The 72,089-nt window shown below is 45.1% G+C and overlaps 1 protein-coding gene across 3 annotated transcripts; it reads left to right on the top strand.

Annotated features, from left to right (window-relative positions):
- The first annotated feature begins 21,372 nt into the window (after nt 1–21,372).
- MAP6 (microtubule associated protein 6) lies at nt 21,373–63,583 on the top strand. 3 transcript variants are annotated; one of them, XM_057373923.1, is made up of 3 exons: nt 21,373–22,155; nt 48,619–48,832; nt 63,424–63,583. In XM_057373923.1, exons 1-3 carry the CDS (start codon nt 21,431–21,433, stop codon nt 63,430–63,432), a joined length of 948 nt encoding a protein of 315 aa, XP_057229906.1. In that variant the 5' UTR covers nt 21,373–21,430; the 3' UTR covers nt 63,433–63,583. The 3 variants fall into 3 exon arrangements, with proteins under 3 accessions (XP_057229906.1, XP_057229905.1, XP_057229904.1); XM_057373922.1 differs by lacking the exon at nt 63,424–63,583 and adding an exon at nt 57,597–57,893; XM_057373921.1 differs by lacking the exon at nt 63,424–63,583 and adding an exon at nt 50,751–53,363.
- Nucleotides 63,584–72,089: the final 8,506 nt, after the last annotated feature.

The following is a 72,089-nucleotide window of genomic DNA, read 5'->3' as shown; positions in this document are numbered from 1 at the left end:
GCAAAGGCCAACCACATGCATTAAGTAAATCAGGGAATGTCACACAAGTCCCTCTCAAGGGAACAGCAGCTCTATGAGACTGCCCAGTGCACACCCAACTTTACCCATCCATCCCATTCCTCAGCAGAAAGGATCCTGACATTGCAAGGCGCGCAGGATCTCTTGGATTTTGGTTAAAACTTGGCCCTGTGCCCACTGGGTAAATTCTGAGCAACCTGAAGGGCAGGAACGTAGCAATGTAGATGTGGAAAACAAAGGTGAGATTTCCCTAATTGCTGGAATGCAGCAAGGTAAAATAGGTGTGGAAAAGCCAGATGATTGAAAGATGAGGTTTGTGAAAATGATGGTCCCCATTTTTGTCAGTGTCTCCCAGTAATCTGAGAGCTGGGAAGATTACCCTTCAGCACCAAATTCCCAGCACCCCACGCCATGACTGCTGTCCCCCGACTGTGTCCAGACTCCAAGGGCAGAGCTGGTCCCTGAAACACTGAAGAGACAATGAAATCAGTGGCACTTACCGTAATGGGGAAATAGTCCCTCATGTACCTCCAGACGACGCAGTTTCGGAGGATGTGGATCCGCCGCCCGCCCTTCCTGGGCTTTTCCCTGTCTATGAACCACCATGCAGCATAGAGGGCACTGACCAGCCAAAAACGGGTGAAGAACAGGGCGATGAAGGCAGCTGTACAGCACTGTGCTGAAAGAAAAGCCAGCAGTGACTTGGCAGTGGGGTTAGGTGGACTTTGGGAGAGGAATGATTAACTTGGAGAGGCATTTTGGTGCCAGGATGGAGCCCAAGCCTCCACTGGGCTTGCTGCTGAAGGCACCTTTGGTGCAGAGGTGATTTCTATCTGCCCCAGGAATCTGAACAGACACCAAGCATCTGCCTTGCAGCAACCACCAATTTCTCCAAAGGCCACCATGTCCCTCTCTTCCCAAAAGACTGATGGACCTCACGTCATTCACAAGGTCCTCATGGATCAGCTCTCTATCCCTTTGTTGTCTTGCTTTGGACTTGCTGTCTTGACTCTGGAGTCAGACTGATCTCTGAAATGATAATGACCTTGTTTTACCCCAAAACTCCTGTTAATACCCCCCTGATGACACCTAATATTTTGCCATGGCAGCAAAAAGGGTGCAATGTCCTGTCTGTACCATCCCCAATAGCTTTATCCTGAGCTAATGATTCCCCATTTAAATTTGTGTCCTTGATTTATACCCATAGTCTTTACTAAGTTTTTTATTATTGATTTTGGACCCTTTCCTCCACTTCTTGGGTTCAGTCTCAACTTTAATCCTGGCCTCTAGAGGATTTTCAGCCCTTTCAACTTAGTGTCATCATGACTTTTATAAGAATGCTCTATTTATTTCCCTAAGACTTTAATGACTTGGGACTTTCTCAAATCATTAAAGACTTTTCTAAGCTGCCTCCATTTAGTGCCCAGCTTTGACCTCTACCTCCCACCTCCCTTATACCTTGTGTTTTAGCATGGGAACAAGAGAAGAAAAGTCTGTGTGCAAACAAACATCACGTGGTACATGAAATCCCACCCAAACTCAACGTTGTCTGTCAGAGACTGGCAAGTGATGATGGCCACCAAGCTGCCACCTGGTAAAGCCTGCCTGGAAAGAGCTGTGTCCTTTCCATTTTTCCCTCTGGAATCCTTGGCATTGCTTGTAAAGGGGAAGACTGAGATAAAAAAAAAAAAAAACCCGAAGATTCATCCAAGTCATTTGTCTTCCCCAGCTCATGGGTTACATAACCTTTTATACATTTTGTTCTACTTTGGGTTTTCATCACAAATGGGTTTGAAGGATGTGAAGATGGAGATGCCCTGATGGGCTTCAGCTGTGACTTGGATGCATCTGCACCCTCATGCTCTGACACCTTCTCCATCTTTGTGAGCAACCTGATACCAGCTCTCTCCATCTCATCTCAGCTAAGGCCTTTCATAGAAATGGAATATCTAAGACCTTCTCATCTAAGACCTTCATGTACCTCCTGCTTGTTTTCACTTAAGGATAAGTAAGTAGATCAGATTTGCTGGGTTTTTTTTTTTTCTTTTGGTGATAAGTCACCCTGATTACAAAGTTTGCACAGAAAAGCAAATCCCTGTCCCTTTTTAAAACACTGTCATGATGGTACCCATAATTCCTATGGGGAAAATAAGTGCCACAATCTAACAGGATGTTAAATTCCCTCAAAGCTGAAATAGGACTGTATGTTCCTATAAATACAGACATTGCAGCATCTGGGTAGCCAATAAGAATTTTCCAGTGGGAACATTTTCAGCTCTCTGGTCTAACCTTTAATGCATCCCACAGGTCAGAAAGAACCACTGCTCACACACAGTGCCACATTTTTCATGGAATCACAGAAGCCCCGTCAGATCTGGCCTCGGACACTTCCAAGGATACAGAACTCAGCTTCTCTGCGCAACCTGTGCCAGCACCTCACSCCCCTCACAGCCAGGAWWTYCTTCCCAATATCCCATCYAACCCTGCCCTCTGGCAGTTTGAAGCCATTCCCCCTTGTCCTGTCCCTCCAGACCTTTGTCCAGAGCTCCTCTCCAGCTCTCYTGGAGCCTCTTTAGCACTGGCAGGATCTCTAAGGTCRCCCCAGAGCCTTYTCTTGTCCAGTCTGAACACCCCCAGSTCTCCCAGCCTGTCTCCAGAACAGAGGGGCTCCAGCCCTTAAAGCATCTCAGTGGTGTCCTCTGGACCTGCTCCAAGTGGAGTCTCACAAAAATGGAACAGATGGGRARAATCCCCTCYSTCAACCTGCTACTCRTGCTTCTTTTTCAAATACCACAGACACAGACTTTATAACTCTCAAGAATTGCATAGAACATGAACTGCAGCTTCAGGGTCCACATGACAGATAAAAACAATCTTACTGCACCTAGGAGATCGGTCCTCAGGTCTGCTACAAAACTGTGCAGTGCTAATTATCTTTTTATCATACTGTGCAAAGATCAAAGTGCATTCTGCAAAGTGAAGGAGTAGTTCTGGTCCAAATCCATGCTTTATCTCACAATTATGTAATTATTAATTTCTTCCTTGATTCATTTGCAATTCAACTTTTTTTTCTTTTTCTTTTTTCTTCTTGTTTCAGAACAGAATTTGCACTTCATGACCTTCACTCAATTTTAAGATTAGAGGGGTTTTTTTCCCTTTTAAAACCTTTTGGTGTTCTGTAAGAAAGGAGCCTATTCCTGTCCCAGAATGGACTGTCAGTCGGAAAGTTACTGTGGATGGGACCAAAGAGATCGGAAAGTTCCATGAAATGTACAGTTACAGTTGCATACAAATGAATTCCAGCTTTAGGCAGGCACCTGATTATTTATGGTCTGTTATTTGGTGAGAAGGAGGAACCCCATACCACAATCTGGACACCAGTGGCAGGATGTTTGCCACAGAGCTCTATTACTCCTTCCCAAAAGCAGTGTCAGGTCCCCAGGCTGAGTCCACCAACAACAGTCCCACTGCTCAGAAGAAATGGGCAGGTTTGGGTGTGAGGCTGCAAACAGATGTGATTCTCTTCTCCCTCTGCAGCTCTGAACTCCTGTGCTATAGGCCAACAGCAGATGCTAAATTGCTATAAAATGGATTAAGCCCGTACACAGAGACATTTCAAGGTAGACAAGGGCTGCAAGAGCAGGGTTAAAGGTGTCATGCAAGTTTTTGCAGATGCATGAGTTCTATTATCTGAAAATAGCCAGATAATTCTGGGCTGGGCTGAGATTAGCTGCTACACTCTATATACTGTCATGGAAAGTGAAGACTCTTTTAAACCAAAACTAAAACTGAGGGGTCCTTGACATGAAGAAAAGCCATATGCAGACCCTAAATCTTGCACTTTCTTATCAGTTCAGATGCAGGAAGGTTTCTCTGTGGCTGTCCATGGTGAGGTTTGGCTCTGGATAAAGCATTCATAGGATGGTGCTGGACTCTGCAGTGCACCTCTGCAGCTGAGCTGGGGTGCAGCAACTTTTCATGGTCCAGGACCAATATATTATATCTCCATGGCCATATGGGACTCAGCAAAGAGGAGACAAATCCTTGTGGATGTGATGACGTTTTTGATTCTTTCACATGCCAAGTGGTTTCCTGGGCTGGATTCCTTCAAAGAAGCTCAGAGAAAAAATGAAGGGGTGGGGGTTTCTTATGCTGAATAGTTTTGTTGTTAGCAGCAAGTCCCTCTCTGGATAAAAACATGGCCATATCACAGAGACCATAAATATGTCATAGGCTCCAAGTGAGTCATGGTTTCCAGATAAGCCACAGGTTCCAAAGCACATGGGGGACTTTCCTGGCCAAGTCTAAGTGAGGGACCACATCCCATCAAAGTTCTGCTAACCCAGAATTTGTTCATTCAGCTTGAAATAGGGAAAAAGCAGCCCACGGAGAGGGCAATATTCGTTATTGCAACAGCCCCAAAGTGGGTCAGATTCATGCTACACTTGTCAGGAGKGTTTGCMAGGTATYACTGARTCACAGAATGGGTTGGTTTAGAAGAATCTTAAAGACTATSSAGTTCCAAMCCCYGTGCCATGGGCAGKGATACCTTCCACTAAACCCCTTTCACTGCAGGTTGTTCAGAGTCCCATCCAAACTGGCCATGAATGCCTTCGAGATGAATTTTCTGGAGGTCCCCAGTGCCACCCTGAAGTCCCTGACAGTGACTGCCTGCACAGGCTGTGGACTATGCTCAGCTGCCAAAGGAGGACTGATCACAGGGTACTGCACGCACTTTGAGCCAACCCTGATGGCTCTGAGGGTTCAAAGGCTGGATTTGATACCCTGAGTCTGCAGAGGCAGCGCTGTGTCCAGGTCTCCTGCCCTTGCACTGCATTTGTTTGCCATGGTTCAGCTCTGCATGGTATGTTTGGATCAATGTCCATGCCCAGTGAAGAGTGGGAATGAGAGAGGCAGCAGGAAGCAGCGCAGCAGGCTTGGGCACCAGCCTGCTGATTTCAGTTTCCTGCAGGTTCCACTGCGTTGTGAGGGGCACTGGTCAGCACTCAGATTGCACACCGGGCAGGCAATGGGACTCCGTGCCCTGCAACCCATTCTTACGCCTTGCACTCTTCCTCCAGCAGCTGTCAGAATCTGAAATAAACGGGATCTTTTGTCTCCATGCTCTTGTCAGGAGCAGGAGCATCCTCAAGAAAACTGGCAGTGTGGACAGTGTCCACTGCTGCAAGGGATGCTGGAGCAGAGCTCCCTGCCAGCACGGGGGCTGAGCTGCTGCCCTCACCCAGCATCCTGACAGGAATGAATGAATGAATCCCTCAGGGAAATTACATTTGCACAACCATAGCAACAGCTGCCTGCACTCAGTGCTGCTGGGATCTCTGGCCAAAGGGCTGAGCAGCGCTCAGATCGGTGTTTTCAGAAGCCCTTTTCTGGCAGCAGAAGCACAAGCCTGTCTCCCAAACAAAGGAGCAGCCAGCAGCTAAATCCTGCCCATGGAAGGCCTGAGCTGTGTGCTTGAGGATTATAACAGTGCAGCAAGAGGTCTTTGGCAGCTCATGGGATGAAATTAAGAGTATCACTTACCATCTAGTTTATGCAGTTGGTAAACTGGAAGATTTTGGCTGGCAAGCTCCAGGCTTAAAGAAACTTTGTAAAATGAACCAAACCAGCTGGAATTGCTTCATAAGGTTTTTTTATCACCTTTCTAATGTTTTTCTTAGAGCATTTTTAGCTGCTTTTAGCTTCAAATTGTATCACTCCCAAAAAAAAAAAAAAAATCAATGTCACATTCGTCCAAGGAAAGATGATAAGCTCTGGAAGGTCAGCTGTGGAGGAGGAGTGGGTTTGGGTCTCATCCTCATTCAGGCTAAGCTGCATTTCCCCGCAGAAGGTAGAGCCTGTGATGCAAGTAACTCCTACAGCTGCAGAGAATCTTTCCCTGCTGGCTATTTGCTGTCATTCTGCTGGCTCAGAAGTAATTTCCCTCTGTGGAAAGCCAAGTGTCAGCTTGTTCCCAATACCAAGAAGGGAAAAACCTCAACTACAAACTGTTTTACTGGAAAACACTGTTAAAGCTCCATAAGCCCCAACTGTATCCGTGTTAGGATGGGAATGTCTGTTAGGTCCCTTGTCAACACTGCAACCACATCTCTACCACATTCCAACTGATTCAGGCACCACGGAAGGAAATGCTGGTGCAGGGACAGAGAGGGAACCATGGAACACCCCAAAATGTCCCATTCTGGCCAGCTGGGTCCCAGGCTGTACAGCTCTTGCCAGATCTCCATCACTCTTGCTAGGACACATTGGTGTCTCCTCCTGCAAGGGGTTCTCTGCTGGCAGAAGGTTGATCACAGCTGGGATCTCTTCACTTAGGGAGACCACCAGGGTTTATAACACAAGTACATAATGGCATCAAGGGTGGCTGTTTGGTGCTTCTCTTGCTGCACCCATCCTGGTGACCAGCAATGGTCACTGGCCTCTGAAATTGCTGAAACTGGGGCTAATGTGTAGTTTGGAAGAGTGATATTTAGCATGGACTAATCCTACACTAAGAAGCATTCAAAGAGCTATGCTGTCTGGATCAGTATGGCACAGTCCTCCAGTCCAAGAGATACTGGTGCAAAGGTGGCCATTCAGGCTCAGCTCTGTAGCAGATTTTGGAAGGGCCCATCTCAGAAACTGAGTGCGATTCAGAAGCACAGCTGGTGCCTTCTGTGCAGGTATAGTTCTGGAGATGTTTGTGTACCAGGACAGGGATTCACACAAAGATTTTCTCTTTGTGTTTAGGGGATAGTCATCACCTGTCTTGACACAAAAAAATGCAGAGCTTTACACAGATCCCCTCTGGGATTCACAACTGGCATAACAACAGGGGAAACTCTGTGATGTTACCTCTCAGCTTGGCTCGTGATGGGCTGTAAATGGCCCCAGACATTTTACACTGATAATCTGCCTCTGACACTCCCTTCTCTTTATTTCCCTAACACCAGGAAACACAGGGATGTGACATTCCACTCTGATGGGCTGTGAATGTCCCCAGGCAGTGTGCACTCTCTGATAACCTGGCTCTGGGTCTCCCATCTCTTTATTTCCCAGTGCTTCCTATCCAAAGTGGCACATGTGTCATTTCCATCAGCACCTGATGCCCTTCACCAAGCAGTGAGTTTGGCTGCATCCCAGCTTGCTGATGTGTCTTTTCCTCAAGCTGCTTGGGTTTTCTTGGACAAAAGGCCCTTTGGAATGTGCAGGGGCACCTGTAAAAAAGTGAATTTTCTGTTCCCAGGTCTGCAAAGCAGATTCCTGGGTGCTCTTTCTATAGTACCATTCTTCAGGAATGGTAGTGCTGTTTCCCACCCCTAACACCAAGCAGAGCAACAGCTTAAACCAGGAAAACTAAACCTAATGAGAAGGACAAGCTGAAAACCCAACCCAGGTTTAGATGCTGCATAAGACCTGTAGATAATCCCCTGCACAGGCAGGCAGCCATACACTTCCATAGTGCCACCATGCCCTGATCGGGTAATGAGAAGAAGCCAAAAACACTGGCACAGGTTGCTCAAGAAAGCTGTGGCTGACCCCCCCCCTGGGGCCCTGTTCATGACCACATTGGACAGGGCTTGGAGCAACACAGACTAGTAGAAGATGACCTTACCCATGGCAGGGGATTGGAACTGAATGATCTTTGATGTCCCTTCCAACCTAAACCATTCTGCAATTCCATGGAAAGCTTGTCTGCCTTCTCAGAAAAAGGAAGAAGGTATGTTTCCTACCTAGACACAGGAAGCTGAAGATCCATTGAACCACTGATGCTGTCTGAAGTCTTCTCTGCAGTGGCAACGAACGCGGAGCAAACTCGACCTTCATCTTGGGCTCTGCACGCAAGTTTCAGAAGGAGAAGGAAGCAAGTKGCAAATGAAAAGTGCAAAGTTGCCTGTCAATGTTTACCCAGTTTTACGGTAGAAGGGATTGTGCAACAACAGTGGCAGTGGTGACTGCCCACAGCACCATCCCGTACAAGGAGGAGAGGGAGGTGTCACTGACTTTACAATAACRTGACTCACAGTGTTGTTAGATGGTRACMATTCCATGCTTCTATCACCSAAATCTGGGAAGTAAACATCAGTCACGATGCAATCCTGTTATCAAGATCCTGTCACTTTCAAATTTTGCAATATTTGGATGCTGGCAGAGAGAATGAGGCATAAAACCTGTGAGCCAGGTTTTATTTTCCCCCTTTCCCTACAAATCATGCTGTGCACAGCAGGAAGGGACAAGCACTGGTGGGTCACTTTTGTTGGCAGGTAATGTGGTGTGGAGGGGTTTCAGTCTCAGCCAAAGAGGTGGGGAGACAACACAAGTGCATTTTACTGCTGAGCACAGGGTATGAGCAACCTCATTCTTTGGCCAAGACATGGATGGATGAGGCAGATGAGTGCCCATGTGCATCCTTGCAGAGGATATAGGTGTAGAGAAAGGAAATATTGCTCCTGTTTTGCATATCTATGTTCAAGCAGGTGCACAGTCTGAGCCTCTGCCTTGTCATGAGCAAAGAGATGCAATTTACTATGTGGAAAAAAAAATCAGAAATTTTGGGGGAAAAAATCCTCTAAGAACTGACAAGCTACTCAGGTAAACACAGAAATCATCTCCTGGGAGGGCTGGGAAAACCAAAGGTCTCATTGTAACCAGGACACAGAATAATATCATGAACAATGGCCTGATGCACTGTGAAAACACTGGCTATGTACAAAGGCTTCACTCACATGTYTAAGGGGCATTTCAAATCCCCAAGGTCACTTCAGCAAAGAATTATAAGGAAAAAACTAAAAACAATCATTGGGAGTAGCAAATCAGAGATGTTAGCTGAAAAATAATCCCTCCCCTTTGTCATGTTTAGGAAGATGCTGGGCTATGAGGGGTTTACATCTGTTAGACCCTGTTTTCCTGAATCACTGGGACAACAGGGCTCTGGTGAAGCCTCAAGGGATCTTTTCCTAAAGGCATTAATTGCTTTAATTGAGCTAAAACTGGTGTAGATTTCACTCGAATTTCTTCCCATCCTTTGTCTTCCGCTGCAAATATCAGGACCCTGACTGCTTCAAGAAAGCAAAGGAGGTTTTTGTTTCTTTCATCACTGTTACCTGGTCACAGGATGTTTCCTGGTGAGAAACCATCAGTGATTTCCAAAATTCCATGGGGAGATCTTTGGGCCCAGAGTTCCTGGTCTCCTGGTCTCCTGTGCAACACCAGCACCATCAGAGAGGTGGATGGTGGAACCAATAAGGGTTAAATTGATTGTTAGGGAAAATTCCTTCCCCAAAACAGTTGTCAAGCCCTGGTACAAGCTGCCCAGAGCAGTCATGGAGTTCCCATTCCTGGAAGGATTTCACAGACATGTAGATGTGGCACTTGGGTTAGTAGTGGGCTTGGCAGTGCTGGTGGAAGGGCTGGACTCAATGGTCTTAGAGGACTTTTTCAACCTTAACAATTCTGTGACTCTATGAAAAGTCCATGCAAGGACATCTCTGGTCCAGTCATGATGTTTCGAGGTGCTTTTCACTTTTCATGATGTTTCGAGGTTCATCCAGCACTCTTGTCCTTGTTGGAGACCAGCCGTGCCAAGGAACTCTTTTGGTTTTCAATAGAAAACTGTGAAGAGTCACACCTGTGCCTTGGGGACACCCAGACATGTGGGAAGCATTTTCTGCTCCCAGAAATTTCAGGCTATGCCCCAGAGAAGTTGTATTGGTTATTACCAAAACAGCTGYATTGCAGAGAGTCACAAATCTTTGTGGCTTATTATGACAAGGAAAGCTTCATCCTTCAGATTTATGAGCAAGTCAGCTCMTTGGAAGAGCTGGCCAAGGACTTAAGCAAGGCTCAGCTAGGTAATAAATATTTATGTCCTGCTTTGCTGTGCTTATGTCATTTGGTTTTTGTCTTTTYCTTTTCTACTTTCTTAAATCAGGAAAGAAAACTAACTAGTTATGGAGGGTTTTGAAATCTTCTGCTTAAAWAAGAGAGGGATCAGAGATTTCCAGTYAGSAGGAGCTGGAAAGAGGAGCTGGAAAAGATGCATCTCCTGGCTGAGTATAGACAAAAGAGAATCTGTGACTTAGAATCACTGAATCACAAAAAAAAAATAGGTTAGAAAAGATCTCTAAAGGCATGGAGTCCAACCATTCCACCAGCACTGCCCAGCCCACCACTAACCTCTGTCCCCAAGTGCCACATCCACACATCTGTTAAATCCCTCTGGGAATGGGGACTCAACCACTGCCCTGGGAAGCCTTTTCCAGGGCTTGACAACCCTTTTCRGGAAGAATTTTTTCCTAATTTCCCATTTAAACCTGTCCTGGCACAACTTGAGGCCTTTTCCTCTGGTCCTGTCTCTTGTTCYCCTGGTTCCACCCTCCTGTCAGGAAGTTGTAGAGACCAGAAGGTGTCAGTCTCTCCCAGCTTCTTCTTTCCTGTTTTAGGGAAGGGCTGATCTGTGTCTCCAAACTAGCTAACCAGTAGGTGACATGCCCAAACACTGAGCCCTGATCTCTATATCCTACATCCTGATGCTTTGGTCAGTCTTACTTCCTAACATACTCAAGCATTCGCACCATATGGGCCATGATAAAGCTCCAACTATATTCCCCCTGACTCTTCCCTTTTCAGTTATTGATAGTAATTTATTCAATCTCCTATGGTTTACCTTTAGTCTGGGAATATTAAGTTCCTTTGATCCCTCAATAAGTTATCATCTGTAAACCCTTTATCAGTGGCCCTTATGACTCAGTGGAGTAATGTCCCTCTCAGACCACAAGGAGCAGTCCATAAGCCCAGAGTCMTGGAACTGTGGGTTTTTTAAGTCACCAGGCTTTGCAAGTCAGCACRGTGGGACACGCCCATGAGACTTCACAATTTGCATAGGGACACGTGGCAGGGATCCAGGATCAGGGYTGGGAAAGCCTAACACAGAGGATCTGCAGGAAGAAATGCAAGGAACAATGCAGTGGCTCATACAGGATAGCAGGATACTGCAGAGTTGRCAGGAGCTGGTTATGGCTCCCCTTTTATTTACCCTAAAGCCTCTCAGTCATTCATATGTACTCCTAGAGCTAATTTACCCTCCAGTGCACAAAATTATCAGAAGGAAACTGAACATACCATCTTGGTAGTTGCACAGTGGATTCTCTGAGTCCCATTCCTTCCTGACCCATCACTCCTTCAGTAGTAAGTGGACATGCCATGGGAGGTTTCCCCTCCCTCTACCACCCCAAACCAATGTGATACCATTGCATTGAGTTTGGTCTTTGTCCCTCCCCAGCTCTGAGTGAGGGTGTGCAAGAGAAGATGACCTGCATAGTGGGTTTTTTGGTTTGGTTTTTTTTTTTAATGCAAATTCTTTCAAATTTTATCCCCCCTTCTACTKGTTACAAAATCACTTCTGAAATCTGGCTGTATTATGCCATTGATTTTCATTAAAAGAATTTCATGACCTTTAGAGCACTTGAATTACTGGTCAAATTTTCTTTTTATACATTTCAATTATTCTTTTTATGCAGCATTCTGATATAGGTTTGCTTTAACTCCTGTCCCATTTGGCCTTGAAACATTCTCACAACATATATGAATCATAAGGAAAGTTGACAAAGAAAACAAGAACACCTCAAGCAAAACAAGAACACCTCAAGCAGTACCTTGTTCCAGAAGCTGTGCATGATTACAAAATTATTTAAGATGTGAGGCCACTGAAACTCCCCTTTAAGTTGTCACCTGCAATTTTATTGTGTTCTCTTATCGTGGTGATAGATGTTAGGGATGGGAGCAATCCATACAGTGTCATTGGTGCCAGGACATCTCCTGCAAAGCAGAGGGAATGCCTGGGACAGGCAGAGTAAATAGAGCTTTCCTGCATCTAACTGGGGTAGTGTGGACCTGAACACTTTGCTCCGAGGGAGCTGCAAGYGTGGTCCAGCTCTGTCTTTGGAGATGAAGTCTCACCTACATTCAGCCCATGAAGCAGATGCCCAGGGTCCCTCTCTAATGGAGGAGAAAGGTTCCTAAGGAGATGTGGGGCTCCTACCTGACGTTTTCTTCATTTGCATTTTATTCCATCTTTCATTGGTGATCTGTTGGGAGCATTGGATGATCTGCCATCCTCTGACTCTTGTCTGTTATAAGCAAGGAGTTAGGTTCCTACCTTTGAGATGGGTACCACTGTATGAGGTTTTTTTCCCCTAAATAAACCTACCTTCCACTTCAATAAGTGGTCTTGCACTGAGCTTTGCCAGACTGTTCTCACAATGCCATAGTATTATTTCCTAAAGGAATTGGTGTTTACAGGGTGTGGGGGAGAAGGTGTACAGACAACATGTGGTGGGATGTCAGCTGGTGGTCTGAGGAAAGAAGCCAATTCACTTTTGTCACCAGCAGCAAAAAGGTCTGGGCAAGCTCTTATGATATCTGCTCACCTTGTCATTGCCCATCATCTTGCTCTTCATGCCATCACAAAATGCAGGAGAAACTATCCAAAATGTCCCTGGATGGTCTCCAATAGCTTATGTTTGACTGAAAGCTGCCTGGGCTTCATGTGAGGATGACAGGAGAAGGTTYATYAGGTACCTTATTAATCAGCTTCCAMAACATCCCCATTWTCAATTGCACAGGGAATSCTTGGAGCTATTCCTTGCCTCCACACCAGCAGATCCCAGCATGGATAGGACAGAAAACCATTGTGTGGGGCTCTGCTCAAAGTCAGTGATGATTTTGGSCGCTGTGAGATATTGGTCTTGTTCTGATTTGTACCACACCAGAGTGACTTCAGCATTATCACACAATCATAGAATGGTTTGGGTTGGAAGGGACCTTAAAGCTCATTCAGTTCCACCCCCTGCCATGGGCAGGGACACCTTCCACTAGACSAGGTTGCTCCAAACCATGTCCAACACTTCCAGGGATGGATCAGGCACAACTTCTCTGGGCAACCTGTGCCAGTGCCTCACTACCCTCACAGGAAGGAGTTTCTTCCTAATAAACCTTTTGGCAGGATTATGCCCCAAAGTGGGATTGTGCTACAGTCTGATGCTGTATGACACCCATGAACTGAGCCATCCCCAATGTCCTACAATGTGTTATCACACTTAGCCATGCCCTTTTCCCAGAGAAGGCTGGAGAAGGAATTCCTCCTTCCTACCATGGTGGCTGAAATTTAAAAACATAAATATTTTTATTTATTTAACTCCTATAATTTCTCAGAGAGGTTTGCAGTCAGCATTTCAATTCTGCTTATTAGAGGTAATGGATTTTACTTGATGATGCTTTTTCACAGTTGATTCCTGAAAGTGAATGAGCAGCCATGCTTCAAGGCATATGTATATAACCACATATTTCACAGAGACACTAAGCAATTTGTTTAMATTTTGCAGTTTCTGACACCACCCAGGCCTGCATGGTATCTGCTGAGCAGCAAAGTCTCCTGATGCTGCAAAACCTCACTATGCAGTCTTGCCCATAACTTTTATTATAAAGATGATTAGTACATGACTGAGTATTTCCATGTGACATGAGCCCACGACTGCTGCAGATGAGGGACACTCAAAAAAAGGTTCAAAAACCCTTCATGCACATGCCAGTGCCCAGTCCCCAAATGGGTGCAAGGTGCTGTGCAAATTCCTGTGTGATTGCTGAATGCAGAGCTAAGACATGCATTATCTCCAGAATGGGAGCTGTTGCATGGATTTGTACAGGCTTGATCCTCCAGGAACACACTAATGTGACAGTGACAGAATGCCTTGGGCTGCAAGGGACATCAAAGATCATCTTATTCCACTCCCTTGTGATGGCAAGGGATACCTTCCACTAGACCAGGTTGCTCCAAGCCCCATCCAACCTTGAACACTTCCTGAAGTGGCCTTGAACACTTCCAGGCACRAGGCAKCCACAGYTYCTCTGGACCAGCTGGGCCAGSRCCTCACCACCCTCACAGCCAAGAATACCTTTCCAAAACCCCTTCTAACCCTGCCCTCTGGCRGTGTGAASCYATTCCCCTTTGTCCTGTCCCTCCAGGCCCTGGTCCAAAGTKCCTTTCCAGCTCTCCTGGAACCCCTTTAGGCCTGAGAGGGGCTCAAGACTCTCCTTGGAGCCTTCTCTTSTCCAGAGCAGAGGGKCTTCAGCCTTGTGATCATCTTAGTGGCCTCCTCTGGACTCGTTCTAACAGGTCCACCTCCTTCTTCCCTCAAATCTTCCCTGTTATATTAGGAACAATTAATTTCACTAATAGCTCCCACTGCAACAAATCCTGAAACAGCAACATGGATGCCCTTAGAAAGGTTTTCTGAGGAAAGTCCACAAACTTGTGTGGGGCCCCATCAGATCAAGATGGGGTTTGCACTCTCAAAAATCATCATGGCAGCTTTGAGATAAATGAAATAACTGAGAATATTTAAAAAGAAGCACAAAATTGAGATTCACCAGCCAGCAAGCTTGATCCCATTGCGATCTTTTGATTGCATATCTTCCTTGCAGATTTTGGGTCACCATCATAAGGTCATTCCTCTCCAATTTTCCTTGTTCCTGTTTCCACACATACATTAATTTATTTGTAATACTACAGTCCATTCAATACAAAAKCTGTTCACCATTTACCTGCAGTGTGCATGGAAGCACAGAGCTGGGGTTTCAGGATGACTCCACCATCTTTGCTGCTTGAAAATGACCAGGAGGTGATGGTTGAGAGTGACTAAACATGAGCCCAGGTGTGCCCAGATGGGCAAGAGGCCAAGGGTACTTCTCTTATGCCAGCAATGGTGTGGCCAAAAGGGCCCCTGCTGAGGTGCCTMCAGTTGTGGGAACACTTCTGGGGTCTTCACTCCAACAAGGACATGGAAGGGCTGGAACACGTCCAGAGAAGGGAAGGGATCTGGGAAAGGGTCTGCAACATGAGRAGTGGCTGAGGRATCTCAGAGRGCTTAGCCTGGAGAAAAGAAGSCTCAGGGGGAACCTTCTCACTTTYTTCTACTCCTTGAAAGGAGACTGAAGCCAGGTGAGAGTTGGGCTCTGTTCCCAACTAASAAGCAACTGAACAAGAGGAAATGGTACCAAGTTGCACCAGGGGAGGTTTAGATTGGATAGTCTTCATTATCAGAGTTGTCAAGCCCTAGTACAAAGTGCACAAGGCAGTGGTGGAGTCCCCATCCCTCGAGGGATTTAAAAGCCATGTAGATGTGGCATTTGGGTGGTGCAGCGATGGCCTTGGCAGTGCTGGCAGAGTGGTTGGACTCAGTGATCTTAGGGGACTTTTCCAATCTCAGTGATTCTGTGACCTATTTCAAAACTCAGCCTAGGCAGAGATTAGCACATCTGTTGTCGATGCACAGGAGCACACCACATACTTACAAAGGTGATACATAGTACACTTATGTTCCAGAACACTAAGGCTTGGGYTCCAATTTAGGAAATACTGAGGAGTTTCCTAACTCTTTAATTGTAATCTTCACTTTTAATTGCACTGGATGTAATTATAGGATGTAATTATAGCAGGAATTGTATATATATGGAAGACAAAGCAATGCCTGTGTATAGGCGCCTCTATTTGATATTTACTTTCTTTCTGAAGGTGTCTCTTTGAACCATCCATCCCCAGCAGTGTCTGCTCCATTCCATCCATAAAATGAATTTCCACTAATTGCCTATAGGTAAGAAGGAAATTAAGCCRTTCAAGGCAAAGACAAGTGAAGTTAAAAACCAAACACAGCTCAGAATCCTCAGGGCCTAAGACTCAACAAGGGGATGGAAAGCATTGTAGTAGAGAAACAATCCCCACAGGGATAATCCTGCCTTTCACTGCACTCCTGGCAGCTGCAGYCATTGATGAACTCTGATTGCTTTTTCTCTTTGTAATTCAGTGTTTGGGTGTGTGGATTTCACTGGTTTTRTTGGAGTTCTGCTCCCAGTGGGAATTCTGGCAGTGCAGCAAGGCTGACAAAGACCAGAAGGCTTCAGCTGTGGATGTGATTTGGATGCAAATGGACTTCATTGGCATCAGGGAATAAAGAGGCAGGGAAGAATGGAGGGATTGAGGGAGTGATGGAGGGACAGTGGAACAATGGGATTGGAGGGATGAAGGAATAGAGATATAGAGAGATGGAGGGATGAATGGAAAATGGAGGTATGGAATCATGGGGAAATGAAGGGATGGAAAAACAGAGGGAGGAATGGAGAAAGGGAGGGACAGAGGGACTGATGGCAGGATGAAGAAACAGAAGGATGGAGAGGTGTAAGTAGGAAGGATTGGAGGGCTGGCATGACAGGGAGAAGGTGAAGGCAAGGCTAGAAAGGAGGGTGGAATTTGGGGCTGTGAATTCACCCTGGGAATCAGATTCCAGAGGGAGCCGTCAACAGGAGATRGCTGGGGGTGTTTTTGTGCAGCTGCACAAGGGGCAAAAGGAAAGAATAAAATGTGTGTTTGTGTGTGTACGTGCGCATGTATGGCTGCACATACATGTGCATACAGATGAGTAGTTCACATATGTGTACACATGAAGAAAGTATAGGTATGTGGGTGCATGGGTGCATCTGCTCATGCGTTCACATGCATGTATGCAGCATGTGCACAATTGTGAGACTGGATGTGTGTGCATGGGTGTATGCATACAGGCATTTGTTGTGCATGCAAATGTGCAAATGCAGCATGTGCATGTTTGCGTGGACAGACATGTCTAGTTAACTCGGTTTGAGACAATGTTTTCAGAGAGAAATGTTACGGGATAAATGTTTCCTCTGCAGTCAAAAAGTTTGATAATTTTCCCCACCAATACGAAACAGCTGTTTGGGCGAATGTGAAGAGAAAAATAGTTTATTAACAAAACAAGGTGCCCACAGGACACAGATTAAAAAAAAAAAATGAGTAACTGTTGGATATTTAAAAGGCCAGGAACGCATGCCACCCCCTTCCCCCACAGCCACTTGGCACGTGGTAGGGAGAAAGATGGCACAGCTCTTGTCCCAGGGAAAAAAGAAACAAAAGAAAAGTCCACATGGCCACTTGGGCAGCAGTGGAAACCTGGTGGTAGTCCTCTCCTCACTGAATGAAACAGAGGGCTTGGTGTGCTTTTCTGTTGCCGGCTTGGCTTCTCCGGAGTCTGGGAGACGGAGTGGTGCCCGTGGCTTGTCCCCACAAGCCCTGTCAGCTGGTTGGCAGTTGCCTCCCGGTTCTCAGACCGAAGCCCCACCGAATTGCTCCAGAAGAAAATCACAGGAGCCACGGAAGGGGTGGCAGTCCAGGGAGAGCTGTTTGCCCAAGCTCACAAACCCAAGCTAGCTAAGCAGCAACAATGTAACTCCACTGCACACAGTGAGCTGAACTCTCACAGCATCCAGCAGAGCTCCCAACACTCAGCACCCACAGCACCCCGGCTTTTAACTGCCCGTGCTGCCTTCCCAGCTGCTCTTGCCCCTTCTTCTGGGTCTGATTTAAAGGCACAAGCACATTTTGGGCATACAAGCAGACGGAATATAGGAATTGAGTGTTATCATAAAATTAACCCAAGACACTAGTTGTGTGTGTTCATATGTGTGTGCATGTTCATACTTATGTCTGCGTGCATGTATGTGCTTGCACATGTGAATGCAAGCGTGCATACCATTGTGCATGCATGAGCACAGGGGTGCATTTTCACGGTTGTTCATGTGCACATTTGTGCATGTGTGTACAGGTTTGGGTGTACATGTATGTGTTTGAATGTGCATGCATGGGCAGTCATGTATGTGTACACACAAGTGTGCACATCTGTGTTACAAATGTCAATGTGCACTGCATTTGCATGAGAACCTGCACATGTGAATGTGAATTGTGTATTTGTGCATGTCCATGTATCTGTGTGCAAATGTGTTTGTGTGTGAGTTCTCATGTGTGTGCATGTGCACAAATGCTCAGGCAGGTGTGTGCACGCAGGCAGGTGTGTGCATGCAGCTGTGTCTTGCATGCGTGTTTGCATTCCCATGCATGAATGTGCAGGTGTGAGTGTGCACCCCTTTGTGTGAATGTGCTTATGCACATATGTGTGCAAGTGTGTGTGACTATGCAGATGTACGTGCACACACAAACATGTGCATTTCTCATGTATGCGCACAGGTATGTGTGACTACACATGCATGTGTATGCACACATGGATGTTTTGCACATAGGTATGTGGGTATGTGACCAAGCATGCAGGTGATGCCTGAAAAAGGCCTAGAAANCAGGTGTGTGCACGCAGGCAGGTGTGTGCATGCAGCTGTGTCTTGCATGCGTGTTTGCATTCCCATGCATGAATGTGCAGGTGTGAGTGTGCACCCCTTTGTGTGAATGTGCTTATGCACATATGTGTGCAAGTGTGTGTGACTATGCAGATGTACGTGCACACACAAACATGTGCATTTCTCATGTATGCGCACAGGTATGTGTGACTACACATGCATGTGTATGCACACATGGGTGTTTTGCACATAGGTACGTGGGTGTATGACCAAGCATGCAGGTGATGCCTGAAAAAGGCCTAGAAACACTCTAGACCGGTGTCTATAGAGCAGGTATTTGTTTATTGTAGCGCTGGTGCAGTGCTGGAGGTGAGGGGGATTTCTCCTCCTGCCTTCGCTTCAAATTAGCACATATTTATACAGTAAGCATGGTGTAACATTACCATTGTCACTAGGCCCCCCATACATCTACCACTATATATAGGCACGGAAATATGTGATATCACAGTTTTACAAATGTGCCTGTGTCATCCTCAATTCGGTGGTCGTGGGGGTCTCCCTCTAATGAAATGCCACCATCTTCATCATAGTGGACTTTTCACCTTTGTCATCAGGGCATGCGCAGTTGTGATGTTCATGGTTTTTTCTAGCCCTTCAAGTCTTCATTTTCTATTATTTTGCTGACTATCCTGTGCCTCTGCCAAGTTCTCATTAGTGCTCTCTGCTGTTCCTTGTTATAGCATCTACCTGTCTACTTTCTTCAGAACGTTTTCTGATTTATGCTCCTTGGTGATTTTTATTTGTTTATGTACTAATCCAGCTGGTTGGATTACATCCAGCTGATACACATTGTATGTTGCTAATACCCTACATAAAAACTTATAACAATATATGAAAAGGCTATTATTGATAATATATTGAAAGCTATTACACTGTATATTGATAATATTAAAAAAAAGTTTATAGAAAGTTTTCAATCATAGGCCTCATAAGCACCTTGTCACTTTGACATAAACCATGGGTATCACAGGTATGTCTCCACATAAATGTATACAACTTGCCCATGTGTGTGCAGCTGTGTGACCATGCATGTGTGTGCACACACAGGAGAGGAGTGTGTTAGGTTTGCATGTGAGAGAGCCCAATCTGAGTTTTGTTTATGCCTCCACATGTGTTATGTGCTGGGAGCTCTGTCCCTTGGGAGGTTTTGCCTGCAGCCAGTCATGGCACAGACATCATCCCCTACTCTCTGTGCTCTGCCCCCCTTGCTGGTGTGTCAGATGCTCAGATGCCCGGGAAAAAAACGCGCGGGAAACCACGCTGTAAGAGGGCGAGGCATATAAAACCAGCTAACTGCGACACAAGGGGGCCATTTTCCTTTTGAGTTCCTGGAGGGAGCAGGGACCCGCCTGGAGGGTCACCTTGGCCTTCCCCGCTCCCTCGCTTTTCCTTTTCTTTTCTCCTTGTGGTGCTGCCTTCCCAGTTCGCACCTATCCTGCCTGTGTGCTCTGTTTTGCCACTTCCCGAGGCAGCTCGACCCTGCAACAGCCTCATGTTTGATGTCTTCTCGACGGCGTGGGTCCCGCAGCAGCCAGCCTGTCCACAGCCGTGTGTCCGGCAGTGCCCACAGCCCCACCCTGTCCACAGCCGTGTGTCCGGCAGTGGCTGCAGCCGCCGCAGCTACCCACGAGTGTGCCCGTAGCCACGGCAATGTGTTCTCCGCCGACGGGAGTGTCACGATCCGCTGGAATTGAAGCGGAGGTCGTGATAGGTTCTTTTTGGAATCTCAGAGTGCAAAAGAAAACGAGAAGGCAAATGTATATGCTTCAAATAATCAGAGACAATTTATTTGGGTATTTTGCGATAGAAGAGGGTGTGTGTGTGACAGAGAGAGAGAGAGAAAGAGAGAGAAAGAGAGAGAGAGGGGGAGAGAGAGAGAGAGAGAGAGAGAGAGAGAGAGAGAGAGAGAGGGGTCATATAGCTACCAGCTGAGGAGGTCTTCCAAGGTCCCACGATGGTGGTCAGTCAGTTGGTAGGGAGATCTCAACGGGGTCTTCTCGGAGGAGACTTTTTATAGTCTTTTTCAAAGCTAGTGGCTGCAGGCCAGGAGGGGATTGCGAAGCATGGGAAGCCGGCCAGGCGATGGCGAAAGAATGTCTATTGTTAAGGTGTGCAGCATGAGCAGCGGCCTGCACCGTTCTCCTCAGGAACGGTGCGATCATCCATAGCTCACATCCATTGTTCTCAGCAGCCTAGGAGCTGGAAACTTGGCAGTCCTTCCACCTTGACCTGGCTCAGACTCCTTTGAGCAAAAGCCCCCTTTCTCCCGCCTTGGGGTTTAGTCAATAATCGCGAGACAGTCCAGGGTCTTCCATACGGTCTCTTACAGGGAGGGACACGCAGCTGCTCCTGTCTGGAAATTGTGCCCAGCCCGTCTTGGGAGCCGCACAGGCTCCTCGCAGCTCACAGCACACACACTCCTTCAGCCGAGCTGACGCCGACGGGGCGCCCGGGTACAGCGGTAAAAATCTGTCTGCTGTTCTGTCTCTCTCCGTTTCTCTTTTTCCCTCTTTGTTCCCCTTTCTATTCCCCCGTGGTAAGAAGTGGTAGGAACACTTACCCTTCTTTATCAATAAACAGTTCTCAGATATAATATTGCTGCGTTTCTGCTTTATTTTTTGTCCGAGAAATCTATGAAAAGAATCCTTCTCGACTCCCTCCTTTCACAGCAGGACGGGACAGCATGTCTGGCACATGTGTGTGCAGGCGTGTGTGTGTCCAGGTGTGTACCAAGTATGCAGCTCTGTGCGCACATGGGCTACATGAGCGTGTCACACACACGCCACGTATGTGTGTGCAGCTGTGCAGTTCTGTAGCAGTGCAAGTGTGCACACACATGCATGCCTCAGATGTGTATTTTGCAGGTGTCTTTGACCCCGCACGTCAAGTGAATGCGCGCATAGCCGCCTTCTACATGTGTGTGCAGGTCGGCGACCAAGCATGCGTGTGCACACAGATATTGGTGTGTTTCACATGTGTTTGCTCATGTGTGTTGCAGGTGTGTCACACTCGTGTACGTGCCCCGCTCGTGTGCCCGCCTAAGTCCCGCCCCTGCGTCCGCTCCTGTGCCCGCCCACGGCTGCGGGGCGGAGCGCGGGCTCGGTGCGATCGCGGTGCGGCGCTCAGGGCGCGGAGCGGTCGCTCCCGGCGCGGGGCCGCCATGGCGTGGCCCTGCATCACCCGCGCCTGCTGCATCGCCCGCTTCTGGAACCAGCTGGACAAGGCGGACATCGCCGTCCCCCTCGTTTTCACCAAATACTCGGAGGCCACCGAGCATCCCTCCGCCCCCGCTCCCCCCCCGCGCCCCGCGGCCCCCATCGAGACCCAGCCCGGCGGCGAGGCGGCGGCGGGAGGCGCAGGGGGTGAGCCGGCTCCCGGTCCCGCCCGGCCCGGCCCGGCCCCTCACGCCTCTCCCCCGGTCGACTCGGTCATGCGGCATGACTACAAGCCCTGGAAGGTGCAGCGGCCGGAGCCGAGCTGCAAGCCCAAGAGCGAGTACCAGCCCTCGGACACTCCCTTTGAGAAGGAGACGCAGTACCAGAAAGATTTCCGTGCCTGGCCCATCCCCAAGCGGGGCGACCATCCCTGGATCCCCAAACCGGGACCTTCCCCCGTTCTGGCCCTGGATCGCTCTTCCCCGGAGAAATCGGCTCAGGAGAAGCGGCGGAAGGTGCACATCAGTGCCGAAAAGAAGGAGGAAGACCCCGAGGTGGAGGATGAGCATCCCAAAACAGTGCGGGCCTGGGATGGGAGAGAGAAGGGTCGGAAGAAGGCGGAGGAGGCGGGCGGGCAGCCGGCGGAGCCGAGCAGGGGCCGGGCGGCCGCCGATGCTCTCAATAGGCAGATTAAGGAGGAGGTAGCGGCGGGGGTCAGCTCGTCCTACAGGTGAGACATTCCCTCCTCCCCCCGTCCCCCGCCGCCTCCATCTAGATCCCCAAGCTGCTGTCTGGGGGGGATGTGTCCTTAAAATTCCCCATCTCTCTGGGGATCGATGATGGGGTAGTAGCTATTGTGCAGGTAGTGAATGGATGGACGCTGTCGGGTGGGTTGGCAGCAGGTTTGAGTGTCATTGTGTTTCCCCCCATCCACCGCATCCCAAAATTCAGAGACACCCACTAATTTGGATTTCCACAGGGTTAATTTGTGGGGTCACCTCTGTGGGATGTGCAAGTCACCTCCGGTCCTTTCCAAGCACATCCCTGGCTGTCATGCTGCAGACAACCCTAAAGACCAGCATGCTGACCGCATCCCAGGGGACCCATGCATTAGTGGGGTGCCCCACACGCAGCAGCATCCCAGGAAGCATCCCGGGCTGGCCACCCYCAAGACAAAGCATCCCAGGGATGCGCCAGGACGAGGGACACGCATCCTAGGCCGCTTGGGTGGGGCAGCCTTCGGATGCTGCCATGTTTTAACACAGCGCAGCCAGGGATGACACATCCTTCTGCTCCCCACCACCACCTCCCCCACCAACTAGAAATGGATGCCCTTATTTCACCTCAGCAATAGACCTTGTTTGGGATTTGGAGCGTGAAACTCCTTGCAGAAAGCTGCTGTTGTTGTTTCTCTCCGGGTGAAGGGATTGGATGTGTTGGGAATGCTAAACAAAAGTGATGGGGTGGTTGCCCTGCGTGTACGTTTGCAAGGAGGGTTTTGCTGCCGTTGTGTTTTCCAGTGCTTTCTTTGGCAGAACCCACCGCTGCCGAGACCAGGGTGGAGATGGCAGAGAGCAGAGCTGGRGGTTGTGGTGACAAAAGTGTGATTGCAGTCTTTTTGCTTTTCCCTGTAGCTGTGTGAATGCTGAGGTGTTTATGCCTTTGAGTGATTAATTTTCCTCCTTGGGGAGATTTAGAGGTGACACCTGGCCATCAAACAGGTAATACATTCATGTAGATTTAAGATTAAGCTGGGACTTGACTCTTCTGTCCTACTGGTAGCTGTGTGGCACAGCAAAGCTGACAGCCCTCTGCCTCCTCCCTGAGTGGGAAATGGTTCAAGCAGTGAGATCTTGATTTTTGCTGTCCTTTGGCATCAGCCCTAGCTCTCACTGGGTGATGCTGGAGGCTGAGGTGCATCCAGGTCTGACAGTGGTGCTTGGCTGACATACAAGAAAATGGCCAGGGATTTTCAGGGGCTTTGTTTTGCAGGGGTGGGAACTGTGGGAAAGGGGTTTCCAGGRGTGACACAGCCCTTAAATCTGCTGTGATCTGAGACTCAGCTTTTTGTCTGCTCACCTTTCAATGTCTGAGCTCGTGCTGGGGATGGCAGGGCTAAAGCAGAAAGCTCTCCTGGAACTGGAAAACTGATCTGTTGCTTCTTTTCCACTGCTACAAAGGGTAAATAGGCTTATTTGCGTATTTAAATGCAGATTGCTCACCTTCCTATCCCTCCAGTTAGCTCCAGCAAATTCCTAAGGCACGGGGCTGGGATTCCTCCTCAAGGAAAGGTGTTGGAATTAGCTGGGATGTTAAACCTGAGAAGAATTGGAAGGATTCAGCTCTGTGTTGCTTGCTGGCTTTCACAATACTCTTGGGATTTCTCTTTCTATTTGGGAAAGTCGTCTTCCACTTCCATGTTTTTCTTGCTTGCCACATATCGCAGAAGTGTTTGCTCTGACACTCAGCCCTGGAACATAAGCGCCTCTTCATTAATGCCTAAGAGATGTTTTGGCTAATTGTTCTTRTTTTCTATTCAAATTAGGCTTCTTCTAAGTGTTGTTTATTGTTTGGGTTCTTTCTAAAATATAAATTCTCCAAATCCATGCTACTGCTAAGAACCTGGCTGCTGCCCTACTGGGTGGGTATCTCCAAGGATGGAGACTCTAYRGGCTGTTGGGGTAACCTTGTGGGCTACCCAGCAGTCAATTACCTCCTAAAAACCTCTGGCTAGAGAGGAGCAAGGATGGCACACATGGGGCTTTTCTTCCTTGTGTATGGATGAAGGCTCACCAGCAGCAGAGTAGGAGGAAGATGTTCTTACAGTCTTTGCCACTGCTGCAAATCAGTGTAATGTGATGCTTCAAGGCTGGGAAACAATTCCTTGGTGAAACCAAAGAGCAGACCAACAATAGTTTTTAAGTTTGYGGTGTCCAGCTGGGATAACTTCCATGTGAATAATACTGAGAACGTGGTATAAAGTAAGCAACTAGCCCAAGGTCGTGGGCGAAGTCCATACTAAAGGGAAGAATTCCCTTTTTTAACCTCTGTATGCTAAGACACATGAATATTGCAGAGACCAYGTGCCTGTGACCTCTTTCCAGGTCTGCCCAGAGGTACAGAGCAGAGGTGTTGCCTGGTGGTGATGTCCATGGAAGATGGAGGCTCCTCCCAGCCAGAGGGATGCATGATTTGTTTGCATTAACATTTGAGCCAGGAGCTGTCAGTGAGGCCAGAGTGGCAGGACTCTGGRTGTCTGCCAGAAACTGCCTATGCACAGAATAAATCGGATTTATTTCCAATATTTCTAGTACGGCTTTGTCTATTCATAGTATTTACATTATATTTTTGTATGTATATATTTATTAACTATTCACTTACACATGGAATTTGTTTATGTACTTATTCCCACTGCTGTCACTGTGTGTGACTTGGTGTGACACAGGTTCCTGCAATGAGGGGTTTCTTGCCTCAGTTTCTGTCTCCAGCACATGTGCTGCCCAAGTTTACAGGTAACCAAGGCAGATTACATCTCCTTCACCCCCGCCTCTTCTCTCTATTCCTGCTTCTCAGGGTGGCCTGTGGACCCTGAGGGACTAAGGACCAGGGAATCCTTCAGTCAGATCAGTGACTAGCCCCTTGGAAGGGTGCTGCTGGTGGATGGAGCTGTTTCTTGTTCAGTTCTCTGATGTCCCCTAGGAAGATGTGGTGGCATCACTGAGGGCTTTATCTATATTGGGCACAGAGGTGGCCCCAGTACTGGAGTACTTGAGAGGGAATTTCTCCCCCTGAACTTCTTGAAGGGATGGGCAGAGCACTTCTCCCTGCTCTGGAGGAGGATGGAGTGGACTGGACTTGACCCTGGGAGTTTGGAACCAGAGAGAGCAGGCAACAAAAYGTGCAGACAGTGGCATTTGCTGGTGGATGTGGAACAATTAGAAGCACATTTGGCAAAAATGAAAGAAGAAATGAATGAATACTTTGCATTTTTATTTGGAAATTATGGAAAAATGCCACAGTTAGGTATTTCTTGGGTGTTTCTTCTTCATTGTCTTCATCTTCTTTAGTCTTCGTCTTCATCTTGCATTCTGCTTCTTTGGTTACCTTTATTCCCTGGAGAAAAAATACGCAAAAGGGAAAGGAACCACTTCACCCCCTTTGTAAGGTGTAAAAATGAGTACTAAGGCAATGAATTTCCCCCTGAGAAGTAATATTGCAAAACCAGATTTTTTTTAACAAACCTATTATTTTTTCCCTCCCATCAACTTCCTTTTCTAGCAGAGGAAACAAAACAAAGGCTTCGGTGAGAAATTTGGACTGCCTCATTAGTAGTATTAAAGAATTGTCTGTTGCTAATGTTCTGTCATTCATCTCAAAACCTAGAGGTACTAAAGATGTGGAACAAATGAGAATTTGTAGCACCTATAGAGATTAATGAGTCAGGACTGGAGATTTGCTGTGTGGTTTYCAGACATACAGAGGAGATAATTTAGGGAGGGATGTCCACACAGGAAGGCTGGACYGAGATACACATGGGCAGGAAATTCATACTCTCCTTTATTCTGGAGACAGGCTGGGAGAGCTGGGGTTGTTCAGACTGGAAAAGAGAAGGTTCTGGAGAGACCTTAGAGCTCCTGCCAGCAGGGGAATGGAACAAGATGAGCTTTAAGGTCCCTTTCAACCCAAGCCATTTYGTGTTTCTGTGATTTTGTCTAACCTATTCTTGAGTATTAAGATTGCTTATGCTGTGAGATGGGAAATTTTCCATTGCCTTCTGAAATTTCTGATCAGATCCATGGACTATGTCCGTACTAGTAAATTAAAGAGTCCCAGGACATGTTCCTGGGTTTGGAAACATGATCATGTACATTCCAGTTCTTGGAATTGTCCCTTGCCCCCTTCTCAGACTCAGTTTGGTAGCACCCACTCCCAAGCCAAGAACTTATCCCTACAAGCGGTTTGTGTGCAACCACCTTGGATTTAGAGATTAAAGAGGTTTAGTTGCATGAGTGAGGGCTGTCCCAGACTCCACTGCCTGAGCACATTTCTGGGCACATACCATTCCTCAGTTGTTTCAGCTATGAGAGTGTTTATTAAGGTAACTGTGTAGGCATATGATCGAATTCTCTTCTCAGGTGAAAGGGAAGGGGCAGAATGTTTTCTTCTGTCCAGAAAAGGCTGTTCAGAGAGGTGTTTGGCGGCTTTGGCTATGGTTGAGCTCAGTCACAGGGTCGTGTTTAACAGCAGCAGGAGACACAAAGTCTGCTGATACCACAGGGGGCCAAATGTATGAGAAACGAATGAATAATGGCCCTGGTGTTTACTGAGATGCAAAGAGCATGGAGATGGGGATGCAGGCAGAGAGCTATTCTGCCRTGCTTTWGATCTCCTCTGGATGTAGTCCATCRGCTGAGAAAGACTGGTGGTGTCTCCAGGTTTGGGACACTTGGTGGTAGGAGTCTCCAAGTTGCAGTATGTCCCAATGTATTCCCTGCCATCAGTTTAAGGTGGACAATGTTCAGCCCCAAAAGCCAACTGGGAGCTGCTTAACAGTGTAGGCAAGACTGAATTTTGCTGCTTTGGCTGTGTGCAAGCTGGAGCTGATCTGTGCATGCCTTAGGATGGGGTGGAGCAGGAGGAAAAGGTGGAGGTGGCATTCAGGTGGTGGATCAAACATGCTTGAGCAATTTTTCCTCTGCTCCTGCTCAGCTGGGTCWTCTCAGAGGGACCTTTAGGCACATGGGGCTGGATGGGACCCTCTGAACCTTGAAGTCCAATTCTCTGGTTTATTGTTTGGTATTTATGAGTAACACCCAARGCTCTGTCTCAGAAATGCAGAGTTTTTAGTTGCAAGATGCCAGCAGGAAGGTTGTGCATCTTGGTCTCTGATRATTTGCAACTAATTTCCAGTCTGGGTCAATGGATAGGTTGTAGTTTGCTGTGTTATTTGGTTTATTTCTCTCTTTTTTTTATTGTTGTTTTACTGGGATACTTAATGACGTTTTCCTAACCAAATGTCACTGCTCAGTATCCACTGTTTGGCTCTGTAGCTAGGAAGTAAAAATTTTTACTTCCTGGTATCAACCTTTTCTCTCGAGCCCTGTTTCTAAAACAGATATTCAGACTTCTGTCCTTTGGAGATGAGGTCCCCATTTCTRCCCAGACTCATGAGTCATGTTTGTGGGCATCACGGATTCATTMTGAATCCCTCATTTACTCTTTGATRACAAGGATGCCCATGTTGTTCTTCKTARGCAGTCACATCCCATAGGAAARAAARTCCACCAAGCCTAGAATTAMCTATTAMATTTCATTCCATTTTGAACATGGCAGTCAGGGTCAATCCCTTCCTTCCTTCCTTCTGTTGTTCCCCCGATCCTCTTACACATTGGTGCTAGCTACTACATTGTGTCATTAGGAGGTCTCACCAGTGTTGCCCTACTTTTTTTGTGCCAAAATCAACCTTAAAAATGTTAAACACTGCTAACCTCCTTCCGGGCTGCAGCACCGCCTTCCAACACTCTTTGTAATTTCCCTTGCCTGGTTTCCCGTTGTGCTGATGTTCATGTTTGCTGGCTTAATTAATAATTTCCCACATGGCCCTGGATAAAATGCTTTGCTGAAGCCAAATAGAATTTTGCATTTCTTTTGTCTGTTTAGTCAGTTATCATGTCAAAGAACATGTTAAACATCTCTTCTCCTCCCCTTCTGCACTGTTCCATGTCTGGTGAGAATGCCATCTTCTTTGGGATGCAGGAGCTGATGCTGTAGAGAAAATCCCACTTTTACTTGACGGCTTCAAGCCACTGCTGTAATACAAAGAGTAAATAAAGAGGAGAGGGATCAGTTAATTTAGATTACGCATCTTTTCTTTTTCAAATAAATCACAAAGAGCTGTTGTAAATATCTTGTATCACATTTAGAGCATGACCTTCRCTTTTCCTGTCTCCTACCAGCTGAACAAGCCCTCGCTTTCTATGTCCTTCTGCACTCAGTCTTGCATCAATCTCACTGTTCTGTGCTCTGATCTGAATGTGTGTATAYATATTTGTAGATACATATTCATATGGTGTCTTCAGCTAAGCCTTGTCCCATCAGGGCAAGAACATGGTTGCTCTTCTGCTACCACAGTCCACGCCAGCCAGGAAGGAAAGGACCATTTTAGGGAAGCTTTATAAGACTGAAATTTTATTACTCTTAATGTATAACTCAGTATTCTGGATATTCTTCCAATGTCCTTTACATATTTTAAAAAATTAAATATTATTTATTTTTGTAGATTAATATATTTTATATAATAATATTTTATGTATTATGTTTTTATCTATTTATATCTATTTTTATATATTATAAGAAGACTATACACACAAAATGGCCTGTTCACCAAGCTACTCCTTTAGCCTCTAACTCATTTCTCCTCCCCAAATCCAGCATTATGAGTGTTCTATAGCAAACACATTTTGCTTTCTATTAATAACTGCTTTATTTCCCAAAGACCTGTCCAAAACTGAAATTGTAGTCACATCCATTTTGATTGTGTAGCTCCATCCTGCTGATGCTCAGCAGGAAGATGAAAGGACTCTCAGTATCCTGCAAACTCTTTTGCAGCCTGAGCAATACTTTTGCACCAGTGCAGCAGAGCAGACTATCAGTGAAGTTCCTAAAACTAGGGAGGGAGTTAGATGTCAAGGTCTGATTATTCCAATGTGCTGGCTTTGTGGTCACCAGCATGCTGGATTGCATATCAGGACTTTGAACACATTTTGTGCTCTTGTTAATTGGATGTAAATGGATGTGCAGAATATCTGAGACAAGGGAAGAAAGGTGGGATTGGAGGCTGTCCATGCAAGATCCTATGAAGGTATGAACTTGCCATGGCTGGATGATAACCCCCAGCCAGGTACCCTGTGCATCCAGGGGATGAAGGCACCGGTCTCAGCCAMGCAGCAGAGCTTGTCACAGTGTCAGTCAGTAGCTATGGCAGCTCACACAGAGGATTCCCAGAGAGGGATGTGTCGGCAACCAGCCCAGGTTGCTGGAAGCAGGACACAAAGAAAACCATTCCCCTTTGGGGAATTGGGATGGGTTTTGGCAGTGTCATCATGCGGAGAGCAGGGAAGGTGGTGTTCAAAGTTGATGTGAATGAGCCTCGCTTGATGGGTAAAAGCTTCTGGCAGGATAGCAGCACAGGAACAAAGCTCGGAACATGCTGGATCACAGAAATAACAGAATGGTTTGGGTGGGAAGGGRTCTTTAAACTCATTCASTTYAATCCCATGCCATGGGCRGGGACACCTTCCACTAGACTRGTTTGCTCCAAGCCCTGTCCAACCTGGCCTTGARGACTTCCARGGATGGGGCAGCCACAACTTCYTTTAARGGGAGAGGTGAACTCCTGGTGCCTCGTAGAAATTCTCCCATGGCTCTGTGTAGCCCTTGAGGCTGAAGGGTATACAGCATTTTKCTGGTGTGAACTCTAGGATGACACATGGCAGGTTGTTTCAGCCACTGACTGGCTGTAACATCTCCAGAAAGCCAGCCAGCCTTCAGAGACACTAAGGTCCGTTGCTTGATCCTGACCCCAGAGCATGGGCTGAATTGAATGTGTTCTTGAGATTCTCCCCATTTACCAATACTCCCCTTCTTTCTTGTTCTAAGAACCACATAATATCATGACATGCCTATCCCTGTACATGGAGGATTTTCATCCTCCCAAGAGAGATTCTCTTTTATGATTCTTTTTGTCTTCCTGGCTGCTCTGAGAATTGGAAACCCTCAGAAAACACAGACAACACATCTGTTGTCTTAGAGGATGGTTTTCTGGTTGGATTTCAGCTGGTACTTCCAGTCACTGAAGTCTTGGCAGTATTTTGGTAAAGTGTTTGTAAAGCCCAGCTCCTGGAGTTAAATGGTTTGGGGAAGCCCTCAGCTTCCTCTAGAACAAGGTCTTGCAGAGTGGTGCAATGTCCAAAGCTGGCAGTGAACAACTGAAAGATATTTCTTTAAACTCAACACACTGTGGTTGTGAGTTGTAGCCAGGTGTGTCTGTGCAGCCCTTCCTRTCTTTGGTCTTTCAGTGGGTCTTAATGTCTAGTGGTCCATCAGTGGTGACTTACATACCATCTTTTTCACACCCTCTTGGTGGGAAGAGGTGCTCCAAGGAGTTAGTGCTGGGGTCTAGTGACCAGCTTTTGGACTACATCACACYGATGTTTGGTATGGAAATTTGGTGGGAAGTCAAACTGGATGATTGTGTGAAATTTATGCTTTCATGTCAAACTTAGGACATGATGCAAAATCGGAGGAAACAGAGGTTTGTCTTGTAGTTATGGCCTGGGAAGGGTGAAGTCTGAAGRTGCTGCACTGCTGTACCCCACTTTCATACCCTCATTGCTTTAACAAGGGGAGCTGTAAGCACTGGAATAGAGGCTGTATTTTGTTTTAAGGTCTAAAAACACTTGCAAACGATTCTGATTTAACCTGTTCACCAGTGTGAATTTCAGCAGACACTGCATTCCAGCCCATGTGAGTATTGGTGGGTGCTAGACCAGAGTCTGGCAGTGTCCAGGGCCCTTGGTATAGAAAATGCAGGAATGTGCAATGCAGAAGGGGAAATGAGGGGAATCATCATGACCCCAACTGCTGTGCACACTCTGTCTCTCTCCACTGTGTGAAGACAACCCTTGGGAAGCTGCACAGGTGCTGGAGGTGTGTTCAGGCTTCCACAGGAACTAATGATCAAGGATATTCTGCTTGGGAAAYATGATGAGAAATTTATGTATAATGTTCGGTATAAGATCCTGTGGAAGGAGAAGACATTTATTTACAAAATACATAAATAACTAGATTTTCCCTCYTTTTTCCTTTGATTTTATTCATTTACACCCACCCTGCAGGTAGAGAGATGTCCATGTTCAGGTGAACTGACAAGGATCACTGGTCAAAAGCCTGAGGGACAGCAGCTCTTGAGTTCTCATATTACTCCTWGGGTTTTTCTCAGCTGATGACTACAATCTCAGTTTTGGACAGGTCTTTGGGCAGGTCACTTAGGGGTTATTTTTCTCAGATTCATCCTCGATAGCCCATCAATAGAACACTTTGATGTTGAACACTTCCAGGGATGAAGCAGMCCCAGYTGCTCTGGGCAGCTTGTGCCAGGGCCATGCAAGGAAGAATTTTTTCCCAATATCCCATCTAACCYTGCCCTCTGGCAGTGGGAAGCCATTACYCCTTTTCCTGTCCCTCCAGGGCCTTGTCCAAAGTCACTCTCCATCTTTTTTTGGAGCCTGTTTAGGTATAGGATGCCTTAAATATCCCATAAGCAATTTAAATTTGCAGCACTATGTTCCTCCTGTAATTCTGATACCTTATTAGGTAAGAGATTTATAAGGGCAGAATGTGGCATTAGGATCCTGCCATTTGAGGGCCTGTCAAGAGCCATATTTCATCCATGTAATCTCATGCTGAGTTCTTCACTTACATTTGGCTAAATAATTTTGCATGGAATTCAAAGAGATCCTGACATATTTGAGAAATAGCTTGAAACAAAGAAGTGGTGGTTTAGGAGACATGAGGGCAGGGAATGACACAGAGGTAGGGACCAGCAGCGGTGCTGGTGCAGATGGGAGCAGCTGGTGCAGGAGCARTTCTGCAGGGAATCACAAATCACATGTCAGTAATGTTACTTCATTGTAAGAAACAATAAATTAACAACTAAAGCACTCCAAAAATAAAAACTTCTGGGCAGGTAAGGTACTGAGATATATGCACTGGATGTGGCATCTTTCCACATTAGTCAAGACTCAGACAAATTTTTTTGTTCATATTTTGGTTTTGTGGACTAGAGAAAATTCTGAGGACACCCATTAGAGAAGCCAGGAGTGCAGTAGATATGGTCGCTGCAGTAGATATGGAAAGCATGGAATGGTTTTGGAAGGGAGAAATTGATTACTGTCTTTGCATCTATGAAATGTAACAGTTGGTTAGGATGCTCAAAYCCGTTGTTGTCATAGCCAAGAGGAGCAAAACTTGAATGTCAAAAGTTAAAAATGTATTAAGTGCTTTGCTGGGAAAGTCTGAGGAATATTGTGCATCTCTGGAGATGCTGGAAGGATATCTCCACAGTCCCTCTCTGTGAATCTAAGAGAAAAAAGGTCATTAGCACTCATTCTCTGCATTGATTTTTTTGTCTGCAGTGACCTTGGTGCTGCTGGCTTTTCTTTATGCTCCCCAKGGCACAGTTTGGATTAAGCAATTAGGTTTTAATAAAAGCTGCCTGGGTGTATGCGTGGTGACATTTGATTTATATTAACTTGGTGGCTTCTGCTGACCATCAATCACTGCCCTCTCTCTTCTCTGCCATGTTCTCAGTCCTTTATCCTATGCTGGGAGTCTTACCCCATCTTGGACCTTGTGTACTTTTGCAACCAAGACCAGATAACCTTTTAGTGGGTTCACAGCCTCCTCACATTCATGRTGACTTGAAATCAAAAGCATCATCGCTTGACAGCAGAGCTTAATGTGGGACCACTGAACCTGTCCTGCCTGGCTGGAAAGCACCTTGTGTTTGGAAAGTGTGTGGATGTGGCACTTGGGGTCACGGGTTAGTGGTGGCCGTGGCAGTGCTGGGTTAATGRTTGGACTTGATGATCATAGAGTTATTTTCCAATAGAAATGATTCTATGATTCTGTGAATTAAGAGCAGGCTTCATGTGATTATTGCAGAGATCAATGGAAAACATCCTGTTATTCAGGTCTGGATCAAGATTTGATCAAACAGAGCAGAGTASAGCCAAGAGTGACCCCATTTAACTGCTCTAGCAGAGGAAACCCAATGTGACAGCTTCCGAGCAATCGTTTCCCCCATGCTCCTTTGAGATGATTTTTCTCTTGGCTAGCCACRTTAGTTCGGGTTTTTTGCAATGCAAAATTGAATTATTACTTAAAATAAACATTTCATAGACTGCTGCGGAAGGTGAATAATTTATGGGAGGGGAAGGAGTGCATTTTCTGAGCCTTTCTGCTCTGTCAGTTGCAATAAATATCAATCTAAGTGTGTRTTTAAAGCTTGCACATTCTGCCTGGGAGACAAAAGCTCTGTCTTTTTCCTTCATCTCTTCTCTCAATTAAGAACCTGCTTAATACACTTGTCCCTAGCATGTTTTATTTCTCAATTAAGCTTAGAACAACTCCAAAGGAGGAAGTATTTGCAGATCACCTCATYTTCAAATGAGACAAATTATTTWTCCAGCAGATACAAATGGCTTGCAGAGCCTGTAAATRTTTGCTGTGTGCACAAAAGGGCRTTGTAAYGACAAATCCTCCTAGTTCTTCRCAGAAGACTTAMGAAAGTGATAWTTTTAATTTTTAGTCCCTAAATTTRCTGCATGRGAGCCTTATTTWCTTTGGAAAAGGGATTGCTGTGCACATTTTTGTGTGCTGGMAGCTGGGTTTGTCAGGTAGGTCTGGRGYRGRTGATGCTTGCAGAGAGCATCCARTGGATGAATATTTTTATTCAGTTCTATGCTAATGATATCTTTCTTGAGAAGTGGATTTCCATGATCCAGACATATTTTTAAGGCTATTTACAGCCTCATTACAATGGCACCATCCTTTAGACCAAGTGTCTTTGGCCACATKAGCATCAGTCTAGCACTGTCTCAAAGCAAGTAGTCCATTTGCAGCCTCGTCCAGATGTTTCATGCTGGGCCTGGAGGTACCAAAAGACTCCAGGACATCAGATCCCTGGGAGGTAACATCCCATCAGCTCCCCAGATATGTCAATGGAAGATGCTCCCTGAAATGGGAATATTCTCTGATTCTCTTTGAGTGTTTCTGGGGTTTTGTTCCAGCCTGGTCAGTTCTCCAGGCTTTCTTTGCTGCACACAGCATTTTTAGACCCCTCTATGCTGGCACAGGCAGCTGTGCACATAGCCTGGGATTTTCCTTCTCATGAGATGTGTCTCCCTTCTATTTTTGGTGTGCTCTGGATGATGCTTTTGATGGAGCACAATGAGGGCSCTCTGAATATGAGCACCTTTGGTATAAAAACACCGCAAATTTGGTCTGAGCTTTGCGTTCAGAGCTTTTCAGAGCTTTACCCTCCTTGTGAACACTGGAGGAGCCCTTGAAAGCAACCAATTAATTATAAAACAACCATCATCCAGAACATGCTTTCTCACAATTTTCCATAYAAATCTTTCCTACAGTCCTCCTTACCCTTTTTTATTTCACTGTGACAGCTTTGTTGTGGACAGTGTGGTACCTGCAGAGACCACTGGTTGCTTTGTTCATATCAATCCTTGTTTTTGATTAGAAGGACATTTCACAATAGAGCCATCTGTTCCAGTGCCTTCTGCTGTCTCTTTCCCAGACTCCCCTGAGACAGCTTTGATGGTCCCAATATTTGTTACTATGGGACTAATCSAGTTGTTAGGGAGCTGGAGTCAGTGAGTCATCCCCATTACAACATTATTGATGCTTAAGTGATCCTGGTGGTGTCCCAAGCTTGAGGTGGAAAAATGCAGAGCATTTTCTCATTTCCWGCAATTCATCAAACTTTTGTGCCTCCCCCTGGCAGGGATAGCTTCTAAAGAAAGATGGGTTAACTAGAAGTGGAATGAATTRAGTAGTACACCGTTAAAAGTGATAAACTTTAATGTGATAATCTAAATCACCTTTCTTTCAGTTTAAACCTCTCCTGCCTTGTCCTAGACTTTCATGYTGCTTTTAGAACARCCTTCCTCACWGCACCCAGGGTAATTTCAGTGGAATAATCCACATTTCATCTCAAGTAATTCCACATATGTTATGCAAACCCGGCGCTTTATTGTCGAAAAACCCATTTTATAACTGGATTTTGCAGCCTATGCAATAATTTAAGGGTGAAGATGGGAGAGGAAATCCAACTCAGCCTTTCTCTTAGCTCACTAATCCTTTATCTTAAGATCTTTGCTCAAGCCTCAGCTCTCTTCTTTCATCGACTTAGTTCACACCCAGATCTGTTGTGGTTTTTCCAGTTAAAAGTAATTTCAGCCTCTTAATTTCAACTACAGAAACATTTAAGGGGGGCATTACGCAGGAAGGCATAAATTGACAAGCAGAATTCAGCCTGCTGTCAAAGCCAGTGACTAGCTTGTCACTTTTGAATACTAAAAATACTTTAGATTCATTATATATATAAATTCTTTCAAAGGAATAGGACAAGCTGAAATACAAACACACGCACACACACATAGGCATGGCAGAGGCAGGTGATTGGACCAAATGTAGGTTAATCYGCATTCATCCACATCTGTATTGCATTATTCAAGGCTGTGTTGCTGTCACACYGACTATGTTGTGTGTAGCATGTCTTGCTGTCCCTGACTTGTGTTACACACTTGGGACATGGCTGGAAATGTGGAAATGTAGTTCATCAAACTGCAGAAATGTTTGCTGTGGAATATTCATCATGTTGGATCTGGTACCCCAGCAGATGTCTTCAAGGGTTTTCTGCCAGAGTAATTCTTGCAAAAAATATTTGTACCAATATTTTTATTATTACRTATTTTATAGTATATGTAAAAAATATGTATGTTATTAGTACTAATAATTTTAAATTTATTTTATTTGTATTTATCCCTATAAACCATGACCCAATCTGATCAAGCTGATCTAATTAAAACTATCCCTTCTCATTTTAGGGAAGGTGAACTAGACGATCTTTCCCTTCCAACCCAAACTATTCCATGATTCTATGATTTTAARCCYCTGTGCAGTGGGAATGCCACTAGAAGATGTGCYTTGAGGATGGATAAAGCATGATGGGTTTGAATTCTCTTTCCACTTCCAAGAATAAGATATTATGCGTCCAAAGCATATATAAATACAAGAGGTTTGGATTCTATGTCTGTATTTTACTTTATACATTGAAGTGGGACAAAATTGGGTGTCTTTGGAGCCTAAGCATGTGTGTGTGCTTTGCTCTCACAGGTACTTTTGTCTTGGAGGCACTGACCTTTTGAAGCATAAGATCACTTAGGTAATACCTGTTTTTTTAACAGCCCCAGGTTCAGTGATCTAACAGAAAACAAGAGGTTATCCTGGTTGCTTGGTCTCTAAGCTGAGCTGCAGGCTTGTCTATCCTGTAGGCATCCATTGGCACGAGAGCAATTAGATCTCTGACCTCAGATCATTATCTCCCTCAGCTCTGCAGGGTCACTGAAGGTGGAGGTGGTGATAATGCCAGGAGACTGCAGAGCTAGACAATAAATTTACCTGCCATGAGCAGTATGGATAGAAGAAATACGTAGTATTCAAAATTTCTTTGCATTGGACTTTTACCAATAGGTCCCTGCTCCAGCCCAGTGCAAGGAAAAAAATTACTAAGCCAAGGTTCTGGGGTGACCTTAGAGCCTCTTTTGTATTTAAAGGGGCTCCAAGAGAGACGGAGAGGGACTTTGGACAAGGAGTGTAGGATGAGGGGCAATGGCTTCCCACTGACAGAAGGCAGGGTTAGGTGGGATATTGGGAAGAAATTCTTATCTTGTGAGGGTGATGAGACCCTGGCACAGGTGGCTCAGAGAAYCTGGGTTTGCTCCATGCCTGGAAATCAAGGCCAGGCTGGGCAGGGCTTGGAGCAACCTGGTCTTGTGGAAGGTGTCCCTGCCCATGGCAGGGGGTTGGAACAAGAAGATCACTGATGTCCCTTGTAACCCAAACCATTCTGCAATTCTGTGATATTCTGGGTACTAAATTTTCCTTGGGATTTGGTTTACTGCTTCTTTACTTTGCATTGTTCCTCAATGTCTCCTCCATAAATGTTCATGGGGATCCCTATCCATACCCTCCCTTTTCCTAGCATTTGCCTTGTTGCCACCTTGGACATGTAAACTTTTTGAAACCAGGTGATTAGCTCTTCTGTGAAAGCCTACACTGGAATTGCTTTCATGTATTAACTGAAACTCAGACTGTGACTAACTAATTTCTTAACTTTCCATGTGTACAGTTAAATTTTAAGGCACCTGCCCAATCAGCATTTATAGGATATTGAGATACAGTCATATAGTAGCAGTGAGGAGCAAACAATATTGCACAAATCATCAATGGAGTGGCAAAACAATATAGCTGCTATTTTTGTTTTCACCATCTTCCTCCTTTACCCACTTTACTGCTGAATCTACTTCTACTCCCATGTGAGCAATTACACTCTTATGCAGACTAGAAATGAAACCAAGGAGTAACACTAAGAAAGAAGGGAAGTAATGATTCCTTGCAGGGAGCAGCGAAATACAGCAAGTCGAGTTAATATTGCTATGACAGAAGAGCTATTTCTTTTCAACCAGTGATGTCCTGACCTTTCTCCAGGGCGACCCATCCTTCTGTTTCTATGATTTGGATGATAACTGAAGAAATTCAGACAAAATCTTACTTGTGATCCCCAGCACTATCCATCTCCATCTTCTGTGTCAGGGGCAAACATTGCAGTTCCCATGCAGTGGACTGCAGTATCATGTCTTGGAGAAGAGCCAGGATTTAGGAAACAAGARCTGGCAATGAGCTCAAGTAGCTTCACAGCAGAACTCCCCAGAAAGTGGGCAGGAGGGTTTTCCCCAGCACTATGAGAGTAAATGGGTTTAATGAACTCCCCTCTCAGCAGTGTGAGTGGACACTGGCACAACTTTCCCAGAGAAGCTGTAGCTGTCCCATCCCTSWAAGTGTTCAAGGCCATASTGKGTGGGRCTTGGGGCAACTTGGTATAGTGGAAGGTGTCCCTGTCCATGGCAGGGCAACTGGAGTGACATAAGTTTTAAGGTCTTTTCAACCACTGAATTTGGACCAGAGCTGTTGTCAGTCGTGCAGGTCAGTGAGNAATTTGGACCAGAGCTGTTGTCAGTCGTGCAGGTCAGTGAGATGCACTTGTCCTTCTTCTCCTTGGGCTGTAGCTCTTCAATTCTTTAACCAACCATCTGTCCTGTCTTTGCCGGAGGGTGATGTCTTTGGCTTCTCTCCCCATCCTGCTGCTGGATCTCTGACAAGGGCTGATCCCACTATGAGCTTGTGAAATGCAATKGCATCATTTGACCTAAAAAGCTTCATTTTCCCAAGTGTTCACTAGCACATCTTGCTGCACAAGATTCTTCTCTTACAAGTCACTTTGAGCTTTCACATGTAGCTTTTGCAGTATGAAGCTCTGATTCAGGAAGTAGTTTATTGCCCGTATTGACTTCTACAGAGCAGCTAAGGGCCACTGTGCGTGTGATGAAGTTTTTTGCTTAACTGAAATAATGCATTTTTAGTTCATCTGCAATTTATGTCTTCWGACACTTCAAATGAGGTGCTGAAAACATCTCTCTGCCAAGAATACCACTAGAACCAAAAGCTCATGAAGCCATCAGATGAGGGTTGTCCAGCCTTGGCACAGGCTGCYCAGGGCAGTGGYASAGTCCCMRTTCCYGGAGGGATTTAACAGACACRTGGATATGGCAGTGCTGGGGACTCCATGGTCTTTGAGGGCTTTTMYATTCTAAAAGATTCAGTGATTCATTGTGCCCTTTTGCTTGGGGATGAGCAGAGGCAGGCAGCTGCCAGTTTCTCTGCACCCCACTGGATATTTGAATGAGTTCATTTTATTCACCATAAATTGCATTAAAAAAATCTTTGCACTTAGAGAGGAGAAGGATTTCCAACAMTGTGTTGWCTTTGCAATTTCTTYGACATTTTCTAACATGAAGGTTTCYTCTCAAGSGTTTTTWTCCTTGGGACYTTARTGGAKGAGCCTACTTAATTCACATGTCCATATTTCTGTGCAGCTGTGKGTGTTGTCTTGCAAAGAGAGTTAAATATATGTTCTTTGGTCCTTTGGCAGACTCTCAAAAGAGCACTTTGGCTCTCCTCATGCTGTTCAGGTTCCTGCAGCCCATCCGCATCCACGTGTGGCAACACTTTTCCCAATCCTACAGCACTCTGTCAATAAGGATGCTGTTGTGCCRGAGCATCCATGTATCCAGCATGTTGTGCTGTTGTGCTGTGAACTGCTTTGTTTAAATGTGTGGCAAATTTTACAATCTTCTGCTCTATTGGAGGACAGCGGCACTGAGATGCTGCTCCGAGACCCCCTGGAGAACAGACATACAGGCTATTAAATGGGATGTTGGCAAGAATTTCGGCCTGATCCTGACCCATTTTGCAGGGGTGAACATGACATTTACAGATGGGTCATTTCTGCAAGCAAGCTSAGGCTGTGATCACCCTGGGAGCTTTTCCAGCAGACTGCTTGGACTGTCTTCCTTGGTGACACCAATGTCATGTTCACCATCTGTGCAGGCTYGAGCCTGTATGGAGACAGCATGAAAGCTTCTATATGGAATGGCCAATAAGTCCCTCCTTTAGCAGGACCCATAAGCTTATAATACAAAAGGAAATTCAGAGTGGTATAAACTGGCARATTTCCACAGGGTTGCAATTTATGCCAGGAGTTCTCAGTATTGTTTGGTTTAACCTTTTGCCAGATGTCCAGATACATCTTTTCCCGGTTTCTGGGATTTCTGCTGCRGATTTCTCAGTGTTGTTCTCCCCATGCTGTTCTTCCCTTTGGTGGGTGTTTAGCTGCCAGGAAGTTGGGATGGCTTTGGACTCCTGGGCTGTTGTGGATGCTGGTGGATATCTTTATCAGGCTCAGACTATGCTCTCCCTGGGAGCTCAGGGAATTGGGTGCAGGCTGAAGGCTGGAGAGCAGATCTAAGGTGAAGGTAGCAGTGGAAAGACGGAAACAATCCTGGGGATGCTGGTGTTTACCCTGAGGTCCACAAAGTTGACTTGTGTGACAAAGCTGCCTAGGTGTGCCCCTTAGTCTGAGCATGGGGGTTTGTCTCACCCTTTCCCATCATACAAGCACATCTGCACACAGCTGTGCTGTTACTCTTGAGTTAACTCACCCACAACCATGTATCTCACTCWGCTTGTTGGCCCTCCACAGTGCTCCCCATCACTTTCAGTTYTGTTTTTGTGATGTTTTAGTTATGRCAGCCTGCACAATCATTCTTCCACYYTGAAATCCCATGTTCCATGGTCSTTGGGCAATGCAGTATCCATGATTTGGGGGCTCTTGATTCAAGCAGCTTTTATAAATGGTTCCACTCTGCCAAATGACTTGGTTTCATCCTTTTCAGTACACTGATTGTCTTGCTCATAACCTCCTTCAGCTCGTGCTAAGGTCACCTTCCTGAAGGCTCAGCATTTTCCTCCTCTTTCATGCTAGTGCTGTGTTTAATGGGCCCTAACCAGGTATGTTGAGAGCTACTGGTCCCTCCCTATCCTGCTCACATTTCACTCTGCTGTCCATTGTCCAAGTTTCCAATTAATTCATTAATATATTTCCCATTCTTTTAGTCTTTGTACACAGTTGTCTCATCCAAACTGACTTGCTCTGTGTACATGCATTTATTTATATATATGTGTGTGCATATGTGCATGTCTTAGAGGTTGATTATTAATGTTTGGGGAAAAARTTATCTTGGGTACTAGGAGCCTCTTTATACCATTATCAGTCTCAYTGCAGTCTTACAATAAATTACTGTGTACAAGACAATACCACAGGCATTAGAGGATAAAGCTGTCATTAAGCATCCATGAAGGAGTTGGAGATGGGTACTGGATGCAGCAGGCAGTGACAGGGGTATTCTTAGACTTGCAGTGGCAAATTTGAATGTTATCAAGAGCATTGAAAACAGAAGTTGGTTGGAACTGACATTTTAATTAAAGGAAGCTGGGGTGAAAAAGAGGTTTAATGGCTGAATCACAGAATCACAGACTGGTTTGGGTTGGAAGGGACCTTAAAGATCAKCCACCTCCCACCTTCCATTAGACCAGGTTGCTCCAAGCTCCATCTAGCTTGGCCTTGAACACTTCCAGGGACAGGGCAGCCACCACTGCTCTCTTGGTAACCAGTGCCAGGGCCTCACCACCCTCACAGCCAAGGATTCCTTCCCAATATCCCATCTAACCCTGCCCTCTGGCAGTGGAAAGCCATTCCCCTGTCCTGTCACTCCAGGCCCTTTTCTGAAGTCCCTCTCCAGCTCTCTTGGAGCCCCTTTAGGCACTGGAAAGGGCTCTAAGATCTCCCCAGAGCCTTCTCCAGGTGAAAATTCTCAGCTCTCCCAGCTTGTCTCCAGAGCAGAAGGGTTGCAGAGGGGTTCCAGCCCTTGGAGCATCTCCACGGCCTTCTCTAAACTTGTTCCAGCAACTCCAGTGTCTTGGGGTACAGGGGACATGTTGTGTTGCAGTGAAATTTCAGGCTGTCAGCAGCAGCAAGGAATCWCTCTGGCCCAGAATTTTAGGCTTATTTTTCTGGGAGACAAGAACACATTGTGCTGTTCACTTCTGCATGAGGGACCTCGGCATGGGGCAGCATTCCTCGGTATGGGTTAGGAATCAGGTTTGGGCTCGTGCAGAGCRCTAACTATTGATCAGGCTTGTCTTTAAAATTAGATGTGTTTGCAGGAGGATGCACCTGTTTATGTTGAGTCCAAATGTGTTTCTTTTTGTTCACGTTAGGAAAGAGAGCAGCTTTAGGATCAAAACACGAGCCTGCTCCTCATCTGAGTAATCCTTTTGGAGCAGAATTTGCCTGGAGTCCGTGTAGTCCAGTATCTTTGKCCAGTCACAGCCAGGACCAGACAACCAGAGGGAAGTTGGAGGAGATTTCTAAATCATGGAATAACTCTTGTTTTGGCCCATGGTTTTTAGGGAGTAGTTACAAGATGAAGACAACTCTGAATAATCTCAATATCCATTTAAATAGCCATGACTTAATTAAATCTCATTATATACTGAAGTTCAGTGTYCTCCTTTGGCATTGAGTTCAACCAGCCATTATTATGGATTTTGGGTTTCCCGCTATTTCATTTCACCCAACATCTCTTTTCCKGCTTCAAGAACTGGAAAATATTTAAGAGCAAGTGATACTGTATTCCAGAAAGGCAGAATAATTTGAAAATCCCAGACTCAAATGTTTGGTGCAAGTGTTACCTTTTTTTCATTGCTGTTTTGTTCAGAGAAACAAAAAAAAAGAGACATCCTAAAGAGATTTCTTAAAGATTCTCTCAAAGAGAAATCTGTTAAAGAGAAATCTGATGTTCTGAAATAACCTTTGTGAAGCACAAAACTGAAAAGGAAAATTACATTTTCATTTTAGAGCTAAATAAATGTTTCAGGCCTAACATTTTTAAAGTATGGGGTTTTTTTCCTGTGAAAAATCTGAATATTTTTCTTTGTTTCATCTAGATGTACTTTTCCAGATGAACCAACCCTCTGTTCTCATCAGCTCTGTAGATGGATAAACTCTCTTTAACCTCACTGGGAGCTTTTCCTGTTGAAATTTGCTTGCGAGAGGTCATCTGATGCTTCATATAATCCTTTTCACTGAGTTTTATTTTGAGTTCCATTTTTTTTTCAGCWCTGGGTTCCTTGTTGATTCTAATTATTCTTTGTAAGGCTGGGACAGAACTAGGCAGAAAATTAGGAGACATGTAATTTGCTGCTATTTCAGTTTAACCCTCCATTTCATGGCAAGAGGAAAGTTCCTAAAACTTTCCTCAGCAAAATCTAGAGCAAAGAAAATCCCTTAGATAAAGAATTTCAGAGCTGGWCTAAGCTGTGTCTGTTGGTTACATCCAGACTGGAGCTGGTCTGTGGTTCATCCTTGCTGCCTGAACAAAGTTTTAAGTGAACTGTAAGACCGACCTCTTTTAGGATAGGTTCTTGCATGTTCCTTCAATATTTAGAGAGCTAATTTGGTCTGTAGAATTCTGCAAAGATCCAGACCTGGTTTTCTGAAAATAAGGGGAAAGTAACATTTTCAGGGCTTGTTTCAGATTGCAGAAGGAATTTGTAATTTTTCAGTGCCTTCCCCACAAATTTGCCTTGGAATGTTAAACAATAATGAGGGAACTCTCAGAATAACACCTTTCTCCAAACCAGCATAAGTTTTAGTGTTACAGGAGCAACCGATGTGGTACCTTAGAGTACAGATATTTTTACTATTCCCAGAATGAAAAAAAAATATTAATTCTTAAAACTGTTAATTTTCTTCTCACTTCTTAGCTGCCTATTTAAGTATTTAAATGTATAACACAACATCTCTGAGTGACATGAATATCYTGGAGAATCAGGCCAGTTTCAGATCACAGAATCACAGAATGGTTTAGGTTGGAAAGAATCTTAAAGATCATCCAGTTCCAGCCCCTTGCCATAGGCAGGGACACCTTCCACTMGACCAGGTTGCTCCAAGCCCTGTCCAACCTCATCCTGAACACTTCCAGGAATGGGGCATTGCACAGGAAGTACAGTGTGACTGCCTTAACAGAGTGTAGTGTGCCATGAATTGTTTGGACAACATGAGGTCATGGTGACACCGAGCAGTATCAGACAGACATTTGATTGAGAATCACCAGATCTGGAMGGGGGATTTAGATCACCATCCTGAGACATCCCCTTCATCCCTACAAGCAAGCCCTACAGAGATGCAGACCCCAAGTAGCGCAGCTGCCTCCTCATTCGTAGTTTGCATTAGGAGTTCCCTGTGCCTGACACAAACATGGTGATGCAGGTTGCAAAGTTGGCACACTCTTGGCTGCAATTCTGGCCCGTTGTAACTAATGCTTTTCCAGGCAATTACTGTGTTGGATTCAGGAGCTGGCATTTCCAAGGGCACTTTCAACAGGTTGTTTTCCCTTACTCATCTGTGGTGGAGATGGAGAGACTTAGGAATTAACCATGTTGAGTTTCTGGGTACTAATGCAATCAGAAGAGAATAGCCTGTGCCTATTTTAGTAACATTTAAAGTTTATGTGTTTCCTGAATCATAAATAGCCTCTGAAACCAGCCTGTTGCACCAGCAGTAGCTGTAGTGAATGGTCAGAGATTCTCTTTTCCTTCTGCTGTCTCTGCATGCTCTGGATGGGAGATTTGGAGAACTGGACACACTGGGTGTTTCAGTGGTCTAGTGGGAAGTGTCCCTGCCATGGCAGCGCAGTTGGAACAACAAGAGCTTTAAGGTCCCTTTCAACTCAAACCAGTCTGAGTCTGTGAACGTGGTCACAATGGGGAGTAGCTGGTCCATCCCARGTGTGGTGGAACTCCATGTGAACATGGTCCATGCTTTCTCTGAAGGTACCAACTGTAGAGTTATAGTTGATGTTAAATCATGGACATTTGCCTGAAAAGGATKCTGAATATAACCACGGAATCMCAGAATGGTTGGGGTCRTAAAGAACCTTTAAAGGTCATCTTACTCCAATATCCCTACCATGGGCGAGGATRTCTTCCACTAGACCAGGTTGCTTCAAGCCCTATTCAACCTGGTCTTGCATTCTTTCAGGGATGGGGCAGCCACAGCTTCTCTGGGCAACCTGTTATTTCTAGATGTGCATTGAATCCATGTGACATACTGGTATTTAAAATTTCTTTGTGGTATTTCTAGATGAATAGCCTTCTGTCCTCCATTTTCCGAGGTTGTGGCTAAGCTATTCCAGAGCTGGTGGACACAGTGCATCAGTGTGCAATCACCTAAGAATGGCTGTTGGTCTGTCGTTTGCCTGCAAAGGCTCATCTTGAGAGACATAAAGTAGTCAAGGGTCAAGTCCAATCACCAAGAGCAGTGGAGCTGAAAACTCACAGAATTGTTACGTCTTCATTAAGACCAGCAAAGCAAGGATGGAGACGAGCAGTCTCATTGTTCACAGTCAGATGAGACTGATTGTGGCATTAACAGCCCAGGTCTGTTGCAGAAATGCACTCCCTGACAGCCCACAGGGAGTTMAAGGCTTTTCTGTGTCTCTTCTGCAGACATCACAGGGACTTCAGGGAAAAGCCTGTCACTTCTTGCATGTTTATRTTTGCATAATACAGCTGCTAATGAGATTGCCAGGCACTATGGTAACAAATATAGTCACACTGCTTCAGACCACACTTCTGTACAAACTAGCATTTTATAAGCAGCAAAATTAATAAATCCACCTTTAAAATCCAGTCCCCATATCCACAATACAACAGCCTCCATCCTTCATCTCTGGTTCTGTAGATGCAAGCTGTGCTTGATTTTGCTGGTTGATTGGTGATCCGTGGGGACTGGTTTTCCAGCTGAGAATTCCAGTCCTGAGAATGAGTGAGAAATACAAATTTTGTCTCTTTCCTCAGCTGAAGAACACTCTTTGGATGTTCCCCACGAGTTCATTTGCTGATTTTGAGGAAAGGTATTGTGATTTTGAGGAAAGGTATTGTGATTTTCACCTTTGACATTTCTACTTCCGCTACAACAGAAAATAGCTAAGACACTTTGAAGTTGCTGGGAAAGGAGCTGGAGGGATAGACATATATTAGCAGAGAGAATTAGTCCACCATTTTATTTATTTCTTTATTTCCATATATTGAAAATATGTTGTCTATTAGGAGCAAAATTGGATCCTAGGAACAAACCTCTTATCTTCTGAGGAGTTTAGGATGAATTTTGAGTTTGTCATCTGTTTTGGTTKGAGACATTTTAAAGGAGAACGCTCTGGAATGAGTTACCTCCTGTTATAGGTTCAAACAATTCTTTCTACCAATAAGTAACGTGTGAGCAGATAACTGAAAAAATAACAGTTTGCTAACAGGCATAACAGAAACAGGTAAAAATAATAGTAAATAACTGCTGGATACAAAATTGCTAAATCTCATGGTTTCCCCAAGAACAAAAAGAGACCTGAGAATGCCTGGGACACACACACACACACACACTCACACACACATGCACACTCACACACCCACAAGGTGGCTGGGCTGGGACAACTCACAGCCATCTGTCCTCGGTCAGGACAACAGATGACCTTTTGCAGCCTGGCATCCCTGCCTAAGCATCCTCTGATGATGTGCATCCTCTGATCCATACTTAAGCTTTCCTGATCCACTGGACTCAGTCCAGCTGCTATCTTCATAGAAATGAAAGCTGAATATCTCCATTCCCATTTGTCAAATTTGGTTGAAGCTGATTAAGATGTTCGGAAGTATTACGGGAAGGGATTGACTGGCAACCCTCTTACACRGAGTTTATTTCTCTAGTGTTGGGAGTTAAGTTTTCTTGTTTTTTTCTTTAGGGAATTTTCCTCTCATTTGTTGTCACAGAGATGGTGAATGGACGTTTATTTGAAAAAGATGTAGCCAGGGCCGTGGCATACCATTGGAATGGTTCTGGGAGAGGGGGAGAAGCAATATGGTGTTTGCCAGTTTCTTAACTGGGGGTTGGTTGGTTCAGTCTTTTCCTGGATTGGAGGACAGATGGTGGTGGGTTTTGGTGCTGGACTTCTGCCCAAGGGAATTCCTGCTACTGCTGAGCCTTTCTTGCCATTTCTCCTTGCTGTTGATGGGCCACTGCTCGCAGAAGCAACCACTGGACTGGGACTTTTCAACACCCACCATTGCTGGGAGAGAGACTCTGAACATCTGAGTGGGTGCCTAAGGGGAARAGCGGGCTCACACCTCCTCCCTGTCTGCGGGGGCAGCACCTCCCAGCTCCTTACTGGAACCTTGGCTGCTGCCATTGCCAGGACACCCTCGGGATACCTGAGAGCCAGGGGAAACCCAAACACCTCCCTCTCTCCAGCTGCTTTCCCTCCCTGAAGCTGCCATTGCCAAGGACACCCTCGGGATACCTGAGAGCCAGGGGAAAACTGGAACACCTCCTTCTCTCCACCTGCTTTCTCTCCCTGAAGCTGCCATTGCCAGGGGAGGCTCAGCTCGCTGCCATCGCCCTCTGAGGCCCCTGAACCCACAGAGCCCCCTCCAGCTGTGAGCAAAACTGCACCAAAGGGAAAAACTGCACCAAATGGGCAGAAAAATGCTCTTCCTGGGGGGGTTTCCGTTTTGTTGTTGTTGCTGTTGTTTGTTTATATGTGTATATATATATATTCTAGTAAAGAACTGATATTCTTTTTCCCATATCTTTGCCTGAAAGCCCTATAATTTCAAAGTTATAATAGTAAGGAGGGAGGAAGTTAATATTTTCCATTCCAGGAAGGTTCCCACCTTCTTTGGCAGACCTGTCTTTTAAACCAGAATACCTAGTAATCCAGGCAGAAAATGCGTAATACAGCCCAAAAGTGGTTAAGTGGAACAGGCTAGAGGAGCAGGGTCTGCAACTTAAGAGGTCCCAATGCCTCAGAAATTCTGAAATTTAAACAAGAGCTTGGAGCAACCTGGTCTWRTGGAARGTGTCTCTGCCCATKGAAAGGGGTTGGAAYGAGATGAGCTTTAAGRTCTTGGTCAACTCAAACCATTCTGCAATTTTTTTATTTCCAAGGAAAATTCACCATTTTGCAGAGGGCTTGTATCRGCACTGAAAGGATAGATCCTGGCTTGCATTGGAATTTTAGGGATCTAAACACTGCCTTGATCTATGTCTGAGCACAACTACCATAAAGTAGCAATGCTTTTAGGGTATCTCCTTCCCCATTCTCAGGCGCATGGTGACTTTTAGAGAGATATTGGAATGGTTTGCTTCAAACCTGGAAGATTGTTGGTGTTGTATTGGGAAGGACTACAAAATGAAGAGGAGGCTGTGGATGGGAACCAGCAGACACTGATCCACACTTTCAACTGTGTTTGGGGCTTTTTCTTCCAAAAGTTGCAGCTCTATTCAAAAGAAATGAAAGATGGTGTTATTTTTTTCCCTGTAATTCAAGCATCCACTATCAGTTAATAAAGAGAAGCCATAGCTCACAATATGCTTGATAAACTCTGCATTTCCTCCTCTGCTTACTTCTAAGAACCAGTTTACTTCTAAGACAGTTTTATGTTAGTTAGCTATCTGTTGGTCTTAATTTTTTATGTGGTATTATGGAATTAACAAAACTGTTCTGCCTAATTTGGTGCAGTATAGGTGGAATCATATAATCCTCTMTGTACAGGCATGGCTAAGGTGTGTCCAGGACTGGCTGATTTTAACAGACCACATTTCATTTGAATTTGAATGTATGAATTTTGAATTTGAATGTATTTGTCAATACGTTTTAGATTAGGTACAAAATGAGCTGTTGRGAGCCTGTTTCTATGTAAACCTGACTGGATGGAGGCAAAATCCTTTCCACATAGACTTGGTTGAGCAATGCAGGATTCCATTCCCATGTTATCATTGTTGTGTTGCTTTAATTCCTGAAACCTTTTCCTTTTTGATCTTCAGAAATGAGTTCAGACCGTGGATAGACGTCAAGCCCGTGAARGCGATAAAAGCAAAGCCCCAGTACAAGCCACCAGATGAGAAAATCACCCATGAAACCAGTTACAGCGCTCAGTTCAAAGGGGAAACCAGTAGGCCTTCTCCAGCTGATAACAAATACCTGGAACGCAGAAGGATACGCACTCTCTACAGTGAACCCTACAGAGAACCTCTGAAGGTGAGAAACGGAGCASAAGGGACCCRGGGCCATCATTGCTCCTGGTGGGAYRTAYCCARYATAGTAARGCTGGGCTGAACACTGCCTGCTGTCACTCCTGTTACGTGGAATCCTCGTTCTGACCAGCAGGTGCATCTCAGGATCCACCTTGGAGWTGGTTTATAAAAGGCTGAGCATGTCCCAGTCATGTGTGCTGCCAGCCCAGAAAGCCAGTAGGGTCCTGAGTTGATTCCACAGCATGGGCAGGGAGATCAGGGATCCCCTCTGTTCTGTTCTGTCCCTCTGCTCTGTGAGACCCTACCTGCAGAGCTGCCTCTAGCTCTGGGGTCCTYACASAGGAGGGACATGGATCWCCTGGAGAGAGYCCAGAGGAGGCCATGGAGATGCTCCAAGGGATGGAGMACATCTKTTACRAAGACAGGCTGGGAGAGCTGGGGATGTTCAGCCTGGAGAAGAGAAGGCTCCAGGGAGACTTTAGAGCCCCTGTCAGTGCCTRAAGGGGCTCCAAGAGAGCTGGAGAGGAACTTTGGACRAAGGCATGGAGGGMCAGGACAAGGTAGAGTGACTTCCCACAGCTAGAGGGCAGGGTTAGAATGGTTGTTGAGAAGAAATTCTTGGCTCTGAGGATGGTGAGGCCCTGGCAMAGATTGCCCAGAGAAGTTGTGGCTGTGCCATCTCTGGAARTGTCCAAGGCCAGGTTTGAGGGAGCTTGGAGCAGCATGGTCTAGTGGAAGGTGTCCMTCCCCATGGCAGGGGGTGGGAACMAGATTTCCAGCCCAAATGGTTCTGTAATTCTGTGGGCTCTAGGACAGCTTGAGGCACTTTGTAGGTAATTGTGCCCGAGGTCAAATTGTAAAGTGAGGATTAGGGCCCAGATGAAGAGGTTTTTCTGTTGTCATTTCCTATGTGATTGTCCAGGCAGCTTTTTCTTTCTCCCTCCAAAGCTATAGGAGGCCCATGTTACATTTTATGCCAGGAGCAACATGGTAAGAGCCAGATCTTCATCTGCTGTTAAATCAGAGCATTCCATGGATTTTGACAGTATGCACTTGTGGCTTTAATCAGATGGAGAACATGTGTTGAGGTGGGCCTGAACTGAAATGTCTTCCAGCCTTGTTTTCTAGGAACAGCAGAGGATCTGCATTTAAAATGAGTCATTCTGTGAAGTTTTAAACCCAGGACCATAAGTCATTCCCTGAGTTGATGAGTGCTTAGATCCATGAGGTCTGAGAGGGATRGCAGGGTGAGCATGTAGGAGCTGAAGGCTTCTGTTCCCCCTTAATTTTGGTAGCTSTCCTTCCTATTTTGGGGATATAGAAACAAGACACTATTGTGGAATTTTCTCATGTGCCAATTTTCTCATTTTCTGCACCTCACRTATCCCAAAGTAATTTTTTTTCCATTTTGGGAATCTATTAAGGAGAAACAAGCAGAGGAGTTCCCTCCTGCAGGAAAGATGGAGACTTAGAGCAGCTTTTTTTTCCTCAGCATCATTTCTCTGCTTCCAGTCCAGAGAGAGACTACCCTCTATAGGTTTGCAAAACCTCTCCTGAAATCAGAGAAATATGCWGAAATTGATAAAATTTCTGATAATATTCCCTCTCCTATTCATCCTACTCTATCATGATGTGGGTACAATGGGCTCTGCTGGCTCCAGGGGCACCCTGGAGGGAGCTGGCCATTTGTAACTCAGCATAAGCCCAGCTGCTCCCTTGCCTTTGTGGCTGGGCAGAGCTGAACAGATAAAGYAACATTTGTTCCTGTTTCAGATCTAAATCCAATGTTTTCCACCTGTCCTTGTGTCTCTCCTTCTCTCTCTCTCTCTTTCCCTTTCTCTCTCTCTTTCTCTTTCTCTCTCTCTCTCTCTCCCTCTTTCTCCATCTCTGTGTTGTCATTTTGCCTGTCGCCCTCCATGCAGGTGGAAAAGCCTAGCATAAAGCCTTCCAAACCAAAAAAGACCACAACAAGCCATAAACCCCTGAAAAAGGCCAAAGACAAGCAGATTGCATCTGGCCGGGCTGCCAAGAAAAAGAGCGCCGAGACCTCCAACACTGCAAAGCCGGAGGATAAGGAGAAAAGCAAAGAGATGAACAATAAACTGGCTGAGGCAAAAGAGTAAATGTCACTGCATTTTCTTTTCCTTCTCATTTTTTTTCCTTTTCTTTCTTCTTTCCTTTTTTTTTCTTCTCCTTGATTAAATAAAGGCCACAAAATTAATTAGAGGCTTCTAATCTGCTTTTTGTTCTGATTGTTTTAGAAGCTTTTCTGTTTTATTTCCAAGGAGGATTAGGAAATTCTTGTTTCTGAGGTCAGATTGTTCTGCTTTGCCTGCACACCATGGCTCTGCACAGAGTGAGGGATGTGGGAATGCATAAGCAGGGTCCTAAGAGATGAAGGTGAAGGATCAACAGTGATTTACATCCAACTGCTTGTCCCTTTCCTTGAGCTTTGACAGCATGGAAGTGCAAATTGAGCCATGTAGGGGCAGTGCTCTCATCCCATGAAGCCCTTTAGGGTTGGCCATTGTTGTGTCACCTCCCACTGGTGTCAGCAGGTGAAGGGTTTTAAAGGCAGAGAGGATCAAGATCATTCATGGTGCCGTGGATCTTCTGTAAATCCACCAGAATCAGAGGTGTGGCCAAGAGCAATTTCCCCTGATGACACTGATGGGAATTCTGCTCCAAGAAGCAATGGGAAAGGAGATCCCATGGAAATTAAGGGCCAAATCCTCCACGACAGTAGGTGGGAGTAGGTCCAGCTGCATCAAGGCAACTTCACTCACTAACACCACTTGAAGTCCTTCATTTAAAAAAAATAAAGAGTGAGGGAAGGTGCAGTGGGCAGTGAAGACTTTCCAAAYACATGGCAGGTTAGACTAGGTTATCAGCAGATTGTTCTTCCCTATTGTTTCCCTAGGTTATGGATCTTTTTAATTATTACTGTTCTTTTTGAATCTTGATCTGCTTTCTTCACTTCTGGGGTGCCAACAGAGCTAGGTTTCAGAAAGTGGTTTAGTTTGCAGGCATGACCTTCCAAAGGGGTAAAAAGAAATGTTTCACCAAGGCTGSGTAGAGCTGTCAGTGCCCATTGTGTTGATTCTTCCACCTGTTTACGTTCATGTTGGCTCAYGAGCATCCTTAGAGGGCCATAAAAAAAGTTGCTGGGATCCTTAGACWCCTTCCAGAMAAACTCTCAGGGTTTCAATCCTATWTATTGTGCTCTCTAGGAAATCCYCACAACCATTTTGGAAGCCCTAAACACAACAAGACCATTTGTCAGATAGTATGAACTGACCCAACAGGCTGGCATTTTATGTCACAGAATCTGGGTCATTGGATCAGTGGGAGAGTTGGGGTCCCAATCCAAATTTATGTGCCTAACYTCTGGATTGGGTCCTAAATACATAAGGATTAATCTTGATCCCACCAAACTGAGCTGTTAAACTCTCCCATAGCAGAGTAGCTAGCTACAAGTTAAGATGCAGGGCTCTTGGTTGGTTTTTTTTTGCAGCTCCAAAATTCCTCTCCTAATGTGAAGGCCAGCTTGAAACTTCTGGAGGACAATTGGGAAGCRCAGAGACAGAAAGTAGGGTATGGAGGTGGTGTGTTGCTGTAGAGGTAGTGGAATGGGGAAAGTCTTACTGCTAGGGGTATTTTAGAGACGTGAAACTATCTAGCAGAAAAAATAATGTGTTGGGAGGGTGAGGAGTCCTGTTTTGGGGGTTTTATCCCATTAGAATTGGGTCTTTTGGAAACATTTATAAATGAGTGGTGGTCTACAGGGTTTGAGTGAAAGTTTYGACTGAGGAGAAAAGCTCCATGATATACAGATAGTAACATTTGCTGGCCTTAGTAATGAATAAATGACAAGTTCAATGTATCATGTGATGTGTCCTGTTTGCCTTGTGCTAACAGCCTAAACCTTTGAGTATCAGTAAGTATAGTGTTCTGAATTCAGTGGTGTAATTTCAAGCTTAGCTGTTTTAGAACTGTGTGCTATGAGCTAATCAGGTTTGGCAATGTGTATGTGGAAAATATACATTCATATATAGAAATATATTTACGTATTTAAACCTCCATGGTTTAGGAGGAAACCAGGGGAAATCCTCCAGGAAGTAAAACTGTGGAAATATTTGTGAATGTAGTGCTTTTTTTTTTTCTTTTCCTGGATGTGCATGCCTCATGGAGATGCTGACCTGTTCACATTGATCATTGCTTTTCTGAGTACACAAAAGCCCTGCAGCACTGCACAGCTCTGTCTCCAGAGCAGCTCAGCAAAARGCTTGTGTTGAGCTGGACCAGAGGCATGCTGCTTGCAGCTCTTCCTACCCATCACAAAAGGGACAACTGGCCAGAGAAGATGAGCTCCCAAGACTTTGGCGTGAATTCCTTGGCTTTTAAGATGCTTCATGCATCTTCACCATCCTCAGTAATGTCCTTTCCTATTGCAGGATGTAGCACCAGTTGCRAAGATATGTCACACCAGGCAAAACACATCAGGTAGGCCCTAGACAGTTCAAATAGCTCAATATCCTAATGTTACTTAAGGACAGACCATGCAACACAATTCTCCCTAGAATTTTTCAGTACTAAGTTTCACATTTAAAGGCACACCACATTTGCTACTGTTTCACCTGGAATTCAATGGGAATTTAGCCCTTGACTTCAAGGTGAACTAAATTTTCCCCAAGGAGCATCACTAAGATGCTCAGACCACCTAATCCAAGCATTTCCATGGCTTTGGATGAACTGCTGATCATCCAACGGCTTTGGGATGGTTTCTTGCCAATGAAGAGCATCCATCAGTGTTTGAAACATACGAAGTGAGGTGTCAAAATATGGCTTTTTGTTTCTAYAATACATGAAATTTTTTGATGGCAGGGGGCTTGAAACTATAAGATTTTTAAAGTCCCTTCCAACTYAAGCCATTCCATGAGCTCACTACTATGCTAGGTATGAAGTTAGCCAGTGGTTTTAATTCCCACTCTAGTGAAGGAACTTTCCAAGGGCCATTGAGCTGCCTATTTTTGATACACCTCTTTGGGTGGATAAATGGTCCTTGAAAGGTTTTCTTTGCAAAAAGAGCCTGGAAGACTGGTAGGGCCTGGATACCTCCCTCTCAGAYAGCAACAACATAGGGATAGAAATCCTGGCTTGTGCACCATCTGCATCAGCTCCTCAGCATGCATCAAAGCATACACACATATCCAAGCACACAGGCTGGCACTGCATTGAATGCCAGGAACTGCAGCAGAGGCAAGCCTCAGGGTGAAATCCTGCACTGCACTACCTTCCACAGACTCTATGTCCATCCAACCCACTCAGGTTTATCAGAAAGGAGACCTAATCTCTGTCATTTCAAGTTCACTTTGGGCTCTGAGCTTGTCAATCCCACTGGGAAACAGTGTTCTGCTGTTCTGTGTTTCCAGCTACCACAGCGCTGATTCTGTTCCACTGCTGATTTATAAGATGTTTTGCTTTCCTTGTAAAAAGAAAAAAAAAAATGTTTTGCTTTTTACCCTGTGAGAGGGTAATTGTGCTATTTGCATTTTCACTGTATTGTACTGTTACTCCTTTCTGCCAAATGGTGCTAATTGCTGACTGAGCTCCTGTTTTCTGGCTGCTTTGCACACCRATCACCTGCTTCTTCATTTGCAGTGCACCTGGTGTCAAAACCTGGCGCCCATGAATTCCACAACCTCTTGCCTCTTGAAGGCAGATAAGAAGTGTCTAATTAATATTTTGTGGCCTGGGTTTGGTTGCATATCACAGATTGTCTCTTGTAAACATGTTAAGCACACCTCCTTGTGGTGCTTTTTCATTGTTGATATTCTGATGAAAGTCTCTCTCTCCCACACACACACACATACACAAAATTAATGTACAGCCAATTGATTGTGACGTGCATGTGATCTTTGCTTGCTCAAAGGGTTCTTTTTCCAATGCTAAATAAATGTAAAGACAAATACCACCTCCTTGATCTTGTTTTCTCGATCAGAAGCACAGCTAAGTGACAGAAACACCTGTCCAAGTGAAATGAGGTCTTGTGTTGCTTAGAGTTGCCACTTTGATGCCTGCTGTAGGGATGGCTGGGCTGGCACAGTGTAACTCCCTTTAGATGGCTGTTAACCTCAGACCTGGTATGAGCACTGAGCATTTGCAAATGCAAAGATGGACAGTGAAGTCATGAGTCTGCTCATGAGCAAGTTTGCTTTTATTTTCTATATAAAGTATCTTCGAGTAGAGGGTTTGTGCAGTGCGAGCCCTGCTGTGCCTTGTACTGGCTCACGGAGCAGAGACTGTACCCCACTGAGAGCTGGAGGGAGGGTAAGGTGATGTGTAACCCTAACCCCTAACCCAAACCCTAACCCTAACCCTAACCCTAACCCAAACCCTAACCCTAGCCCTAACACTAATTACACTTTTTTCAACTACTTAAAGCTTTTGTTTTCTCCCTAAACCAAGCCTGGTCTATAAGAAGATGTCCTTGCCCATAGCAGTGGGGCTGGAACTAATTGAGCTTTAAGGTCCCTTCCAGCCCAAACTTTTCTACCATTCTGTGAAAAACACCTGAAAGGCCAATGAGAAGAGTCAAGGAGCTATAAATCCTCTTTGAAAAGAGGTGGCAAGTTCTGGGCTCGAGCACTTTCAATGCACTGCAAGCCCAGACGCTTGGCAGAGGCTGTAGAAGTGTAAAGCAAATGATTTTATATTAATGAAAGCATTGGCTATCTGGAAAAAATGATGCTTGAGAAGAAAGCAGGACTGAGGGCACAATTTTATTTTAAATTGTGAACCCTAATCTTAGCTTAATCTCTTTTTTCATTTAATTAGCCAGCAATTCCAATTTTTAATTGTATTTTCTGCTTTAATGGCTATCCCCACCAACCTGAAGAAAATTAYTRTATTTTTGAGCAACCTGGTCTWGTGGATAGTATCTCTACCCACATTAGGGGGYTTRGAACTAGATGGTCTTTAAGGTCCCTTCTAATCCACACCATTCTGTAATTCTATGATTTTAAAATCTCTCCTCCACCATAAYTCTGTTGATGTCCATGGACCACCAAACCTTTTCTGCCTTCCTGTTACTAAGGGTGCTATTTCTTATCCCTGCCTAGTTTACAGATYGGTTTCTGAATTTATTCCATCTGTGATCACATGCTAATAACAGTGATGCCTTCCCTCTCCCTTCCCYACCACCTTCATCCATTCATCAGTCACACCTATCTATGATCTTTGGAGTGTTTTCAGCTGGGCTGAAAGGTCACAGGATTCATCATTTCACTCTCTCCAGCTGGTATTGGAGAACATGCTCATATTTAAAAGATTATTTATTATAGGAGCTTATCTAGCAATCCATCATGGGCAACAAAGTGCTTCTCCCATGACACAAAGGTGTGGGGTCTTTTCCATGCTGCAGTCTGGATAGGTGATCCATCTGCTCCCAAAATGAGTGCTGGAAAACATGCCTTTGCTGCCCTGTTCTCTGAACTCACTCGGCCTTGCAAAAACCAAATGCAGAAAGGGGTAGGATGTATTTCAAGGGACAGTGGKACCTATTAGGCTTATGGAACATCTGGACTCCCTGGTCTTTAACCATCATTGTCTGAACCTGCTGCTGCTCACTGGTTCCTTAATCTTTGCCAAGTCATTWGTGACTGGCACTGCCCACCTCTTTCCAAGGGTTGTGCTGGAGGGCTTCACTAAAAATGAAGTGCTTTGTCTTACAAGAGCATTTAGTGTGAAGGTGTGGAGGCACTGGCTGGATGAGAAAYAGGCATTATTGTCCTTTTCGGTGTCTGGGTGAAGGGACAAGGAGGGGAGACAATAAGCTGAATTTTGAGAGTCAAATCTGCTTCTCAAATACTTAATAATGGARCATCTAGAGATCTCTTCCAACCTAAATAATTCTGTGATCTGAAAGTGGCTTTGCAGAGGTGTCACTCTGCCATAAGCAGCCTCATGAGGAGTTGCCTCCATGCCTCCAGTTTTAATGAGCTGCTTTTGAACACATTGTGTCCACACATCTGGGATCCTTGTGCATGGGTGGACAAAGAAGTTCCTCCTTGACACTCCCCATCCTTCCACTCCAGCTTGGGCACAGAACTGACATTTATCACTTTTGACACTTGCAAATCTCTGAGATCCCTTTGAAAACCTCAGATATCATTATTATCATTATGTTATTCCCTGACTGGTAAAATGATGTTTCATCAGCTGATGTGCCAGCCCTCATATAAATGCAACCTCCTGTGTCATTATATTCTTTGGATTTAGGGTTTATTTAGAGATGTGCCAGTGCAGKAGAGAAAGGGATTTTTTAAGAAGATGCTTCTGTCATAGCTTGTACCTCCCAACATCCAAGGAATAACAACCATTCCCAACAGTGACATCAGATCAAGAAGAGGACCCATACAGGAAGAAGAAATTCCCTAGTATAAACATGATTATATGGATGTACTCAGYTCTAAGAACAGTATCTTTTCCACATTTGGATAATATTGCAATTCTCAGACATGGGCTTCAGCTCTGCCTTGTTCCAGCAGTCATGGTAAGTTTGATCCAGTTGGGGAATTGGCACCTCACTTCCATTTGCCCTTTTTCACCTGAACTTTCTGGGTTGGGAGCAATTCCACTGATACCCCTGGGTCTACTTCCAAGCTCAGGGGTATGTGATGAGGGGTAACACAGCTCTGAGTCCTTCAGGACTGGTGGTCTGTCATGAACTCTGAATTACTTGTAAACACTATTAATTTCTGTTGCAGGCTGCCTTGGGAACAGCTCCCTAATCCTGACTGTCATGTGGAGGACATGTGAGGCAAGGATAAAAGAAAATTCTACTAGTGGATTGAAGGCATCTKTATGCTTTCTAAAATGCCAATTTTCTCTTCAGGCAGTCTACTCAGTGGAAGCCAACRGCAAAGACCAGCCACCAGAAAAATGATGGATGGGAGTAGCAGCAGATCTTAGTGATATGTGAGAGCACTGAGGAATAACTACCTTCAATTTGCTAAGTGGTGTGAGAGATGGGAAAGCATTTCTGAACCTTCYTTATTGTCCTCTGCCCACCCCAACCTAGCCTGTGGCRTGCAACAACCCCAMGMCCCCAAACAAAGTGGATCTTCCCTTCTCTTCTTGGAGAGACTGATGTGTCCTGTCTAGCTCAGAGAGAGGTCTGAAGAGCTGGGTCACAGCAAAGGGTGAGGAGCACCCTTCAGGCACATGGTGGAGGGGATCTCACCACACAATGAGTGGCAGATGAGTCTGTTCTATCAGTTAAACAGCATCCATGAGCTTGATGATTCCAGTACCAGATGGTCAGGGTAGGGAAACCCTGAGAGTAGTCCATGGCCATTGGACTAACCTGATCTTTGGCCTGGTTCAGGATTTAAAACCCAACTGAAGAAATGTTCAGCTGTGACCATCTTGTTTGGACCCAAGAGATTTGCCCAGAGAAGCTGTGGCTGCCCTGTCACTGGAAGTGTTCAAGGTGAGGTTGAACTGGAGCTGGAGCAACCTGGTCTAGAGGAAGGTGTCTCTGTCTGTGGCAGGGAGGTTGGAACAAGAGGATCTTGAAGATTCTTCCCACCCAAATATTTTGTGATCCTGTGATKTATGAGCAGGGACACAACCCCCCAAGGCACCTTGATTTTAATGAAACAGATAATGCTTTGGTGCTGCAGGACAATGGATGTCTTTGCCCTCCTTGCTCCTGCTCCCTCCCCTCTCCCCGAGGTTCATTGCTGATCAGAGATCTCTGTCTCTGTTGGTTCCTCCCCTCTTAGTCTGCAATGTCCTCACTTCCCCATCTGATCCCACTTGCCCACCACACCACCATTCCTTCTTGCCTTCAAAATAATTTTCCCTCCATTCTCTCTGCCAGCTTTTCCACGTTTGTCCCACAGACAATCCTTCATTTTTTCCCACCTCTCCCCATCTAGCATCTTTCCCCTCCACATCACTGTAAATACCCAGTTCCACCAAGGATGTCCTCCTTCCCATCTTTCCCCAGTTACTGTCTCATGTCCTGTCTSTCTTGGACTGTAAGACTTTCTCTTTGCCTGTACTGTGTGATATCATTCACCACTTGGAATAAATGATACCTACCAACTGCCCTTTCTCTCCTGTCTTGGTGTGACTTCACCAGATGTGCAGTGCATTKTGTGTCTGTCCTCATGGTCAGTCTTGCTTCTGCAGCTCTGTCTTTTAGGACGACACTGCTCATGTATTGTCTTTTGGTACCTTCGGTTTTTTTGGTTTTTTTTTTTTTTTTTTTTTTTTTTTCGTTTTTTTTTTTTTTGTGTTTTTTTTTTTTTTTTTTTTTTTTTTTTTTTTTTTTTTTTTTTTTTTTTTTTTTTTTTTTTTTTTTTTTTTTACAGCCACAGGGACAAGCTTTGTTGTCAGTGTAGGAGCCTGGCACATTCAGAGCTGCAGGACCTTCCGTCCCTTGCCATTCTGGTGCATCTGAGAAAGAGGTTGGCCTTTCTCCAACTTCCTACAGAGATGTCCTGTGCTGCCAGGTGGCTCAACAAATGCAGCTGCTGAGAAGAAAGAGGGAGAAATCTTGTAGTCCAGAGCAGAAGCAGCTGAGGGTAAAGGAACTACATTCYCCTGTAACAGGAAGCAGTGGTGGAGGTGTGTCAGTGGAAATCCAAGCAGATGTATCTCTCAAGGGGAATCAGCAAAAGCTGGCTTAGCATGAATCAGAGATGAATGCTCAGGGGGCTTCTTGTGCCTCAGAAAGTGCCCTAAACATCTGCTTCCTTTATCCTAGGCAAGGACTAGATCTGTCTGTGGTCCCTTCTACCTGTGACAGCAAGACTCAGTTGTGACTCAATYTCAGGTGGCTCTTTGCAGCTTCCTYGTCCTAATTTATTGCCTCARAGTGCTAGTTTGGTCTGTGCTGGAGCTGTTGGTGCACATGGAGGTGGTTCTTCCCAGGTGCTCCATCCAAACATGGAAAATTGCAGGAGCAGCTCTSTTTACCCTTACAGTGACCCTCACTGCCTGTAGTGTGCCAGAAAGCAAAGGAGATTCCTCATCACACTGAGTGAACTCATAGCATGGTCATCAATCTGGTGTCATGGGCCATCTGCAGGAGTTAGCTCTGAGGATCTAATAGAGGCAAAACTAAAGCAGGTTGGTGGACAGGGATGGGAGAGGGATCAAGCAATGCTTGGTCCCCTTGGCTTTCTTCAGTGCCTGTTCCTGTCCTGTCCTACCTGCAAGAGCAGACAGAAGAGATGAAATGTGTGGGGAGCTCAAATCCTCAGTGAGGAGCCTGGAAATTCTGTCTAGGACAAGCAAGACTTGCAGCTGGGTTGTGCCTGACATCTCCAGGCTGTAGGAATTTCAGCATAGGCTGGAAAGAGACAGTTGGGAAAAGRTTCTATCCCTTGATCCTATCTATCCCTAGGTGATATCCTGCATCCTTTCCTATGTGCCACCATGACTTGCTTCCACAGTGCTCCTGCCTCCTCCTCCTCCAAGCTGTAGATACCACCAGTAAAAAAGCTTTAGAACAGCCCAAAACAGCACTTTAAAAATCTCAGCTGCAGCTTTAGGGTCTGACTAGTATTTAGGACATGATTCCTCCATGCTGCTGAGATTCTCATCTGACTAATAGGTATGCAGAAGTCCCCTAACATCTATATTTCTGCTAGCAGAGCTCTGTAAGAGCTTGTCTATCTGCTTTGCAGGCAGACATTGGTTTGAACTCCAAAAGGCTGAGCTCCCTGTTGCTCACCCCACACCTACAATCAAACCAGATTTCACAACCAGGCACTTTGTTCTTCTTTGTTGCAAAGGTTGGGTTGGAGACCTGGAAATGTGCAACTGTTTGGGGCCAGCAAGRTCCCAAACCATTGCACATTTCCAGGTCTCCAACCCAACCTTTGCAACAACCCCTCTGCTTGCTGAGGTTTAGAGCAAGGCTAAAATTCTGCATTTCCCTGATAAAACTTGCTGTGTTACCTCTACTTGAGGCTGTTGCCTCTTCCAAAGAATGCAACTGAGACCAATTTGGAACGATGTTAAAATCATTTTCCAGGAAAAAGAAGGCTTGTATTTTTGTTTCTRTTTTGTCAAGTCARCAAACTCTAATGCACAAAGGGCAAYGCAGCATTCAGAAGACAGCAGTGASTTATCATAACCTACTCATAGTCTAACTGGGAATTGCATTTGCCTAGAAATCAGTGAGTTTCTATCTTCTGAGAAACATGAACCTGCCAATATCCTCCTGGATAAGGGCACTAACCAAAAGGTGGTTCCTCCACAGAGGAGAGCTRTCTCCTCATCTGAATTCTCTGGGAAAGAGAGGACAGACTTCTCGTGGTTTTTTTTCTTTAAAATGTTCCTTCAGCGCCGAAATTCAGTGCCTGGCACTGTTACGTTGTTTCTGAGCCACTGGTAGAGGATTCCTGCTGCTTCTAGTTCTCTTAAAGGCAACTTTTAATTTTCCTTGTGCCTATACAGACTTGTAACAGCTCCCAAATAGCTAAACTGCTTTGAATGAATGTAATTTTGCAGAAGGGAATACAAGTCATCAGCTCATTTTGATATGAGGCCACCAAACATTAAGATCTGAATTCATAGAGGAACAGCAATGAGATATGAGCAGGTCCTCCACATCTCTGAGGAATAGGATAATATTGCTTGAGCTRTCTCAGGCAAGTTTATACCCCATGTCACAAAATCCCAGCTCCATGAGGTTATACCAGGACCAACAAAGAGGAGACTATGCTGATGGTGGCCCATGAACACCCCACATTATTACCAACCACTTTGTGCTGCCTCTGGGAAACAAATCCCTGCTGAATTTCATACTCTTTCTGCATCTCTCTCAGATATAACAGGAGTAGAAATCTGTCACCTCTAATTAATCTGTTCTACATTTCTCACCTCACATAATAACCCAACARTTTACCATCAGCAGCCCTCATAAGKGCAAAGATCTCCAAACTCTTTCCACACTTGTCTTAATAAACAAAGATAATTTGTAAATTATCTTTGTTGCTGCATGTATGTTGGGGCTTGTTATGTTTCAGGATCAGGCTTTCCTTTTAACTCTCCAATTTGCACACTCACAGCTCACTTTTCCCAAGGCTGGTACCCAGGGCCAGACTCCACTGTGCAGCCCTGCAGAGAGCAGTCAGGGCTGTTTGCTCTGCATGCTCTGTTGTCCCTGAACACCAGCTCCCAGGGAAAATAATATTATTACCTCCCCATCACACTCCTTCCAGTTTAAAACAGGTTTGGAATGGGCTTATGTGGTGGATTGTGATGGACAGTCATACAATTGTCTGTATTCATGCAAAGAGGAAGCCAGGGGATGAGATGGGACACAGCCTCCTTTCTCCTCCAGGAGGCTGGGTCAGTCTGAAATCCATGGCTGAAGGATTGTACAGAGTCATGGGCAAAGAGCCTGTAGATTAAAATGAAGAACATATACCTCAGGCATCAGCTTTTTGACTGCCTCAACAGGGAGGGTGAGGGTGAGTATTTGAGAGACAGCTGTCCTGCCAGTGCTCTTTGCGTGGTTCCTCCCCACAAGCCTCTCATGAAGAGATGATTAGTCTTTGGTCTGGGTTGGGCTTATTATATGAACCAAGAAGGTGGTAACCATCCACTCCATGGCATCAACCTCTCCTTTCCTCCTCTAAGCTGGATCCGTTTCCTGTACAAAGATGATGCCAGACTGGGGGACAAATGGGGATCTCCACAGTCCCTTGATGTAAAGCTGCYCATTTTAAAGCTAAGAAGGTTTCTTGTGTGTCTCCAACTGCTTTCTGCCTTTCTGCACCCTCATAGACCTGTCCCCATCCACCATGTTTCACCTCATCCCTAGAGATCATCCTTCTCTTTCCTAATGAACACTGACTGCCTTGTTCTGTACAGGTCTTTCCTTCCCCATCCCTTCCTCAAGACCCAGCCTTCMCTCCAACACCAGTCCAGAGCTTCTACTGGCAGCATTATGAGTGCCTTTGTTCTTTTACACTGCCATCCAAGACCATCYAGGTACAGAGGTGATCCTATCAGGCATCCAATACTTTGTCTCCTGGAAGTATCAAAGAGAAGGGGTGCTCTCAAACTGGGTTTAGCATATTTTAGCTGGGCATGCTTTCCTGACAGTTGTTTTAACAAGTTCCAGGKGCTTCCAGAGTAGCACAAGAGCTCRGCTTCCCTGTGAAGCTGAGCTTTCACCACCYATCTGGAGGGAAATAAGCTGTTTCTTTGTGAGACAGTTTTACACCAAGGTGCTTGTTCGATGCAGGTTATAATCAATTGGCAAGCATTTTGTGTATCTGACAACRGGCATAATCCTGGTCACAGTTAAACCAAGGGCTGGTTGTACAGTCCAGGCCAAATCCTCACAAGTTTTGTGGACATCCATGGGTTTTGGACCAGTTCCTTGCAGGAACCAGGACCATTTTCCTGCCAGCCTAAGGATGCACCAAATGTGTGATTGTTTGGGGAGCACTCTGCAGAGCCACTAGTCTTGGGGCAAAGTCTAGCTCAGGGGTGGCATTTTGTTGTCAYGTGCCAGGTGATTGCTCTGACAGCTTTGCAATGATGCTCTTTCTCTGCTTCCAGGACCCCTGAAAAAAACACTGGTGCTACAGACCAAGAACCAAGTACTTTAGTGCAGGACCAACTCACATGAAGTCGGGAACATTCGTCTGAGCAGCAGTTGGAGCAAATGTAAAGTCTGCATGAAATGTGTATTAYCTGGCTGGCATAAAATAAAGCTGATGATGAGAGCTGAATGACAATTTCTGTTGTCTCTCAAGGACTTTGAAGTTACTGTGTGATGCAATTATCATGTCTGTGCCTTGATTTATGTAAAGTTACAGACAGAAAAATGGGTCCAATTCTTCCTTGATTCATAGCTGTGAAGCAGCAATCGTTTTAGTGGTCTCTCTATTTTACATGGGCAACAGAGAGACAGATTCACATTCATAGCTTGTAGAATTATCACACTGGATTTCAGAAATTACGCCAGAATCCTAATTGATGGAATCAACATCTCCCTTCAAAGATCCTTGAAAGGTTTAATGCACTATAAATTCTCAACCACTGTCAAGAACTCATGTTTGGATATTGCCAGGTGCAACATCTGACAGATTCCCTTGTCACTGTGTTATAGCCAAGAATATTTCAGACCTTCTTCTGAGGCTGCTAGCATATAACTGATCACCAATTTGGGTACCACTTAAGGCAAATAATAGAATTATTTGGGTTGGAAGGGACCTATCGATCATCCAGTTCCAACCCCCTGCCATGGGCAGGGACACCTTCCACTAGACTAAATTGCTGCAAGCCCCGTCCAACCTTGCTTTGAACATTTTTAGGGATGGGGCAGCTTCTCTGGGCAACCCGTGCCAGGGTCTCATGACCCTCACAGGGAGGAATTTCTTCTAAACTAAACTAAACTAAATATCCCCTCTTTCAGTCTGAACCCTAGTTCTGTCACCACATTTCCTGATGCAGAGTCCCTCTCTGCCTTCTTTGTAGGACTCTTCAGATACTGGAAGATACTCTGAGGTATCCAGGCAACAATCTCTTTTCCAGGCTGAACAGCACCAACTTTCTCAGCCTGTCTTTTTAGGGGAGGTGCTCGAGGCACCTTACCAAATGCTGGACAAGACACCAAAACTTGCTGGCAAATTAGTATTTCTTCTCAGCTTATATTCTAAAAACTTTTACTGAAAAATTGTGAAGTTGTTCACAATTGGAAATGTGGGAGCAATTTGGTYSACTTATGGTTGTTCTGTATGTCCRTRTTTTCCGGGTGAGGTTCCCTRTGTTCATAAGATTGGACCYGATGRSTTGGAGGTCTTTTCCAATCTTAATGATTCTATRGGATGCATGTGGCACCAYGATGGGAGATGCAGTCCAACCAGTCCTGTACAGATAGCATGGAGGCTCTCTACTGCAATTCCAGTAAGGCAGTGGCCCAGCACACTCCAATAAATACTTCCAGGTTTAGGCTGAAGTGTTCTAACACTTAGAGCTGAGATTAGGTTTATTTTCCTCAAGTGGTAACTTCAGGCAAAAGGCTGCTCTTCCTTCACAGATTATGCAAAGCAGGTACTTTACTGGAGGCTGGAAGAACTGTGAAGTATCCATGGAGCATGGCAGCTCCAAAACCCTCCAGGTCCATAGTATCTGGCTTGATAGGTGTAGTTCATAAGAAAATTGCCTTGGGGTTGGAGGAGTCATTCATGTATTTCAAAGTGAAAATCCAAGTCCGTGATATACCTTCTACTCATCCTCCTCCTCCTCAGCCTCCTCCTCCTTCCAATGTTCACATTGTCTTGAGTTCTCTTTGGTAACAGGAAGGTTGGAAAGAACCTCCCTGTCAAAGGGATAAAATACAAAGAAATATTTGCCGTAACTGTGTTTCTACAACCCAGAAAGAAATCTAATCACTGAACCATCACAAAGCACCTCTGACAAGAGTTACTAATAGTAACTAATGAAATATTTACTACAAAGGGATTRGGATTACATGCCTGTGAATAATTGCACAGTGTGTGCCTCTTCATCAGCTCAAGGGTCCTTGTYACATATGATTAAGCAATTAACTTTTCTTGTATATAATTACCATGATTGCACAATTATTAGAGAGGAGACCAGTCCAAAGGTCAAATGCCAGATGTTAGTTGCCTGCAGGAGGTTTTGCTGTAGTTCCCTGCAGCTGATGGTGTCCAGAGAGCCAAGGATCTTATATATACACAATTATCTGTAGTAACCCAGACATCAACAGTGGAAAACATCGACAGTGGAAAAGGCTTGTTCTTCCATCAGTATCTGATTTTCAAGGACTGGTTTGGAAAGGCAGAAAATCCAATCCAAACATTCCCCAAAATAGACATTTTGTCTTCCTCTTCAGTTCCCTGAAGGTGAAAGCAGGAACAAGTGGCCACCAGCTTTCATTTCACCAGTGGAAAATGCATGGAAATGTGTCTGAAGCAGGAAGGTGAAATTCCTAGAGGAAGGCTTTGAAGCAGTAGAGTTGATTTAAATGCTGACCTAAATCACGGCAGAAGAAAACGTTTGTGTAATCCATAGTGACGTATGCTTTTCCACCAGATTGGGTACAATATTTCAGACAAGTAAAAAAAGCCTAAAATTCAAATTTAATTCCWTATAGTASTTCWGTGTTCTGACTTAYYRTAGAATCATAGAATGGTTTGTGTTGGAATGGACCTTAAAGACCACCTCATTCCACCTCCCTGCCATRGACAGGGACACCTTCCACTAGACAAGGTTACCCAAAACCCTGTACAAACTGTCCTTGAACWCTTCCARGGRTGRRGCAGCCACAGCTTCTCTGGGCAACCTCCACCAGGGTCTCACCACCATCACAGCCAAGGATTTCTTCCCAATATCCCATCTAACCCTGCCCTCGGTCAGTGAGAAGCCATTGGCCATTGTCCCTTGTCCTGTCACTACAGCTCTTGYCCAAAGYCCCTCCATGGCTCTCTTRGAGCTCCTTTGGGCACTGGCARGGGCTCTRAGGTCTCCTCAGAGCCTTCTCGTGTCCAGTCTGAACATCCCCAGTTTTCTCYGTAACAGAAGTGCTCCATCTCTTGGAGCATTTCCATGGTCACCCCTGGACTTACTCCAGCAGCTCCATGTCCTTTTAATGTTGGACCCGAGCMCAGGAGGCAGCACTGCAGGTGGGGAGCTCTTGAAGAGAGCAGAGTCTTCTCCTCCTCTGCTGCCCACACTGTGGGGATGAAGGCCTCCTTCTCACCTCAAAATTTTCATTTTGCCACAAGCTGCAATATCTACAGTTTGTTAAGAAAAATTAACAATTTCTGTATTCTAGCATATTCTGTTCTACATTCCTAGTATTTATCTCCCCATCCTCTTGGTGTCAGCTGCTATCCTCAGACACCTGCTTCCTTCCACTTTTTGTTCCATTAACTTTTCTTTCCCTACATATGTTCTCCTCAGGTTCCTCCTGCTCTGAAAAATAATTGAGTTACTGAACTGCACTGCCCATTCCATGTGTTACAGATTATTTCCTGCCTTGCTTTTCTTTTTAGATTGCARAGTCTTTGTAGCTGGGAGTTTCCSTGATTTTGTGCCCTGCTCATCTTGGTCTTATCCCGAGGTATTACTGTAATAGATGTGATTATGGGAATTATCCTCCCACCAGCAAGCTTAATTCAATGCTGCTGAATTTTGCATGCCTGCTTTTATCTGTGGTGTAAGTGTGTAAGGCTGAGGGAGAGAAGAGAATCCCCCAAGCAAAAAAAAACCCAAGCTGAAATATGAGCAACACAGGAGACCAAAAATTAGAGCAATGAAAGRAAAGTAGTATTTCCACCTCAGAAATAAATGCAATGGGCAGAGATAGAGGCAGGGGGCAAAGTTTTCTGTTCCACYGTCCAGGAGCTGGGTAATAATACTGGTCCAGGGAGTATGTATCCTCTAGAGAAGAAGTGCAGCAGTACTGAAATATGAAAGAGAAGAAAGTGCTTGGGAGAGTGTTTCAGAATGGATTTCACSCTTTGTAGGCACACAATTTTGAGGGCATTTGCTGATTTTTTGGGGAACAGCATTGCCCAGGGATGAGGAGGTATGWAAAGTTCACATTGGAGATGATTTGATCACCAGCAGCACTGGCAGCATGAGCAGGGATTAATGCTGCAAAGCTCCTTATTTATGAGCTCTTTCTTTTTAATGAGGCAAAGATTGAAGTTTTTCAGTGGCTAAGGAGAGCTCCTAGACAGATCCATCAAAGACYAGGGCAGAACTGAGGGAGGATTCAATTAGGATTTGAGGCCAACAGCATCTGTGGTGCAAGSTTGCCAAAACTGCTGGAATTGTTGAATCTGTCTTTCTGAGTTATGGGTTATGTCTTTGTCATGTTCCATTCTAAGGGAAATTGGAGGGGGTCGAGGGGGGGGCCTTTTTAACAGACTTCTCTGACAAAATCAAGCACAAGTGAGCCAAATATTACATCTGAGAACCATTTATTGATAAGGAAGGGTGTGTGTCATGACTAGAGCGGGACACAAAGTTAAGCAGAGAGGCATAGTCCCACCAGAGACAGAGCTTCCCTCCRTTTTCTAAAGGGGCTGCCACATATTAGGACTCAGCCCATGTAGTAATTTTCCACCTGATGTCCAAAAATGGGTTTGTAGCATAAAACCCAGACAACGTTGAAGCACAAATAAAAATTTAACTGGTTTGTCACAGGACTGACAAGGTGTAAATACTCACAACTGGATTGACTGCTTGCTGATTTACCTGAGTCAAGGTCTGTCCAGATGGTGATTCAAAGGAATTGACAGACAAACAGATTGCTGCCAAAAGCACTTTTATTTTAGCTGTCAGGAAAGCAGGGATCTGCACCCCACCAGAATGCTTCTCCACTACTTACAAATTTCAGTGGCAAATTTTGTAGCTATTTTTTTTTTTTAAATACCATACATTTTTACACTTCTAAGGTTCGTATTCAATAAGCAGGTGGTTAGAAATACATTGCATCAGATTCCTTTATTTAACCCCCATTCTCGCCACCTTTCCTCCACTGACTTTTCTCTTTTGTTTCCTTTGCCTTGATGTGTTTGTTTTCCACTCTGTAATTCCACACACTTCATTTCTCCTGCTACCCTCATGCATCTTTCACAGTTTACCCCACTTTGCTCTGGCAAAGGTCAGAGTTGGTGGCAGTCTGTTTTTGTGGCATATCTAGGTTAGTGTAAGGACTTTTTTCCTATGTAAAATGTCTTTCATTTTTTATGAATCTGCTTTAATAATTTATCCTCCATCAAAGATGTAAAATGAAATCACCATACTGAAATGGCTTTTCTGTGTTGAGGCAATGGAACAGGAACAGGCTGGAAGGTATTATCCCCTGATGGTATTTGGGTGCAAGATAAGCCCCAAGATTCTGGGGAAGGAGAAAGCTGGAGCAGCTGTGAAGATGCCAATGTTTGGGGTCTGGATTAGAAGAGAAAGGAATGGACCCACCTTTACTTTGCCTTATAGTAGAGAGCATCAAGAACCTAAAAAATTATCCCTATCCTAGCCAAACCAGAACAGACATGAGCCATTGGAACACTTTCACTGATGGCCTTTGTCTCAGAGCTAAGCAGCACAAGGATGAACCACTCAAAAGAGAAAGAGCAAAAACATCTTTGCCACAAAATTGTATTCACGCATTTCAGGATTCCAAAATTACTTAATTACTTACCTTTCCTGAGCTGCWTATTTCCCCACACTGGTCCAATATGGATCACAAAATATAATTAAGGCTTATGACCCTCGTGAGTTCCTAGTGGTACAAGATCTGCTGTAATCCTTATGATCTAGAGACACCTGTGAGGCAAGGTTGGTAGCTGTATTATCTATTATTTRATTTTCAGGATAGTGAGGCCCTAGCCCARSTTSCCCAGKGAAGTTGTGGTTGCCCCATCCCTGGAAGTGTTSAACACCAGGTTGGATGGGGCTTGGAGCACCCTGSTCTAGTGGAGRGCATCCCTGCCCAAGGCAAGGGGTGGAACAGGATGATCTTTAAGGTTTCTGTCAACCCAAACCATTATGTGRTTCTATGGTTTTATAGTTCTGCACCCAAGTGAAGGCAACCAGGAGCTGAAAGCATCACCAGAGCCATGTCTTGTTCAGATTCTTCTAGATTTACAAAAAATGCCTCTATTGAATTTCACTTGGAATTAGATTGACTGGGGACATCCTGAAAGGATGATTGGTCCAGCCTTGGCCTAGAAGGAGGTGGAAAGAGAGATAGATTTCTCAGCAGGCCCAGGCAGTGGTCCAAGCAGTGTCCTGGGAGACTAAAAGCAGAAAGGAAGGGTTTGAAATTGCGAGGAGGGATTTATCTGAGTACACAAGTCCTCACCACTTGAGATGTTCACTCCAGCCTCTTCACAGCCAAAGGAGAGGAACAAGCGCTTCCAGGAGAAAACACAACTCATCCTAAGGGAAATGGTAAAAATAGCTTGCATGAATCATGTTCCAGGGAATTGAGCCAGCGATGATCATCTCAAATATTTAAATTTATATTTAGATGTCTGATGTCYAGGGAATTGAACCTCCCTAGTGTTGGCATCCTGTGGCCCAGAGAAATATAAATAAAAGTCTGAAAACATCTTAGGTGAAGTGTGCATTGCATCAAGGATTACACAAAAAATAGAGAACAAAGCCTTGCTACAATAACAAAATGTGGATTCATTGCATCTAAATTTAATACATACACACACCCGCCCCAAACAATGCCAGGGCTGCATCTGTTAACACAGCATTGCTTCATCTGCTCTAATGCTGTAGAAAAGCAAGGTACTTTTTTTTGGCTTGTTTCCAAATAGAAAACCAAATCATAAAGAATTTAATCACTTTCACACATTTACGTAGTGTAACTATGGCACATCCCAACACTGGAAATGAGTGAGTAATGGATTTCCTGCTTGTGTCTAGCTACACACAAATTATTCATAATTATTACAGAAACATTTTCGTTTGTCTTAATTTGCATTAGCATAATTTACATGATACGCTGGATTTCCCAGTAAAAAGTGCAAGGAGGAGGTTAAACCAAAGGTGTGCTCCAAAGAGATTTGGGAAGAACTTGATGCTCCTTATCTATCCACGCTTCCCACGGTGTCCACCACTTCTTCCAAACAGAATTTGGAGTCAAAACCTTAGAAAACTTCACAAATCAMAAAATCATAGAATCACAGAAAGATCTGGATTGGAAGGGACCTTAAAGATCATCTCATTCTACCCCCTGCCAGGGCCAGGGACATCTTCCACTGGACAGGTTGCTCCAAGCCCTGTCCAACCTGGCCTTGAACACTCCCAGGGATAAGGGAAGCCACAGCTTCTCTTGGCAACCTGCTCCAGGGTCTCACCAACATCACAGTCAAGAATTTCCTCTTAATACCCAATCTAACCCTGCCCTCCAGCAGTGTGAAGCCATTCTCCTTTGTCCTGTCACTCCAGGCCCTTGTAAACAGTCTCTCTACCTCTTTCCTGTGGGCTCCATTTAGGAATCAGAAGGACACAATTAGGTCATCCTTAAGCCTTCTCCAAGTTGAGCAATCCCAACTCTCTCTGCCTTTCCTCACAGCCGAGGTGCTTCATCTCCACTGGATTCGCTCCAATAAGTCAATGTCTTTGCTGTGTATACCTTTATGGAATTGTAAATAGGTGTTTTTGCTTCAATTAAGATAGTTATTTCTTCTCATGATAAGCTATTTTTCCAATGTTCCTTCTAGACTGTTTTTCCTCTGGAATATCACACATCAAGCATCAAGGGAGATATAATGCACAGCAGACACAATACTTTAATCTTCAGTGTAAAAGAAATCCAGTTCTTCACTGTTGGATTTCTAAGTGTCTGAAATGTCTTGTGCCCTTAAAAGAAAAATTGGAGGCCAAATCTCCAGCGGGGGAAAATAACCAACCCACTGCTTGTTTATATATGAATTTCCTTGTATTTCGCATGAGTAGATGAAGTTTGGGTTAAAAGGGTGAAGATCTTTGTCCCCAGTCCTCTGAATTTCAGCAGAGCCCAGCTTTTCTATGCTTGAGGATTACACTTGCATACTTCAGGTGTTTAAATCACTTCAGGTTATCCATAGCAGAAGAAGTCTCAACAGCTTTCTCCTGCAGTGAGATTATTTCAAATGTACATCAATGTGCAAAATCATTGGAGAAAAATCAAAATCCTTACAAGCACTCTGTGCTGTCAATCAATGTCCAGCCTTGTAGACTCAGTCATTTTTGCAAGGGGGCACTCAGAACTGTCCTGGCCCATGGTTAATTTGGTGCCTTCATTACAGAATTTGAACCCTGATGTTCTGACTTTTTACCGATTGTGCTCTCTACAGATTTCTGCTGTAGGACATCCTGGATGGATGGAAGTGCATGAAAATGGACATAAATTTCTTCTCAAGAAGAAACTGAGTTTGATCTTAGAACACAAAATGAGGAAGGGTTCAATGGAGTGAACTTCAGATCTTCTGTGGGTCTGTGTTGTCACTGTCATTCTTTCATTGTTTTTGCTGCTTATTCTCTGATTCCTTTAGAGCTGGTCTTATTAGCACTAGGACACTGGAGAGGTGGCCAGATTTACCCCGTACAGCAATTCAGTGATTTCCACCATCCTTGATGGGATTTCAAGGCAGTGACCCTCCATTGGTCTGTGACAGCCCCTACACGTAAGTGTAGTGGTGACAATTGCAAAAGAAATATTCCCCAAGAGAGGATTCCCCCTCGAG

This window comes from Malurus melanocephalus, unplaced genomic scaffold (genome assembly GCF_030028575.1).
Source record: "Malurus melanocephalus ecotype Western Australia unplaced genomic scaffold, MMel_1.1 scaffold_210, whole genome shotgun sequence".
NCBI lineage: Eukaryota > Metazoa > Chordata > Aves > Passeriformes > Maluridae > Malurus > Malurus melanocephalus.
The sequence above is the reverse complement of the archived record's forward strand: the minus strand, read 5'-3'. Positions and strand labels throughout refer to the sequence as shown.